Here is a 72,089-nt window from a genome sequence, read left to right as displayed (position 1 = left end):
GAATATTAGTCCACTCTTCTCCAATGGCTGTGCAAAGTTGATGGATATTGGCAGGAACATAAACACACTGTTGTATACGCCAATCCAGAGCATCCCAAACGTGCTCAATGGGTGACGTGTCCAGTCAATACGCTGGTCATACAAGAACTGGGATGTTTTCAGCTCCCAGGAATTGTCATGCTGCAACATGTGGTGATGGTTTTGGATGAATTGAACAACAATGGGCCTCAGGATCTCGTCACAGTATTTCTGTGCATTAAAAATGGCATCAATAAAATGCACGTGTTTGTTGCCCATATTATACACCTGCCCATAACATAACCCAACCGCCACCATGGGCCACTCCATGCACAATGTTGACCTCAGGAAACCGCTCACCCACACAGCGCCATACAGTCTGCCATTTGCCCTGTACAGTGAAAAACGGGATTCATCAGTGAAAAGTACATCTATCCAGTGTGCCAGACACAATTGAATGTGAGCTTTTGCTGACTTAAGTCAGTTACTATGACGAACTGCAGTCAGGTAAAGACCATGATGAGGACGACGACCATGCAGATGAGCTTCCTTGAAACGGTTTCTGACAGTTTGTGCAGAAATTCTTTGGGTATACAAATCGAATGTTGCAGCAGCTATCTAGGTGGCAGGTCTCAGACGATCTTGGAGGGGAAGATGCTGGATGTTGATGTCCTGGGCTGGTTACATGTGGTCTGTGTTTGTGAGGCAGGTTAGATAGAATGCCAAATTTTATGCTTTCGGAGACAACTTTTAGTTGAGAAATTAATATACAATTCAAGGCCAACAGCTCTGGTGGACATTCATGCAGTCAGCATGCCAATGGCATACTCCCTTGAAACTGGTGACATCAGTGACTTATTGTGGCCAGCCTAAGGCACACCTGTGCAATAATCATGCTGTCTAATCAGCATCCTGATATACCACATTTTTTGTTCAATAGAGAGATATATATTGCACAGTGGGGAAAATAAGTATTTGATACACTGTCGATTTTCAAAGTTTTCCCACCTAACAAGAAGGTACACTTCAACTATATCAGACCGAATCCTCCAATAAAATCCAGAAAATCACTTTGTATGAGTTGTAAATAATTAATTTGCATTTTATTAGAAGAAATAAGTATTTGATCTTTTACCAACCAGCAAAAATTCTGGCTATCACAGACCTGTTATTTTTTCTTTAAAAGCCCTCCTACTCTGCACTCATTACCTGTATTAATTGCACCTGTTTCAAACCATTTCCTGTATAAAACCTGTCCACACACTCCACTCAATCAATCACACTTCAAACTCTCCATGATTGCCAATATGAAAGACCTGTGTAAGCATAACAGGGACAAAATTGTAGACCTGCACAAGGCTGGGATGGGCTACAGGACAATAGGCAAGCAGCTTGTTGAGAAGGCAACAACTGTTGGAGCAATTATTAGAAAATGGAAGAAACACAAGTTAACTGTCTTACTCGGTCTGGGGCTCCATGCAACATCTCAAGGGGTAAGGATGATTCTGAGAAAGGTCAGGAATTAGCCCAGAACTACACGGAGGACCTGGTCAATGACTTCAAGAGAGCTAGGACCACAGTCTCAAAGATTACCATTAGTAATACACTATGCCATCATGGATTAAAATCCTGTAGAGTATGCAAGGTTCCTCTGCTCTTGCCAGCACATATCCAGACCCATTTGAAGTTCGCCAATGACCATCTGGATGATCCAGCAGAGGCATGGGAAAAAGTCTTGTGGTCAGATGAGACCAAAATAGAACGTTTTGGTATCAACTCCACTCACTGTATTTGGAGGAAGAATGAAAGATAAGTGCAACCCCAAGACCACCGTCCCAATCATGAAGCATGGGGTAGAAACATCATACTTTTCTGCAAAGGGGACAGGACTGCATCATGTTGAAGGGTGGATGGATGAGGTCATGTATTGCAAAATTTTGGCCAACAATCTCCTTCCCTCAGTAAGGGCATTGAAAATGGGTCATGGCTGAGTCTTCCAGCATGATAATGACCCAAAACACCCAGCCAGGGCAACTAAGGAGTGGCTCCGTAAGAAGTGTTTCAAGGTCCTGGAGTGGCCTAGCCAGTCTACAGACCTGAACCCAATAGAGAATCTTTGGAGGGAGCTGAAACTCAATATTGCCCAGCGACAGCCCCGAAACCTGAAAGATCCGGAGAAGATCTGTATGGTGGAGTGGGCTAAAATCACTACTGTAGTGTGTGAAAACTGGGTCAAGAACTACAGGAAACCTTTGATCTCTGTAACTGCAAACAAAGGTTTCTACCAAATATTAAGTTCTGTTTTTCTATTGTTTCAAGTAGTTATTTCATGCAATAAAATGCAAATTAATTATTTTAAATTCATACAATGTGATGTTATGGATTTTGTTTTTTTTATTCTGTCTGTCACAGTTGAAGTGTGCCTACTATATAAATTGCAGACCTCTCCATTCTTTGTAGGTGGGAAGACTTGTAAAATCTGCAGTGTATCAAATACTTATTTTCCCCACTGTATGTCCAAATCTGGGTGTCGGTATTAAGATTCAGAGCTAGGGTAGCAAACTAAACCTTTGCTTCATGCATTATAGCACGGTCCTGTGTGACAGCAGATGGGCTATGCTACAAGTGAATGGTAAGAGGCATGTAGTGAAATTACCATCTCAGAGAAAGCTCATGGACAATTGTGCTAGGATACTTGTATTTGGTTTTGTTGTGGCGTTTTCCTCGGATTCTTTGAGGCTTTTATCGGGGTCATTGTGTGAGACAAAAGATGTGTCGTCTTTCTAATACTAATCAGCACAACATCTGCGGCTGCATCGCCGTCTCCTAGCCCTGTTCGCCTGGCAAAGCTCTGCCATTCAGTAGCACGCAGGGAAAGGAGGATAAAGGCTGACAATCTAAATGACGCTGCTGCCCATCCATCGCCTGGAGACTTGGCAAACACATCTGTGATCTAAAGGTTGGCGACATCATCTAGAATCAACACTTCATCATCCCTACAACCACAGCACCAATGGTTGATGGGGGTGATACTTTGCAAACTTCTGTATTAGTGGAAAAATAATTCCCAGAAAGGATTAAATGTCTCTAATTGAAGGTTAACCCAATGTCACAGAGCCTGTGAATAATAATTTAGTGGAACACTCTTTTAATGCCAACTCTGAAAAAAAATATCTGAGGCCTAAAACACACATCCGTGAAAACCACGTCCGTGTAAAACGGGCCGTTTTTCGGGGCCGTTTTCCGTTTTTTAGGTCCGTTTTTATGGTATGTGTGGCCTGCGTATGTATCCCGTATGCTAGCTGTATGTGCGTGTGAAATGTCCGTGTGTGCGTGTGAAACTTAACTGACATGTGTTTGTGTTGTCCGTGTGGAATATCCGTGTGTGATGCAAAATGTCGTTTACTACATGTCGGCAGACAGCAGACAGAGTAGCGGGATGAGAATGAACTCGGGTGAACTTCACCCGACTTCATTGTCATGCCGCGGCTCTGTCTGTGCCGTGTACTGATTAGCTGTCACCTGTGAAGGATTCACCGGTGACCGCTAATCCCCCGAGTGACTGAAGTGTCCCCCCCTCTCTCATACTCACCGATCCCCGATCACCGGCGCTGCACGGCGTTCACACTGCTCCGGCAGCTTTTTCTAATTTGAAAAAGCCGGCCGCTCATTAAACAATCTCGTATTCCCTGCTTTCCCCGCCCACCGGCGCCTATGATTGGTTGCAGTGAGACACGCCCCCACGCTGAGTGACAGGTGTCTCACTGCACCCAATCACAGCAGCCGGTGGGCGTGTCACTATGGAGTATAGAAATAAATAAATAAATAATTAAAAAACACCGGCGTGCGGTTACCCCCAAATTTAATACCAGCCAGATAAAGCCATACGGCTGAAGGCTGGTATTCTCAGGATGGGGAGCCCCACGTTATGGGGAGCCCCCCAGCCTAACAATATCAGTCAGCAGCCGCCCAGAATGGCCGCATACATTAGATGCGACAGTTCTGGGACTGTACCCGGCTCTTCCCGATTTGCCCTGGTGCGTTGGCAAATCGGGGTAATAAGGAGTTATTGGCAGCCCATAGCTGCCAATAAGTCCTAGATTAATCATGTCAGGCGTCTCCCCGAGATACCTTCCATGATTAATCTGTAAATTACAGTTAAAAAACACACACACCCGAAAAAATCCTTTATTAGAAATAAAAAACACTAACTAAGTCCCTCATCACCAATTTATTAACCCCGACAAAGCCCTCCATGTCCGGCGTAATCCACGGACCTCCAGCGTCGCATCCAGCTCTGCTGCATGCAGGTGACAGGAGCAGCAGAAGACACCGCCGCTCCTGTCACCTCCACGCAGCAACTGAGGTGAGTAGCGCGATCAGCTGAGCTGTCACTGAGGTTACTCGCGGCCACCGCTGCATCCACCGCTAGATCCAGGTAACCTCAGTGACAGCTCAGCTGATCGCGCTATTGCCTTCATTAGCTGCGTCGAGGTGACAGGATCGGCGGTGTATTCTGCTGCTCCTGTCACCTGCATGCAGCAGAGCTGGATGCGACGCTGGAGGTCCGTGGATTACGCCGGACATGGAGGGCTTTGTTGGGGTTAATAAATTGGTGATGAGGGACTTTGTTAGTGTTTTTTATTTCTAATAAAGGATTTTTCGGGGGTGTGTGTTTTTTAACTGTAATTTACAGATTAATCATGGAAGGTATCTCGGGGAGACGCCTGACATGATTAATCTAGGACTAATTGGCAGCTATGGGCTGCCAATAACTCCTTATTACCCCGATTTGCCAACGCACCAGGGCAAATCAGGAAGAGCAGGGTACTGTCCCAGAACAGTCGCATCTAATGTATGCGGCCATTCTGGGCGGCTGCTGACTGATATTGTTAGGCTGGGGGGCTCCCCATAACGTGGAGCTCCCCATCCTGAGAATACCAGCCTTCAGCCGTATGGCTTTATCTGGCTGGTATTAAATTTGGGGGGAACCGCACGCCGGTTTTTTTAATTATTTATTTATTTATTTCTATACTACATAGTGACACGCCCACCGGCTGCTGTGATTGGGTGCAGTGAGACACCTGTCACTCAGCGTGGGGGCGTGTCTCACTGCAACCAATCATAGGCGCCGGTGGGCGGGGAAAGCAGGGAATACGAGATTGTTTAATGAGCGGCCGGCTTTTTCAAAAAAGTAAAAGCCGCCGGCGCTTTTATAACAGCCGTGCAGCGCCGCGCCGGAGATCGGGGAACGGTAAGTATGAGAGAGGGGGGGAACTGACCGACAGACAGCGAGAGGGACAGATAAGACAGAGAGACCGAACGACAGACATAGAGAGAGACCGACCGACCGACGGACTGAGGGAGAGAACGAAACAGAAAAAGAAAAAAGACCGACATCACATGAAAAAAGCACAAAACGTACAGGGAACAAACAGAGATGCGTCCGTGTCACTCGGACGTGCGCACAAACCCATTGACTTTCATTGGGTCCGTGCTGCGTGTTGCGTGCTGAAAACGGACATGCTTCCGTGCAAAACGGAGACACAAACGTAGCACGCACACGGACCCACGGACCTTAATGAAAAACGCATGTGTCCTCAAACATTAAATAACATTGGTGCACGTTTGGCCGTGTCTCCGGTATATACGGAAACGGACCAAACACGCACGTGTTTCACGGATGTGTGTTTCAGGCCTGAAAGATTATTATATATATATACACATACAAACAACGACAGATGGTGCGATCTGGCACTGATATTACTTGTGCTTGAAGTTCACCTTTAATATCTTTAGAAGTTTTTCTGGGCTGTTTTGTTACCATTCGTATTAATAATATTTTTGAGTTGTCATCAATTTTCCTCCTGCGGCTGCGTCCAGGGAGGTTGGCTACAGTGCCATGGATCTTAAATTTGTGAATAATGTGTGAAACTGTAGTCACGGGAACATCAAGCTGCTTTGAGATGGTCTTGTTACTTTTAACATGCTTGTCTATAATTTTCTTTCTAATCTCCTGAGACAACTCTATCCTTTGCTTCCTCTGGTCTATGTTGAATGTGGTACACACCATGCCACCAAACTGCACAGTGAGTATCTGTAGCCCTATATACAGGTCCACTGACTATTTACAAGATTGTAGACACCTGTGGTGCTAATTAGTGGACATACCTTGATTTAACATGTCCCTTTTGTCACATGATTTTCAGGGGTACCATAATTTCTGTCCAGGCCTATTTCATTACAAACCCAATTCTACATACCTACAACACCCATTATGCACAAAACCTTTGTCACAGGACTTCTAAGAGACTAAGAAACCACCTTTTGCATGTCTTCTACAGCATTAAGAATAAAATCCAGAGGGAATTTGAAACACAAAGGAAGACACTTCCAGAAAGCACAGAACAAAAATTACAACAATACTGTTACAGACTACGAACTCTTCTGATTCACAACAAGGAAAAGAAGCTACATAGACTGCGCCTCAATCAGGACTTAATACAAACAGGTTGAAAACAAAGCCAAAACCTAAAAACTTGGAAACCACTTCATTCAAGACACAAAAGCATCTAACTATGTTATTGTACCGCCCCGCACTCAGCTGCAGCCGAGCCGCTTGGATCCGGGCTCATTGATGGGTGGCTTGAGCACCTCCGGACCCGGGGTCACTTCGCTCTGAAAGGGGGTGCTGGCGCTTTTGGTGGGGGGTTAGGTAGGTGCACGCACTTGAGTTCATGACGCCACCCATGGGTCGTGGTGAAGTTGGACACCACCGCTGCAATTACTGGGCACCCGGGGGAGATGGTGGTGCAGCAAAATGTTAACCCCTCCGGGGGTAGGGGTGATGGCCCCAGGACCCGTTGGGGTTTGCTGGGAGGTGCAGGGCTGTGCGCGGCCGGATGGCACTGTTGTACTCACGATTATTGACACACACAAGTCTCTGGTAAACCAAGTTGATGGTGGTCGGTGCCCGCAGGCGGCTGCGTCTGGTCCCCCACCCGGTTCGGTGGTCTTGGCCTTTCTCCTGCACCGTGTTGTGTATCTGTGGAATGCCTGCGCTTCAGCGACGGGAGTCCACTCCCCGGCTTGGTAGATGTCGGGAGAGCCCTTTTGCTCGCAGACGCTGGCCCGTGGGATCTCTCTGCCTGTGCGGTGGCTTTCTATCCCCCTCGGTGGGCTGTTGTCTTCAGTCGGGACTTGGGTGGGAAAGGACCTATAGTCCAGACTGCAATCCGTTAATTAACTCAGTCCAGTGGATTCTGGACCTCGTTTCAGGGTCTGAGTACCCCCCTCTGTGCTCCGGTTTCCGAGTCGGTTCCCCGGGTCGGTACCGGCGTGCCACTACCCTGTCCCGGTCCACCACGGTTCCACCGAGCCGTCTTCCCGGCTCCTGCAGGCTAAGGCCACCGTTTGCCTCCTAGCCAAAGGTGCCCGGGCTCTAACCCCGGCACCTGTCAGACTGTCACAGGCCTGACCTCCTCCACTGCTCCACACTAAAACTCCTCTGACTACTCAACTCACAACTGTGTTTCCTGCCTCAGGCCCTCTGAACACCTCGGTGGGCATGGCCAACTGCCTGGCTCCACCCCCCTGGTGTGTTCATGAAGCACTGAGAGAGTTGACTAGGTTTTAATGGTTGGGTGATGACACCTTATTGGGGGACAGGTGTAGTGCGGGGGTCTATCTGTGACTACCTGGCTAGTCCAGGGCGTCACATTATCAATCTCTCGGATTATAAACCCAATAAAGTGGAACTTGCTGTGCTTTCTAGGGGACTCTCATTTTGTCCTACTAAATAAAGCTCCAGACAAAACTGAACTCTGCAGCGACATGGAAGTTTACTTCAGGAGACTACGCCTGAGGGAATATTTTAACGATGCAGATGATTTGGAATCCACCCAGACTTAAGTTCTGCTTCACATAACTTGTTTTTTTGGGGTTTTTTTTTACTGCACTATTCTATGTCCTGTTGTGTATAAATAAGTGACTCTTCAGATTTTGTGTTATACTGAGCCTGATGAAGAGACCTGAGTAGTCTCGAAAGCTTGCTATTATTACCATCTTTTCAGTTAGCCATTAAAAAGGTATCAACTACTGAAGACTCTCAGTTCTTTTAAACACATTTTTTTTATCTCTACTGGCTAACACGGTACAAAGATATATTTTACCAAGCCTATGTCATGAGTTATATTTTTTTAAAAATTCTGTCGAAGCATGGTTGAAAAGCAATGTCTGACTTTCACTTGTTGATTTTCATAGATTCTTTTTTTTTTATTACCTTTGTCAGATCAAGTTATTTCTGTGACTATTGTGGGTTTTAATTTCATTAAACGAAGGGTACCAACAATTTTGACCACGTGTGTATAAATTCTTATATTGCAGCAACATGTTTTCCCACACCTGTCAAAAATATTTGACTCGCACAGTACTATATCTATGTGTGTACTTAATAAATAAACAAACATTTATATATATATATATATATATATATATATATATATATATACACATACACACACACATACATACACACAGTGGAGATAAAAGTTGGAGAACAATGTATAATCACTTGCTTTTTTTCAGAAATGATGTAGTCTACATTGATCAATACTTGAAGGTTTTTTGTAAGGGGTACACCAATGCCACTAAAAGGATAGTGTTTGCAAAAGATCCAAGATTTATCAACATAAAACCTTTCTTTTGCCCAAAACATGATGATCATTATTAGAGAACAGCAATGACTGTAGCACAGAGAAAGATTATAAGCAAATTTTCTGAAGGCAACAACAGTCACCAATCAGTAGTAAGTGTACAGGCCTTTGCTTTGAATGACTTGGCTCATTTTTTGCAGAACGAGTTGTACTTTTAAATGAAACCATAAGTTTTACCATATAGTGTACTGGAAAACGGCAAAAAAATTCCAAATGCAGAAAAATTGAAAAAAAAAAAGTGCGTTAGCACTATTGTTTTTGAGATATTTTATTCACTGTATTCACTATATGGTAAAACTGATGTGTGGGTATGATGCTTCAGGTCAGTGCGAGTCCGTAGACACCAAACATGTATAGGTTTACTTTTACAGAAGGTATTAAACCAATCGGAAGTTTGTGCGAAAAAAGTGGTGCACGTTTTACGCCATATTATGTGACCCGTAGCGTTCTCATTTTTCGGAATCTATGGCTCAGTGATGGGTTATTTTTTGCGTCTTGAGCTGACGTTTTTAACTGTACCATTTTTGCGCAGATGCTATGTTTTGATGGCCTGTTATTGCATTTTGCGCAAAAGTTGTGGCGACAAAAAACCGTAATTTTGGCGTTTGGAATTTTTTTGCCGCTGTTTACTGATCAGATTAATTGATTTTATATTTTGATAGATCGGGCATTTCTGAACACGGCGATACCAAATGTGTGTATATTTTTTATTTTTTTAACCCTTTAATTTTCAATGGGGCGAAAGGGGGGTAATTTGAACTTTTAGGTTTTTTTTTAATTTTTTTAAAAACTTTTTTTTTTTACTTTTTTTTATTTTCCTAGTCCCCCTAGGGGGCTATAGTGATCAGCAATCCGATCACTCTGCCCTATCTGCTGATCACAGCTACACAGCTGTAAACAGCAGATACGCTCACTTTCTGCTTTACTCGGCTCCGGGCAGAGTATGGGGTACTTTGCACGCTGCGACATCACAAGCCGATGCTGCGATATCGAGCGCGATAGTCCCTGCGCCTGTCACAGCAGTAATATCTTGTGATTGCTGCCGTAGCGAACATTATCGCTACGGCAGCTTCACCTGCACTTACCTGCCCTGCAACGTCGCTCTGGCCGGCGATCCGCCTCCATCCTAAGGGGGCGGGTTGTGCAGCGTCACTGCGACTTCACACGGCAGGCGGCCAATAGAAGTGGAAGGGCGAAGATGAGCAGGATGTAAACATCCCGCCTACCTCCGTCCTTCCGCATTGCAGCCGGAACGCAGGTAGGAGATGTTCCTCGCTCCTGCGGCTTCATACACAGCGATGTGTGCGGCCACAGGAACGAGAAACAACATCGTACCTGTCGCTGCAACGGCATTATGGAAATGTCGCACCCTACACCGATCATACGATAACGACGCTTTTGCGCTCGTTAATCTTATCAAAAAGGATTTGCACACTACGATATCGACTGCGACGCCAGATGTGCGTCACTTTTAATTTGACCCCACCGACATTGCACCTGCGATGTCGTAGTGTGCAAAGCCCGCCTAAGAGTTTTTGCAGAGTCAACGGTAAGAAAAGGTCGAATTCTAGAGATGTTTTTGAGGTGGAATTGACAAGAACAAGCAAGTGAACGAATGTGGGGAGTGAAGGAGAGATCGGAGTCAAATATAACCCCAAGAGAGCGGGCGTGCTGCTGGGGCGTAATGGTAGAGCCACACACAGAAATGGTAATATTGGGTTTCGGAAGGTTAGGAGAGGGAGGAAACAGAAGAAGGTCAGTTTTTGACAGGTTCAGTTTTAGATTGAGAGAGGACATGATGTTGGAGACAGCGGACAGACAATTGGTAGTATTTTGTAATAGTGCAGGCGTGATGTTGTGACGCCCTGGACTAGTCAGGTCGTCCCAGGTAGTCACACACACACACACACACTCTCCCTTCCCGACTAGGTGACAGCAGCCAACCTAGAAAACCCTTGTCACCACCCTCCAGGTTTGATGTCAACACCATGGGGCGGAGCCAAGCGGTTGGCTCCGCCCACCGAGGAGTTCACAGGCCTGGAAGCGGGAAAACAAAGACACAAGTTGTAGTGCAGAGTAGAGAGAAGTCAAGTTCAAGGGCAGACCTGTGTCCAGGCCTGCCAACAGACTACTCCGGTGGCTGGGTCGGAGCCCAGTCACCTTTGGCAAGGAGGCAGACGGTGTTGGCCATCTGCAGGAGCTGGGATTTCAGCCGGTAGAACCGTAGGGACCGGGGTCGGGCGGTGGCCCGCCGGTACCGAACTGGGGAACCGATTGGAAACTGGAGCACCAGGAGGGGTACTCAGACCCAGTACAAAGCCCTAAACCGACAGAGCCGAGTCAAATCAACTGATTGAGGACTGGACTTAAGGACTTATCCCACACAAGACCCGTTAGAAGACAACAGCCCAACCATATAGGGTAAAGCCACCGCCAAGGCATAGAGACCCAAAGGGCCAGCGTCTTCGGACAAACAGGCTCCTATGGCATATACAAGTCAGGGAGCGGACTACCGTTGCTTAGGCATAGGAGTCAAACATTCTTACAAAGAGGTGCAGGAGAAAGGCGGAAACCACCAACCTATTCTGGGAGAAGCTGCAGCTGGCTGCGGGCCCCGTTCATCACCCCGTTTGGTTTATCCGAGACTCCAGTGTATTGTGTCATAGTGAGTACACCAGTGCCTTCGTGCCGCGCACCGCGCCCATGCCACAGCACTTCCCTCGGGCCTCCGGGACTATCACTCCCCTACCCACGGAGGGGTCAACACCAAGCTGCGCAACACCGTCCCCGGGAGGCCTAGTTCACGGCAGCGGTGGTGTCCATCTATTCACCACAACCCGTGGGTGGCGTCACGAACTTACATCCAAAACCAAACCACCACGGCCCCAAATGTCGAACTCCCCGTCAAGTCCCTGTGTGTAGCGCCAACTCCCTTGCAGAGCGACGTAATCCCCGGGTCCGTGAGAGGCTCGAGCCACCACCCACCGTACGAGCACGGATCTGAGCGGCTCGGCGGTCGCGGCCGAGCCCGCGGGGCGGTACAATGTCAGGAGAAGATGTGTACAGTAGGGTGTCATCAGCATTGAGATGGTACTGGAAACCAAATTTGCTGATCGTTTGTCCAATAGGGGCTGTGTATAGATAGAACAGGAGGGGGCCGAGGACTGAACCCTGAGGAACCCCGACCGTAAGGGAAAGAGGAGAGGAAGAGGAGCTGGCAAAGGATACAGTGAATGAGCGGTCAGAGAGGTAAGAGGAGAACCAAGAAAGAACGGTGTCCTTGAGCCCGATAGAGCGGAGCATAGTGAGGAGGAGCTGGTGATCCACAGTATCAAATGCAGCAGAGAGATCCAGAAGGATCAGCAGGGGGTAGTGACCATTAGATTTAGCTGTAAGTAGATCATTAGAGACTTTAGTAAGAGCAGTTTCAGTAGAATGTAAGGAGCGGAAACCGGATTGTAGAGGGTCAAGGAGAGAGTTATCTGACAGATAGCGAATTAGACGGATGTGGAGATAAGAAACAGGTCTGTACAGTCATGGACAAAAGTTTTGAGAATGCTACAAATATTAATTTTTACAAAGTCTACTGCTTAAGTTTTTCTAATGGAAATTTGCATATACTTCAGAATGTCATAAAGAGTGATCAGCTTAACAGCAATTACTTGCAAAGTCAATATTGGCTAAGAAAATGAACTTTAACCCCCAAAACACATTTCAACATCATTGCATTCCTGCCTTAAAAGGAGCAGCTAACATTGTTTTAGTGATTGTTCCATTAACACAGGTGTGGGTGTTGATGAGGACAGGGCTGGCGAACAATCAGTCATGATTAAGTAAGAATGACACCACTGGACACTTTAAAAGGAGGCTGGTGCTTGGTATCATTGTTTCTCTTCAGTTAACCATGGTTATCTCTAAAGAAACACGTGCAGCCATCATTGCTCTGCACAAAAATGGCCTAACAGGGAAGAGTATCGAAGCTACAAAGATTGCACCTCAGTCAACAATCTATCGCATCATCAAGAACTTCAAGGAGAGAGCTTCCGTTGTTGCCAAAAAGGCTCCAGGGCGCCCAAGAAGGACCAGCAAACGCCAGGACCGTATCTTAAAACTGTTTCAGCTGCGGGATCGGACTACCAGCAGTGCCGAGCTGGCTCAGCAATGGCAGCAGGCTGGTGGGAGTGTTTCTGCACGCACTGTGAGGCGGAGACTGCTTGAGCAAGGCCTGGTTTCAAGGAGGGCAGCAAAGAAGCCACTTCTCTCCAGAAAAAACATCAGGGACCGACTGATATTCTGCAAAAGGTACAGGGAGTGGACTGCTGAGGACTGGGGTAAAGTCATTTTCTCAGATGAATCCCCTTTTCGATTGTTTGGGACATCTGGAAAACAGCTTATTAGGAGAAGAAGAGGTGAGCGCTACCACCAGTCTTGTCTCATGCCAACTGTTAAGCATCCTGAAACGATTCATGTGTGGGGTTGCTTCTCAGCCAAGGGAATCGGCTCACTCACAGTCTTGCCTAAAAACACAGCCATGAATAAAGAATGGTACCAGAATGTCCTCCAAGAGCAACTTCTCCCAACTGTCCAAGAGCAGTTTGGCGCCCAACAATGCCTTTTCCAGCATGATGGAGCACCTTGCCATAAAGCAAAGGTGATCACTAAATGGCTCATGGAACAAAACATAGAGATTTTGGGTCCATGGCCAGGAAACTCCCCAGATCTTAATCCCATTGAGAACTTGTGGGCAATCATTAAGAGACGGGTGGACAAACAAAAACCAACAAATTCTGGCAAAATGCAAGCATTGCTTATGCAAGAATGGACAGCTATCAGTCAGGATTTGATCCAGAAGTTGATTGAGAGCATGCCAGGGAGAATTGCAGAGGTCCTGAAGAAGAAGGGTCAACACTGCAAATATTGACTTGCTGCATTAACTCATTCTAACTGTCAATATAACCTTTTGGTACTCATAATGTGATTGCAATTATATTTCTGCATGTGATGTAAACATCAGAGAAACACGATTAAAAACCAGAGGGCAACAGATCATGTGAAAATATAATGTTGGTATCATTCTCAAAACTTTTGGCCATGACTGTAGTTAGCAGCACAATTTTGGTCCAGGGATGTTTTTTTAAGTAATGGGTGTATGCTGGCATGTTTGAAGGAGGAGGGAAAGACACCAGAGGAGAGAGAGAGATTGAATATTTTAGTTAGGTGAGTGGTGACAGCTGGGGTGACAGATTTAAGGAGATGTGAGGGAATAGGGTCACTGGTGCAGGTAATAGGGCGAGGAGCCTGGTGACTTCTTCTTCTGTGACTGGATCAAAGAGTGAAAGTGAGCTAGATGAAGTGTAGGAGGGCAGACAATGTGTGGTGTTATGAGCCTGGGAGGAAATTTCATGGCTTATATGGTCAATTTTTTCTTTAAAATAATTGACCAGGTCATCTCCACTGAGGTTGGTGGTTGGGGCCAGAACTCTTGGTCCGAGGAGGGAATGGAAAGTATCAAATAGTCGTTTAGGATTGTTGGCTAGAGAAGTGATGAAGGGCAGCATTGTATGTTTTGAGCATAAATTTATGGCTAGATTGTATTTTCTCCACAGACGTTCAGCGCACCTGGAACACCGCTGGATAAAGCGTGTTTGCAACGTTTGCCAGGGCTGCTGCCATCTTTGCCGAGTTGCTCTGCGTGTAGCAGGTGCAGATTCATCCAGGGTGCTCTGTAGGGTTTTATTATAATGTTTTACAGCAGAGTCAGGACATGAGAGGGAGGATATTGGGGCTAGTGATGACTGCAACTTCTTCAGAAATTTCTGGGTGTTAATGGCATGTATATTCCTGTATGGGAGGTAAGTGGGAGTGTCCTGAGTAGGTTGACAGCTCTTGACCAAGAATGAAAGAAGGTTGTGGTCAGAGAGTGGTAGAGGGGATTTACTGAAATCATGCACTGAGCAGAGGCGGGAGAAGACCAGGTCCAGCGCATTCCCACCTTCATGTGTAGGAGAGTTAGTTAGTTATGAAAGGCCAAGACAGGAGGTTAGAGATAAGTGGCAGCTGGGGAGGGGAGATCATCAATAGGGATATTAAAGTCCCCCATGACAAGAGTGGGGAGGTCACAGGCTAGAAAATGTGGAAGCCAGGTAGTGAAATGATCCAAGAACTGACTGTTTGGGCCTGGAGGGCAATACCCAACTGTTACTTGCAGGGAGAAGGGTCTGTAAAACCTGACAGTGTGGACCTCAAAAGAAGGGAAGATAAGTGAGGGAACAGGAGGCATGAACTGAAAAGTGCAGTTTGGAGAAAGCAGCAGACCAACACCTCCACCTGATCTATTGTCAAGTCTAGGGGTGTGTGAAAATTGTAGGCCACCATATGAGAGAGCAGCAGCAGCAGCGGTGGTGTCTGACTGCTGAATCCAGGTCTCAGTAAGAGCCAGGAGGTTGAGGGAATTGGAAAGCCTTCTTGGGGGACATGAAAGAGTTTGTGATGTTGTAAAGATGCAATATTCTTGAAATCACAGACTTGAAACAATCAACTTCTCTTGCTATGGCTGATAAGGTCAACTCTTTGGCATTCATCTGGACAACTTGCTGCCAGAGGGTTTCAGTCCCTTAGAACGGGAAACTATTTTAGCAAAATCAGTGCAAACTGGAAAGTTAGGCTGCCAATTAGGGTTTGTCAGATAATTAACCTTTTCACAACACATGATGTACTGGATACGTCATGTATCATGAGGTTAATCCCAGCGGATATCTCAGCTGATTCCAACAGCTGAGATGTGTGCCTGCCAGGCATGAGTGGAATCGCATTCCACCTGCGCCTATTAACCCCTTACATCTTGCTGCCAAAATCTGACAGCGAGATGTATCAGCGCGCCTCCACTAGCATAACTTACCCACCCCCATCGGAAGTCACGTGACGTAATCACGTGACTTTTGGTGGTTGCCATGGTAGCACAGGGTCATATGTGATGACTCCTGTAGCTACCACAAGTCACTTTCTCTCACTGCCGGCAGAGGGCAGTGTGTGAGTGTAAAGCAGCTTTTCTCCAGATCTCAGCTGTGTAGCTGTGATCTGGAGAAATATTAGAGCGGTCAGACTGCTGATCGTTATAGTCCCCTAGGGGACCTAGTAAAATAATTTAAAGTAAAAAAAAAGTTTTAAAAAAATTAAAAAAAAAATAAAAAAAACCTAAAAGTTCAAATCCCCTTCCATTCGGCCCATTGAAAATTAAAGGGTTAAAAAAATAAAAAATATACACATATTTGGTATTGCTGTATTCAGAAACGCCCGATCTAGGAAAATATAAAATCAATTAAAGGAGTTGTCCAACATTAGCTTACCAAACAATTTTGAGTTTATCTGTGCTGTATTGTCATATAAAACACCCCTATATTGTTATTTTTTGTTTTTTAACTTTTGTTCCTCTTGAATTATCCCTTTATTCTCTGCAGCTCTTTGTTTACATTCAGCTCTAGCAAACTGACCACTTCCTGTGCTAAACCTCCCAGTCAGAGCTAGCACCGCCCGGCCTAAGTGTCAAGCCCTGCCCCCTGCCAGTCCCGCCCTCTGCCCGCCCCCTGCACACACATTCCCTGTCAGTATTCTGCCCCAGCACCTGACCTGTTATCACTACAGCAATGGAAATAACAGCCCCACATCGGGCTCTGCACTCCACACACGCACGCACACACACACACACACACACACACACACACACACGTCAGGCTCTGCACCCCACACCACATCAGGCTCTGCAACCCTCCCCCCACACGAACGCACGCACACACACAAACACGGCGTTCTGTACCGACCCCTACCCCCATAGGGAACACATGTAGGCTACATTCACATGACCGTTCCGTTTTTTGCGGTCCGCAAAAAACGGTCCATTTTTCACGGATGCATCCGTGTGTCATCCGTGTGCCTTCCGTTTTTTGCGGACCGCAAAAACCGGAAGCAGCAAGATAGATACATAGATGAGTAGATATAGAGATGAATAGATAGATATAGAGACAGAGAGATAGAGGGATTAATGAATGAATAGAGGGATAGATAGATAGATAGAATCACAGATAAACAGACAGAGAGAGATAGAGGGATAGATAGATAGATAATGGATAAATAGATAGATAGATAGATAGATAGATGAATAGATAGATGAGAAAGACATATAATGTCCTACCCCCCTGCATATTCTAAGCTGGCACCCTTTAGTGACTTTCAAGTGGCACTAAAGGGTGCTTAGCCTTGTATTTAGCCAAAAAATAAATAAATAATTAAAAAAGCCAGCTAAGGTAAAGCAGACGGCTGCAGCCTGCAAACCACAGCTGGCAGCTTCACCTTGGCTGGTAATCCAAAACAGAGGGCACCCCACGCTGTTATTTTAAATTAAATAAATAATTTAAAACAAAAAAACATGGGGTCCCCCCCAAATTGGATCACCAGCCAAGGTAAAGCGGACAGCTGTGGTCTGGTATTCTCAGACTAGGGAGGTCCACTGTTATTGGACACTCACCAGCCTAAAAATAGCAGGCTACAGCCACACCAGAAGTGGCGCATCCAATCCTGGCGCTTTGCCCCAACTCATCCCGTGCCCTGGTGCGGTGGCAAACGGGGTAATATATGGGGTTGATGCCAGATGTGTAATGTCACCTGGCATCAAGCTCTGGGGTTAGTGATGTCACGTGTCTATCAGATACCTGACATCACAACACAGTCAGTAATAAAAAAAATAGACAACAAAAAAAAAGTTTTATTTGAAAAAACACTCCCCAAAACATTCCCTCTTTCACCAATTTGTTGAAAAGAAAAACAAATCCAGGTCCGGCGTAATCCAATAAGGGGGTCCCACGACGATCTGTACCATAGTCACTGTCCCAGTCAATGAAGAACAGAATGTTCCCCATTGGCTGGGAGAGTAATGCAGTGACCTGAGATGACATCAATAGCCCAGGTCACTGCAGGGGATGACGAGCGCTGCTGCCAGGAGGTTAGACGAGATCATTACCTGCTGTGACGATCTTCTCGTCACTCCTGTCAGCGCTGTCACTGCCTTCTATGCCCGCCGCGTTCTCAGCAGTATCGCCCGTGACGTCACCGCTAGTGGCGTGAGAACGCAGCGGGCATAGAAGGCAGTGACAGCGCTGACAGGAGTGAAGCGAAGATCGTCACAGCAAGTAATGATCTCATCTAACATCCTGATGGCAGCGATCGTCACCCCCACGGCTGCCTGCACTGTAGGGTGAGAAGCTGCTGAGCCTGCAATGAAGGCAGCCGCGGGGCTGGAGCGGGACACAGACTGCACGGGCACTCCTGCTATCCTGAGCAGGGGGCCCGATGCTGGCAGTGACACCGTGGGTGGGGAGAGTGCGGGGGAATGTGTGGGAGGGTGCAGGGAAGGGAGCGGGGACTCACGCACTGTACCCGCCCAGCAGGGCGGCAAACATGCTGTTCCAGATTTGCATGTCAACATGGTCCTGCCCATGTTGACATGAAATGACCGGAAGCAGCAAAATCGCTGCAGGAGCGGTCACATGACCGCTCTGAGCCGGGGGAGAGGGGCTGACAGCAGGGCAGGTAAGTGCTCACTATCTACTTACCTGCCCCAATGTAGCCCATTAGGGTAATAATGAAAAAAAGTCAAAATAAGCTGGATAACCCCTTTAATGTGATCGGTAAATGGCGTAGCGGAAAAAAAATTCCAAATGCCAAAATTACGTTTTTTAGTTGCCACAAATTTTGCGCAAAATGCAATTACAGGCGATCAAAATGTAGTATCTGCACAAAAATAGTACCACTAACACTGTCCGCTCGAGATGTAAAAAATAAGCCTTCACTGAGCCATAGATCCCGAAAAATGAGAACGCTGTGGGTTTCAGAGAATGGCGCTAAAAGTGTGCCATTTTTTTTTGGACAAACTTGTGAATTTTTTTAACCCCTGAGATAAAAGTAAACCTATACATGTTTGGTGTCTACAAACTCGCACCAACTTGAGACATCACATCAAACACATCAATTTTATCATATAGTGAACATGGTGAATAAAATATCCCAAAACCTATTGTGCGATCACACTTTTTTTGCAGTTTTTCCGCACTTGAATTTTTTTTTCTGTTTTCCAGTACACTATATGATAAAACTCATGGTTTCCTTTAAAAGTACAGCTCATCCTGCAAAAACAAGCCCTTATATGGCAAGATTGACGGAAAAAAAAACAACTTACAGCTCTGAGAAGAAGGGGAGCAAAAAAAAAAAGAAAAAACGGAAAATCGCCCATGGTGACTGGGTTAAGAAAATTAGCACCAGGTGCCTGATTAATACCAATAACTTGCAGGTATCTGAAAGTGTTCTCTAAGTTTGATCAGTGTTCTTTTTCATTTATCTCATTTAAATGTTTATGTGCTTTACATTAAATTACATTTATGAAATAAGCTTAAAATACAGCTAGTTCACTCATGTATAATCACATAGGACTACACAATGAACTTCATATTTACCAAATTGTGTGTTGCTCTCTACTTTTGATCTCTATTGCAAATGTGTGTGTATATATATTATGTATATATATTATATATATATATATATATATATACAAACACACACAGCAAGTGAAATAAGTATTGAACACATCACAAATGTTCCAAGTAAATATATTTCCAAAGGTGTTATTGCATTAAAATTCTCTCCAGATGTCAGTAACAACCCATCCAGTCCACACAGGCAATAAACCATAGATGTCCGTAAATTAAGGTATGTGTAATAATAACAAATGGAACAGGAAAAAAGTATTGAACACGCTTACTGAAAATGTTATCAGCACTCTGAACAAAAGCCTTTGTTGGTGATGACAGCTTCAAGACGCCTCCTGTACTGAGAAGTTAGTCACATGCATTGCTCAGGTGGGATTTTGGATCGTTCTTAAGGTCCAGTCACACTAAACAACTTACCAGCGATCCCAACAACGATAGGGATCGCTGGTAAGTTGCTAGGAGGTTGCTGGTGAGATGTCACACTGCGACGCTCCAGCGATCCCACCAGCAACCTGACCTAGCAGGGATCGCTGGAGCGTCGCTACACGAGTTGCTGATGAGCTCACCAGCAACCAGTGACCAGCCCCCAGCGCCGCGTGGAAGATGCTGCGCTTGGTAACTAAGGTAAATATCGGGTAACCAACCCGATATTTACCTTGGTTACCAGCGCACGCAGCTACACGTGCAGAGAGCAGGGAGCAGCGCACACTGAGCGCTGGCTCCCTGCTCTCCTAGTTACAGCACACATCGGGTTAATTAACCCAATGTGTACTGCAGCTACATGTGCAGAGAGCAGGGAGCAGCGCACAATGCTTAGCGCTGGCTCCCTGCTCTCCTAGCTACAGCACACATCGGGTTAATTAACCCGATGTGTCCTGCAGCTACATGTGCACAGAGCAGGAGCCGGCACTGACAGTGAGAGCGGCGGAGGCTGGTAACAAAGGTAAATATCGGGTAACCAAGGACAGGGCTTCTTGGTTACCCGATGTTTACTGTGGTTACCAGCCTCTGCAGAAGCCGGCTCCTGCTGCCTGCACATTTAGTTGTTGCTGTCTCGCTGTCACACACAGCAATCTGTGCTTCACAGCGGGACAGCAACAACCAAAAAATGGCCCAGGACATTCAGCAACAACCAACAACCTCACAGCAGGGGCCAGGTTGTTGCTGGATGTCACACACAGCAACATCGCTAGCAACGTCACAAAAGTTGTTCGTTAGCAGCGATGTTGCTAGCGATGTTGCTTAGTGTGACGGGGCCTTTACATACAAACTCTATTCAAATCCTTAAAGGGATTACCAATCACCAAGATTTTCGTATATAAGCTAAAGCCAGTGCTATATTGTCACTATCAGGCTGATTATCTACATACCATTAGTGGTCAGCTCAGATGTCTAGGCTTTCAAATCCAAGAAAGTAACGTTTAAAAAAATCGTCAGCAATTTGATTGGCATTTACAACAGAGCAGATAATCTCTGGGTGGGTATTCATATGGATTCCCTCCCCCCTGCTTGTTGTTCCTCCCTCTTTCTGTACTCTATGGTAAGTATTATACAAACGATTCACTTTGATGAAGGACCTGTGTGAGGTCATTCCCATGTGACCTGGTATCCAACTTTGTTGGCTGATGCCCCGCCCCTTCTGGTCACATAGGCATGACCTCACACAGGTCCTTCATCAAAGTGAATCATTTGTATAATACTTACCATAAAGGGAGGAACAACAGGCAGGGGGCGGGAATCCATATCAATACTCACTCATATATTATCTGCTCAATTGCAAATGCCAATCAAATAGCTGATGATTTTTTAAAGTTTACTTTCTTGGATTTGAAAGCCTAAACATCCGAGCTGACCACTAATGGTATGTAGATATGACTCGCCCACCCCAGGGCTATGGGACACCCGGTGCCGGGCCGGGTAGTCAGTGGTGGCTGGGCCCGGCTCCGTGGCCCTGGTGGGTGTCAGTAGAATATGTGGCTTGCTTGGTAATGGTGGTGTTCGTGACGCCACCTGTGGTATGCGGCTAATAAGCCGCCGCTGCCGTGTGAGGCCTCCGGGATGATGTTATGGCAGCAATGGTAGTACTGCTCCCCACAGGTGGAGCAATGCCCGGGGCACAGTTGGTGCTTGTAAATGTCTATGCAGATGAAATAACTGAGGCAACTTCAAGGGTGCAGTTCCAGTTCTTTACTCACAGTTCTTGTCAGGGTAGCAGGACCCTTGGACTGCTGGAACCTCTGTCAGGGACCTCCGCCTTCTGGGTGATTCAGAGCGTGAAATCCGGTACCCTTCTCTTAGTGTCTCCTTCTCTGCTGTCTTCGCTAGCCTTGCCTTAGTTAAGATGGACCTGGCTTGGCCTCCACTACAGCCTCCAGGCTGGGGGGGTCACCTGTCGGCTGAGTACCCCTTTTCTGAAGGTCTGCTATGGGTTCTGGCCCTGGGAGCTTACAACGTCCCTGGGCCTCGGTTTTTACTGTTTGGAGATTGTCTTTGCACTCCTCCAGTCTCTAGGGACCGTCCCCTGTCGCAGCTTAATCCCTCCACCGATGTCAATGTGGACCAGGCCACCGCAGCCTGCAACTACTCGTAGCGCCTCTAGGCCCTCGGCTTCGGTACCCAACAAGGACTGCTCGTGGTACCTACAGGACTACCCGCGGCCCTGCGACCCTTTCTTTCCTTCTCTTCTTTCTTCTCCTTGCCTGCTTCCAGCAGGCCTCCTCCTCCCTCCTTTCTCTCGTTATTCTCCTTCAACTACATGCTCACTCCTTACTCTCTCACTCCCTGAGGGAACTCACTAACCTTGACCTTCCTATCTCTGTCTGCTCTCAGATGGCTCCTCCCACCCCCCAGTTGCTAAGCTGTAACCTATAGGAGCAGGGATGGGTCTTACGACCCCTCCCAGCATGCAGCATGGGAGGGTTGCCTGCCACTTTCCCTGGTCCTAGTATGTACCTAACAATGGGTGTAGTGTGGATTTACCAGGGGACCGGAGTTCTCTCTCTTCCTCTCCCAGAATGGGGCATCACACCGCTGGTGGGGTGCAATGACCTGTGGCGACGGAAGCCTCAGGGGCGCCACAGATAAGCAGCCTGATAGTGCCAGTATAGCACTGGCTTTAGGTTATATACGAAAATCCTGGTGATTGGTTCCCTTTAAGGTCCCGTGGGCTCCTTCTATGAACTCTGAGTTTTAGTTACTTCTATAAATGTCCTATTGGATTCAGCTCAGGTGACTCCCTGGGCCATTCTAGCAGCTTTATTTTCTTTCTCTGAAACCAATTAAGAGTTTCCTTGGCTGTGTGTTTGAGATCGCTGCCTTGCTGAAATGTCCACCCCCATTTAATTTTCATCATCCTGGTAGATGGCAGCAGATTTTTATCAAGAATGTCTTTGTATATTTGCCCATTCATCTGTCCTGAAATTATATGAAGTTTGCCAGTGATGTGTGCAGAAAAACAGCCCCACACTATGATGTTCCCACCTTTGGCATCCAGAGAGTTCAATTTCGGTTTCGTCTGACCTGACTATACTATTTTCTCCAAGTATTTCACAGGCTTGAACTTTAACCCCTTCACGACCTTGGACGGATCTATCCGTCATGGAGCTTGTGAAGTTAAGCCCCGACCCCTGCCGCCAGCAGGTTGCGGCTATCGGCGCACATATCAGCTGTTTTTAACAGCTGACATGTGTGCCTGCATGTTCCGAGTGGAATCGCATTCCACCCGGAACATTAACCCCTTACATCTCACTGTAAAGTCTGGCAGTGAGATGTATATGCGCGCGGCCATGATTTTTACTTACCGCCGCCCCTACCAGAAGTCACGTGCGCGACCACGTGACTTTCGGTGGTTGCCATGGTAGCACAGGGTCATGTGATGACGCCTGTAGCTATCATGACTCACTTCCTCTCAATGCCGGAATACAGCCGGCATTGAAAGTAAAGCACCGTATCCGCAGTTCTCAGCTGTGTAGCTGAGATCTGCAGATAGATCAGAGCGATCGGATTGCTGATCGCTATAGCCCCCTAGGGGGACTAGTAAAATAAAAAAAAAAGTTTAAAAAAACCAAAAAAACCTTAAGAGTTCAAATCACCTCCCTTTCGCCCCATTGAAAATTAAAGGGTTAAAAAAATTAAAAATATACACATATTTGGTATCGCCGCGTTCAGAAATGCCCGATCTATCAAAATATGAAATCAATTAATCTGATCAGTAAATGGCGTAGCGGCAAAAAAAGTCCAATCGCCCAAATTACGTTTTTTGGTCGCCGCAAGTTTTGCGCAAAATTCAATAACAAGCGATCAAAACAGCATCTGCGCAAAAATGCTACCGTTAAAACCGTCAGGTCGAGACGCAAAAAATAAGTCGTCACTGAGCCATAGATCCCAAAAAATGAGAATGTTACGGGTTTTGGAAAATGGCGCAAAACGTGCGCCACTTTTTTTGAACAAGCTTGTGAATTTTTATTAACCCCTTAAATACAAGTAAACCTATACATGTTTTGTGTCTACTAACTTGCACCGACCTGAGGCATCCCACTGACACATCAGTTTTACCATATAGTGAACACGGTGAATAAAATATCCCAAAAACTATTGTACGATCACACTTTTTTTGCAATTTTTCCGCACTTGGAATTTTTTTGCCGTTTTCCAGTATACTATATGGTAAAACTTATGGTTTCATTTAAAAGTACAACTCGTCCTGCAAAAAACAAGCCCTCATATGGCAAGATTGACAGAAAAATAAAAAAGTTACGACTCTCGGAAGAAGGGGAGCAAAAAACAAAAACGCAAAAACGGAAAGTGCCCGGGGGCTGAAGGAGTTAAACATGCTTGAACATGCTTTTTGTTCAGCACTGTAGTCTTGCGTGGAGGACGTGCATACAGGCCATGGAGGCTGAAGGCAATACTTAATGTTTTCTTTAAAACAAGTGTACCTGCTGATTCCAGATCTTTCTTTAGGTCTCCAGAGGTGGTTCTTGGCTCTTGGACAACTCTTCTGATAATTGTTTTCACTCCTCTGTTTGAAATCTTGCGTGGAGCACCTGGTCATAGCGGGTTTATGGTGAAATTATGTTCTTTACATTTCTGGATTGTGAGACCAACAGTGCTCACTGGAACCTTCAGTAGTTTAGAGATTCATCAATCAGTAGGTTTTGCAACAATAAGGTTGCAAAGGTCTTGAGATAGCTCACTGGTTTTAACCATCATGAGATGTTTCTTGTGTGGCACATTGGTAATGAAACACCTTTTTATAGACCATCAGTTGAACCAGCTGATATCATTTTTCACAAAGTGGCAGGATTGTGTTCTAATAACTGATAGATTTCAGCTGGTGTCATGACTATCCATGGCTTTTAATAAGGAATAACGTTTGGAACACCATTCTAAGTCTGAACTGGGTGCAAAAACCTAAAAAAAACATCACTATGGGGAGATAAGGTATGCACACCAGTGACTATGTAAGGGGAATACATGGAATAGCAGAAACTGCTGTGTGAATACTGACTTGAAAAATCCAATAGCTATATGTAAAGTGAAAATGTGAAAAATGGAATCTGCATTACTGCCATGAACATATGAATCAAGAGAAATTTAGCTACTGAATTGATCAATGCAATAGAGCCCCAACACTACGCCAAAGTATTTCTCTACGTTGGGGTCCCTAGCTTGTGTGTGTCCTCTCATGCAGTTAAAAAACTTACCGTGTATGGGAAGCTGAGACCCAGGCTATATATGCGTATGATATGGATTGGCAATAGGTGTGGTTGGGGAGGGTTCACAAACGAAAAACTACTAACAATAAGGAATAACGTTTGGAACACCATTCTAAGTCTGAACTGGGTGCAAAAACCTAAAAAAAAAACATCACTATGGGGAGATAAGGTATGCACACCAGTGACTATGTAAGGGGAATAAATGGAATAGCAGAAACTGCTGTGTGAATACTGACTTGAAAAATCCAATAGCTATATGTAAAGTGAAAATGTGAAAAATGGAATCTGCATTACTGCCATGAACATATGAATCAAGAGAAATTTAGCTACTGAATTGATCAATGCAATAGAGCCCCAACACTACGCCAAAGTATTTCTCTACGTTGGGGTCCCTAGCTTGTGTGTGTCCTCTCATGCAGTTAAAAAACTTACCGTGTATGGGAAGCTGAGACCCAGGCTATATATGCGTATGATATGGATTGGCAATAGGTGTGGTTGGGGAGGGTTCACAAACGAAAAACTACTAACAATAAGGAATAACGTTTGGAACACCATTCTAAGTCTGAACTGGGTGCAAAAACCTAAAAAAAACATCACTATGGGGAGATAAGGTATGCACACCAGTGACTATGTAAGGGGAATACATGGAATAGCAGAAACTGCTGTGTGAATACTGACTTGAAAAATCCAATAGCTATATGTAAAGTGAAAATGTGAAAAATGGAATCTGCATTACTGCCATGAACATATGAATCAAGAGAAATTTAGCTACTGAATTGATCAATGCAATAGAGCCCCAACACTACGCCAAAGTATTTCTCTACGTTGGGGTCCCTAGCTTGTGTGTGTCCTCTCATGCAGTTAAAAAACTTACCGTGTATGGGAAGCTGAGACCCAGGCTATATATGCGTATGATATGGATTGGCAATAGGTGTGGTTGGGGAGGGTTCACAAACGAAAAACTACTAACAATAAGGAATAACGTTTGGAACACCATTCTAAGTCTGAACTGGGTGCAAAAACCTAAAAAAAACATCACTATGGGGAGATAAGGTATGCACACCAGTGACTATGTAAGGGGAATACATGGAATAGCAGAAACTGCTGTGTGAATACTGACTTGAAAAATCCAATAGCTATATGTAAAGTGAAAATGTGAAAAATGGAATCTGCATTACTGCCATGAACATATGAATCAAGAGAAATTTTTTTTAGGTTTTTGCACCCAGTTCAGACTTAGAATGGTGTTCCAAACATTATTCCTTATTGTTAGTAGTTTTTCGTTTGTGAACCCTCCCCAACCACACCTATTGCCAATCCATATCATACGCATATATAGCCTGGGTCTCAGCTTCCCATACACGGTAAGTTTTTTAACTGCATGAGAGGACACACACAAGCTAGGGACCCCAACGTAGAGAAATACTTTGGCGTAGTGTTGGGGCTCTATTGCATTGATCAATTCAGTAGCTAAATTTCTCTTGATTCATATGTTCATGGCAGTAATGCAGATTCCATTTTTCACATTTTCACTTTACATATAGCTATTGGATTTTTCAAGTCAGTATTCACACAGCAGTTTCTGCTATTCCATGTATTCCCCTTACATAGTCACTGGTGTGCATACCTTATCTCCCCATAGTGATGTTTTTTTAGGTTTTTGCACCCAGTTCAGACTTAGAATGGTGTTCCAAACGTTATTCCTTATTGTTAGTAGTTTTTCGTTTGTGAACCCTCCCCAACCACACCTATAGCCAATCCATATCATACGCATATATAGCCTGGGTCTCAGCTTCCCATACACGGTAAGTTTTTTAACTGCATGAGAGGACACACACAAGCTAGGGACCCCAACGTAGAGAAATACTTTGGCGTAGTGTTGGGGCTCTATTGCATTGATCAATTCAGTAGCTAAATTTCTCTTGATTCATATGTTCATGGCAGTAATGCAGATTCCATTTTTCACATTTTCACTTTACATATAGCTATTGGATTTTTCAAGTCAGTATTCACACAGCAGTTTCTGCTATTCCATGTATTCCCCTTACATAGTCACTGGTGTGCATACCTTATCTCCCCATAGTGATGTTTTTTTTAGGTTTTTGCACCCAGTTCAGACTTAGAATGGTGTTCCAAACGTTATTCCTTATTGTTAGTAGTTTTTCGTTTGTGAACCCTCCCCAACCACACCTATTGCCAATCCATATCATACGCATATATAGCCTGGGTCTCAGCTTCCCATACACGGTAAGTTTTTTAACTGCATGAGAGGACACACACAAGCTAGGGACCCCAACGTAGAGAAATACTTTGGCGTAGTGTTGGGGCTCTATTGCATTGATCAATTCAGTAGCTAAATTTCTCTTGATTCATATGTTCATGGCAGTAATGCAGATTCCATTTTTCACATTTTCACTTTACATATAGCTATTGGATTTTTCAAGTCAGTATTCACACAGCAGTTTCTGCTATTCCATGTATTCCCCTTACATAGTCACTGGTGTGCATACCTTATCTCCCCATAGTGATGTTTTTTTAGGTTTTTGCACCCAGTTCAGACTTAGAATGGTGTTCCAAACGTTATTCCTTATTGTTAGTAGTTTTTCGTTTGTGAACCCTCCCCAACCACACCTATAGCCAATCCATATCATACGCATATATAGCCTGGGTCTCAGCTTCCCATACACGGTAAGTTTTTTAACTGCATGAGAGGACACACACAAGCTAGGGACCCCAACGTAGAGAAATACTTTGGCGTAGTGTTGGGGCTCTATTGCATTGATCAATTCAGTAGCTAAATTTCTCTTGATTCATATGTTCATGGCAGTAATGCAGATTCCATTTTTCACATTTTCACTTTACATATAGCTATTGGATTTTTCAAGTCAGTATTCACACAGCAGTTTCTGCTATTCCATGTATTCCCCTTACATAGTCACTGGTGTGCATACCTTATCTCCCCATAGTGATGTTTTTTTTAGGTTTTTGCACCCAGTTCAGACTTAGAATGGTGTTCCAAACGTTATTCCTTATTGTTAGTAGTTTTTCGTTTGTGAACCCTCCCCAACCACACCTATTGCCAATCCATATCATACGCATATATAGCCTGGGTCTCAGCTTCCCATACACGGTAAGTTTTTTAACTGCATGAGAGGACACACACAAGCTAGGGACCCCAACGTAGAGAAATACTTTGGCGTAGTGTTGGGGCTCTATTGCATTGATCAATTCAGTAGCTAAATTTCTCTTGATTCATATGTTCATGGCAGTAATGCAGATTCCATTTTTCACATTTTCACTTTACATATAGCTATTGGATTTTTCAAGTCAGTATTCACACAGCAGTTTCTGCTATTCCATGTATTCCCCTTACATAGTCACTGGTGTGCATACCTTATCTCCCCATAGTGATGGTTTTTTTAGGTTTTTGCACCCAGTTCAGACTTAGAATGGTGTTCCAAACGTTATTCCTTATTGTTAGTAGTTTTTCGTTTGTGAACCCTCCCCAACCACACCTATTGCCAATCCATATCATACGCATATATAGCCTGGGTCTCAGCTTCCCATACACGGTAAGTTTTTTAACTGCATGAGAGGACACACACAAGCTAGGGACCCCAACGTAGAGAAATACTTTGGCGTAGTGTTGGGGCTCTATTGCATTGATCAATTCAGTAGCTAAATTTCTCTTGATTCATATGTTCATGGCAGTAATGCAGATTCCATTTTTCACATTTTCACTTTACATATAGCTATTGGATTTTTCAAGTCAGTATTCACACAGCGGTTTCTGCTATTCCATGTATTCCCCTTACATAGTCACTGGTGTGCATACCTTATCTCCCCATAGTGATGTTTTTTTTAGGTTTTTGCACCCAGTTCAGACTTAGAATGGTGTTCCAAACGTTATTCCTTATTGTTAGTAGTTTTTCGTTTGTGAACCCTCCCCAACCACACCTATTGCCAATCCATATCATACGCATATATAGCCTGGGTCTCAGCTTCCCATACACGGTAAGTTTTTTAACTGCATGAGAGGACACACACAAGCTAGGGACCCCAACGTAGAGAAATACTTTGGCGTAGTGTTGGGGCTCTATTGCATTGATCAATTCAGTAGCTAAATTTCTCTTGATTCATATGTTCATGGCAGTAATGCAGATTCCATTTTTCACATTTTCACTTTACATATAGCTATTGGATTTTTCAAGTCAGTATTCACACAGCAGTTTCTGCTATTCCATGTATTCCCCTTACATAGTCACTGGTGTGCATACCTTATCTCCCCATAATATCCATGGCTTTTGGCATCTCTCTTTCTGCACGTGTTCAATACTTTTTCCCTGTGTCATTTCTCATTATTACACACTACTTAATTTATGGGTTATCTATGGTTTCTTTTCCTGTGTGGATTGGATGGGTTGCTACCAATATCTGGTAAGAATTTCATGCCAATAGCACCTTTAGAAATAAATTTACTTAGAAAATTGGAGACGTGTTCAATACTTATTTTAGCCTGTACATTATATAAAATTTGCAAAGTTAATATACCTTAAAATATAAATATATATACATACAGTGCTCAGCATAAATGAGAACACCCCCGTTGAAAAGTTAAATTTTAATCAATATCTCACTGAACATGAGCAATTTCCCAAATTTTGACAAGACTGAATTGCAGAGAACTTTTTTTTTAACTTATAACATGAAAGTAAGGTTAGTAATATATCTTTCATTACAAAATCTTGTTTTACTCAAATTAGGTGATGTAAAAATAAATACAACCCCCACAAAAAAAACTACTACATCTAGTATTTTGTATGACCTTCATGATTTTTATGGACAGGATCAAGTCTTCTAGGCAGGGAAATAACAAGTTGGCGACATACTGTATTGTAACATCTATCTTTTTTTTTCATTTTTCAAAAATTACTTCTTCTAGAGCTTGGATACTGGATGGAGAGAGATGACAATTTGTCTCTTTAGAATTACCCATACAGTAGGTGTTCGGTTCGGTTCTGATCTGATCAAAAGACACTTGGCCACCAAATCACTTTTTGTTCTGTTCTCTTTTTTTGTACAGCTTGCCTTGGTGACGCCATACAGTTTTGAAACCATCAGTTCCAAAATCAGTTATCTTAGTCTCATCACTCCATAGTGTACAATTTGAGTAGTCTTCATATTTCTCATCATGGGCCCTGTCAAATTGTAGGCATTTTTTGTGCATGGGTTTTAGTAGACACTTCCTCCGCAGATGACACCATACATGCCATTCCTCTGTATTGTATGTTGTATTGTGTTACAGGAAACACTCCGGTTTGGTTTTCTACTTCTTTAGATAACTGAAGTGAATTTACATGTCGATTTTCTTCAATCCATCTCATAAGAAGATGCTCCTGGTAAGATGTTAACTTCTGTTGTCAGCCTGGATGTCTCTCTGAGATGCTTGTGTGACGCCCTGGCAAAACCAGGTAGTCACAGATAGGCCCCGCACAACACCCTTCCCTCACGCAGGAAACACATAGCCGACCTGAAACCCTAGTCAACCCCCCTTAGGGAAAGATAGACACACCAGTGGGTGGGCCCAGGCGGTTGGACACGCCGACCCATTGGTCTAGACAGCCCGGGGCGGGAAAACAAGGAGTGTAGTTTTGTAGTTCGAGTTGAGAGGAGTGTGGGCTGGAGCTAGGTGTAGCTCCAGCAGAGGAAGTTCAAGTTGAACGGTGCCAGGGTTGGAGCCCTGGTGCCTTTGGCTAGGTGGCAGATGGTGGTCTCCGTCAGCAGGAGATGGGAAGACGGCTCGGCAGAACCGAGGTAGACTGGGACAGTGTTGTAGCCCACCGGTACCGACACGGGGAACCGACCCGAAAACCGGAGCACAAAGGGGGGTACTCGGACCCTGAAGCCAGGACCGGAAATCAGCGGCCTGGTTAATTAACCGATTGAGGCCAGGACTAGAGGTCCTGTCCCACCCAAAGTCCCTCATAGAAGACAACAGCCCACCGATAGGGATAAGAGGTCACCACCAGGGCCTATATATCCCATGGGCCAGCATCTGCAGGCACGGCTTCTTAGGCCACATCCAGCCGGGAGCGGACTCCTGAGTTCCAGACCAGGCAGTCCACCATACACAAAGTCAGTGCAGAGGAAAAGGACAGAGATCACCAGCCTGAGTGGGGAGAACCTGAATGCAACCGGCCGCGGCGGCCGGCCACCAGCACCTTGGTTTACCAAAGACTCGTGTGGTTCATTTACTATGAGTAACCAAAACGTTCCCCTGTTGTTGCCATACCCTGCACAAAGACACAGGGCCCCGGGACAACCATCCCAACCCACGGAGGGGTTAACATCCAGCTGCCACTACATCTCCCCCGGGTGCCCCATAACAGCAGCGGTGGTGTCCCACCTCACCACACACCGTGGGTGGCGTCACAAACTTAATACGGCCTAGCCCGTACATCTACGTCCCCCCATTTATTTGCGTGCCTGCAAGACCCCCGCGTCCGGAGACCCTCGAGCCACCCCCCTTAGGATGTCTGGATCCGAGCAGCGGCGGCTGCTGGCACGGGGGCGGCACACTTGCAGTTTCATCTTGGTTAAATTTTTGTATCACTGTTACTCCAGTGGCTGACTGATAAGTAAAGCTTTGCTGGTCTTCTTGTAGCCTTTACCTTTCTTGTATAATGAAATTATGTTCCTAAGTATTGTGCAAGAGATTTCGTTGAGTGTGGAAAATATGCGTCAAAGAAAGGATTATATATGTAAACTTCTCCAAGAAGCGTTAATAGTTTATTTTTTATCAATTACAAATGCAAAGTTAAAAAACAAAAGAGAAATCTAAATCAGGTCACTATTTAGTGTGAACGCCCTTTCCCTTCAAAACAGCATCAAAGCCTCAATTTCTGCAGGTCACTTGTACATAGTTTTTGAAGGAACTCGGCAGGAGGTTGTTCCAAACATCTTGGAGAAGTAACCACTGATCTTCTGTCTATGAGGCTTGTGCAAATCCTTCTGGCTCTTCATGTAATCCCAGACAAACTTGACGATGTTGAGATCAGGGCTCCGTTGTGGCCATGCATACTTACAAATTACTATTATTATCAGGGATGTCAGTAACACATGGCTGTGACAACCTCTTCGACATGATACAGAGGCTGGTTGTTGGCATTAATACAGTGGCATGCAAAAGTTTGAGCACCCCTGGTCAAGTTTACTGATATTCTGAACAATTAAGCAAGTTGAAGATGAAATTATCTGTAAAAGCCAGAAAGTTAAGGATAACACATATCCTCTCCATTTTAGACAAAAAATAAATAAATATAAATATTTATATACCGTATATGCCGGCGTATAAGACGACTGGGCGTATAAGACGACCCCCAACTTCTGCCCTAAAAATATAGAATTTGGGATATACTCACTGTCCATCTGTCATAGTGCCACCGCTCCCTCCGATCTGCTGCACGGAGGTGAGGGGCCGGGCAGCAGATTGGGGGGAGCGGTGGCACTGTGGCAGATGGAGGGCGGCAGCGGATCGGGAGGTGTGGGGGTGAGGGTGCGGGCAGGAGATCGGGGAGACAGGTGGCAGATCGCGGAGGGCAGCGGCGGATCGGGACGCTTTTCGTACAGTGCAATGGCAGCGCGGCAACTTCCGGGTCCCATGCTCCGGTCTCATAACAGCATGGGACCGGAGCTTGTCGCCCTGCCATTGCACTGTGTACAGTCACTCACTGTGCTCAGTGTGCTGGCGTGCTGCAGGGACGGTCACCGGCAACAGGTCCACTGTGATTGGAGAAATCGGTCACAAGGCCGATCTCTCCAATCAGAGCATTGGAGCTGGGGGGGGGTGATCCAGTGAGGTCACCCAGCTCCAGCCAATGGCCAGTGCTACAGCTGCACTGGCCAGGGCTGGATTTCAATGTTTCAGTCATTTTAAATGGCTGGAACATTACAGTGGCTGTGATTGGTTGAGCGGCGTTCGTCAGCCAATCACAGCCTCCGTAGGTCCGGGGAGGAGGCACCACCCCTCCTAAGGTCAGGAACAGGTCCCCTCCTCCCCGAATCTGCGGTTTTTGTTAACATATTGCAGTCACCGCTGTATATCCGGCGTATAAGACGACCCCCCACTGTAGCCATTATTTTAAGGGGTTATATCCCAATAGGAAGAAATATGAATTTTTTCATCCCAAAAGAAGGAGTATTCAATGTCACAGTAATAAAAAATTATTTTTATTAACATTTGATTTATAAATAACACCACACAATAAAAATAGTAAATTGCAGTCAACAAAAGTGTGTATACCAGGGTGTCGCGGTATCAATATTGCACATAACATCCAAATAATGTCCGATCTATGTTCAACCATAAATATTATTTCAGGTATTTAAAATATCAAAGTACTTTTGCAAACCAAAACGGCCTAATGGTCACTATATAATGCCATGGCCAGTGTTTAAATAGCTCCGGGCTGTTAAATGCTATATTAAAGTCTGTGTATTGTCCCTCCTCTCATGCAGAGCCAAGTCACTACGTTCGATGTCACTGTGCATATACATCCGTCAGTGTCGGCAGTGTGACTCTGCCACACATCCTATAGGTAATCTGCACAACAGGCAAGGAACGGAGAGAGTCGAATCGGCACGAGCGGACATATGATTAATGACACCGTGCTGTTATATGCCTACCTCAGTACTCTACCCACGCCATATCACTATCACTCCATCAGTTGTTGCCAATAGTGTGCAAGGGACACCCATGCAAATGCAATGTGTCACTCCTTAATGATTATTACAGCTAACAAGAGATGGAGGAAGTAATAACGGCATGCAGATAACAAAAATTAAACCAATCGGACATATTGGACTATGTACAAGGTTCCTAATGCTCTATCGCAGTGCCACCAGCCAGCAGCCACCTAAGCGACCGCTATGAATCCACGTAAGAACCGGCATAGCAAAAAAACCTCCGGTACAATGTGCTAGCATGGCATCCTGCAATTACAGCAAAGTATTACCTTAGTACGTGCGCCGCAAACACCCGATCCCCGACACGTGTTTCGCTCCCGGCTTCTACAGGGGGCATGCCGACCCTGACGGATGTCACACTGCCGACACTGACGGATGTATATGCACAGTGACATCGAACGTAGTGACTTGGCTCTGCATGAGAGGAGGGACAATACACAGACTTTAATATAGCATTTAACAGCCCGGAGCTATTTAAACACTGGCCATGGCATTATATAGTGACCATTAGGCCGTTTTGGTTTGCAAAAGTACTTTGATATTTTAAATACCTGAAATAATATTTATGGTTGAACATAGATCGGACATTATTTGGATGTTATGTGCAATATTGATACCGCGACACCCTGGTATACACACTTTTGTTGACTGCAATTTACTATTTTTATTGTGTGGTGTTATTTATAAATCAAATGTTAATAAAAATAATTTTTTATTACTGTGACATTGAATACTCCTTCTTTTGGGATGAAAAAATTCATATTTCTTCCTATTGGGATATAATTTGATTAATGGAGTGTCCATAGATGGATTTGACCTGCTGTGTGGTATTATTATTTTAAGGGGGTAAAAAGTCGTCTTATACGCCAGTATATACGGTATATATATATATATAGCGCCCTGGACTAGCCAGGTAGCCACAGACAAAACACACACACACACCCAGACAGTTACATTAGTCAGACAAAAACCCTTGTTGCCTCCCTCCAGGGTCTGATGTCCACACCAGGTGGGGCGGAGCCAGGCGGTTGGCCCCACCCACCGAGAAGTTCACAGGCCTGTAGGCGGGAAAGCAGACAGTTGAGTCTAGGAGGTGAAAGTGAGAGGTCACGTACTGCGAGTGTCTGGGTTGGTGCCCAGGCACTGACAGCAAGGTTGGCAGACGGTGGTGGCCGTCTGCAGGAGTGACGGATCTCTGCAGAACAGAAGGACTGGGGTTGGGCGGTGGCCTACCGGTACCGAATCGGGGACCGGAGTGAAGCTAAGCACAAAGGCAGGGCCATCGGACCCCGACCAGGCTTGGAGCCGCCGACAACAGTCAAATCTGAGTGTGACAGGAACCACAGGGGTTTCCTAAGTACCCAAGTCCCGTCGAAAGGCAACCGTCCACACCGTGAGGATATACAGCCACCGCCACAGGCTAGAGATCCAAGGGCCAGCGCCTGCGGGCAAAACGGGCTCCTCCGGCACCTATACGCCGGGGAGCGGACTACCGTTGGGAAGCCATCAGAGTCAACACAGTACACAAGGGTGCAGGGAAAGACAGCCACCATCACCTGTCCGGGGAGAGAAACTGCAGCCGGCTGCGGGACCCGTCCATCTAGCCGTTTGGTTTACCGGAGACTTTGTGCATTTGTTGCTGAGTGAGTACACCAGTGCCATCCGGCACCGCGCCGCGCTGTCCCTGAAACCCTGCACCTCACTAACCCTGCCTCCCCGTCACACCACTGGGCCCCGGGACCACCCACCCCTACCCACGGAGGGGGAAAACGACATCCCAGCTGCTCCCTACCATCGCTCCCGGGATCCCCGTCACCAGCAGCGGTGGTGCCCATCTTCATCACAACTCGTGGGTGGCGTCACGGACTAAATCCCCAAGCAAACCACCCCCTTTTCACTCACGGGCGAGGAGCGCCGCTTGAGTCCCCGGATCCGACCCACCACTCGAGCCACCGAGCAGCAGCAGCAGCGCCGGACCCGAGCGTTAGCAAGCGCAGCGTCCCGCCGCCCGTGACAACTTGGCGTCACGAACAGGATAGAGCCGATCTACTTACCAGTAGAAGTGCGCCTTGCAGTCCCCGCCGGTGGCGTCCGGCCGAAAAATTTGAAGCGCCGCCATCTTGCGCGACGATTTCCCGCTCGAGCGTCTTCTCCGGGCAGGGAAGGCGCGAAAGCGAAGCCCCGCCCCCAACAAGCGGAAGTGCTAGAAAGAACCAAGGGGGGGCGGGTGAAAGCCTGCCTAATGTAACCGAGGCCATAAAAGCAGGGACGCCAGGACTCTGCAAGCCATACGGTTCCTGGAACACTGCTGCACAAGTTGTCCCGTCCGGCCGGCACCGCTGAAACCCCAGAGCCCACGCCAGGAACAGCGGCGTGGGTGGAGGTCCGGACCGCACAAATGTGCAGCCGCCTGCAGGCCCAAGTGCAGTTCTTCTTGGAAGGATGGGTGGCCGACATGGCGTAAGTGTCGGAGACTGTGCGGAGACGCGAGATCGAGGCAGAGTTGGAGGAGCGGGTAAGCAACCCACGCCCCTGTGTCCCAGAAGGACCGGTCGCTGCGGCTGAGGGGCCCGGTCTGCGCCCGCTCACCCTGCTGCCTCCCCCGCTACCCGTATCGGTTGCTGCTACCCCGCCACTAGGCCCGCTACCCACACCACCGGTAGTGGAGCTCCGCCCGTCCGCCCTGGAGGACCAGCCTGCAAGCGATGTCCGCAGACGACCCGCACCGCTGCCATGGAAGATCCAGCGGGAGGTGCCCGTCCGCGAAGAGGAGCCGTCGGCACCGGAAGTGGCCGCACCCAAGACCGTCCCGGCTCCGGTAGTCCGTCCGGTCCAGAAGGAGGCAGAGGTCCAGCCGGTGAGGATCCCTGTTCCCAAACCCCAATCCTCGGCTGAGGCTGCGCCGGATCGCCGCTACGAGGCAGCACCCCAGGCCATGTCACCGCGGGACCTTCCAAAAAGGGCGCCAGTTGTGGGCAGCATGAAGGAAATCCCGCGGGGCGGGGCTCGGATCCGTGCTCGTCGGTGGGTGGCTCGAGCTCCTCCCGGACCCGGGGGTCACGTCGCTCTGAAGGGATGCTGGCACTACGTGAGGGGTGGTGTTCGGTGGAGAGGTTCACGGCCGGGGCCACGGTTGTTTGGGGGTTAAATTCGTGACGCCACCCACGGGTTGTGGTGAATGTGGGTGGGAAAGAACCTAAGGTCCAGACCCCAATCAGTGAATTTGACTCGGTCCAGTGGCTTCTGGGCCTCGTACTGGGTCTGAGTACCCCTCCTGGTGCTCCGGTTTCCGTTCGGTTCCCCGGTTTGGTACCGGCGGGCCACTACCCTGTCCCGGTCCCTAACGGTTTTACCGGCTGTCTTCCCGGCTTCTGCGGGCGGCCACCACCGTCTGCCTCCTGGCCACAGGGTATCCGGTCTCCTACCCAGATCCCTGACAGACGTTACTCCTCTCTACTCCACTTCACCTCCTCTCCTTTTCACTTCCCTAATGGGTCTCTCTGTTTTTCACTCCTCAGGCTATCCAAACTTCTCAGAGAGCGTGGCCAACCGCCTGGCTCCGCCCTCGGGTGTGAACGTTAAGACCTGAGAGGGGTGACTCAGGGTTTTTAGGTTGGCTGATGATACCTTTTTAGGGGCTGGTGTTTGTGCAGGGGGTCTACCTGTGACTACCTGGCTAGTCCAGGGCGTCACACATACTATAGATACTAAAGTGGTGGGGGACCTAAATCAGTGATATCAAAAGAGAGCTTTCCCTCACATCCTTAATATACTTTAGTTAAATCTCTATGTCACCTATACGTTTTATAAAAAGCCTCATTTTGTTAGTGGTGGGGAAAGAAAACCAAAGTCAGTCAGGGGTGATACAGAGGGAGGGGACACAGTCAGGGATGATACAGGGGGAAGGGACGCAGTCAGTCAGAGCTGATACAGGGGGAGGGGACGCAGTCAGTCAGGGGGTGATGTAGAGCAAGTGGACACAGTCAGTCAGGGGTGAAACAGGGGAGAAGGGGCTCAGTCAGTCAGGGGTCATACAGGGGGAAGGGGGCGCAGTCAGTCAGGAGTAATATAGGGGGAAGAGGGCGCAGTCAGTCAAGGGTGATGCAGGGGGTAGGGGAAGCAGTCACGCGGTGATACAGGGTAAGGGGATGCAGTCAGTCAGGGGTGATACAGGGGGAAGGGGGCACAGTCAGTCAAGGGTGATGCAGGGGGTAGGGGAAGCAGTCACGCGGTGATACAGGGTAAGGGGATGCAGTCAGTCAGGGGTGATACAGGGGCATGGGGGCACAGTCAGTCAGGGGTGATACAGTATATATGTCCCCTCCTGGTGAATATGTCCCACTTCTAGTATATATGTCCCCTCCTGGGCCCCTCCTAGTATATATGTCCACTTCTTGGGCCCCTCCTGGTACATATGTCCTGCTTTTGGTATATATGTCCCCTCCTGGGCCTCTCCTAGTATATATGTCTGCCTCTTGGGCCCCTCCTGGTACATATCTCTCGCTCCTGGAATATATGTCCCCTCCTGCGCTCTTCCTGGTATATATGTCGGCCGCAAAAAAAAATTTACTCACACTCCCCAGCTCCCAGAGCGAAGGAAGTACCTCAACTGCCCTCCTTCACTGGGCCCCATCAGAAAGGCCCTGCCAGCAGGTGCCAGTGCCTTGGCCCACAGGAGGATTCTCCGGTTCTCCAGTGGGCTAATCCAACCTTGGATGGAATAGATGTTACTGTGGAGCTGCAGATGACAATGTGCAAACATTCATAATAACACAGTTTTCATTAGAATCTTTCAGAACTGGTGTGAGGTAAATCCGGAGATATGACGATAAATCATGATATTCAAGTTATGTCAGGAAGCCCTCTCCTGGTGTCACCCCCGCTTTCCTTCACACAACTTGTTTAGCAACCCATCCCATGGCCATCTCCTGTGATATGGAAATTAGGTGATGTGGGAACAAAGGACACAGGATGACTCCCTGCCGTCACCCTGTAACAAGAGTTGTATCTCATTATAAGGCTCTGGAACTAGCCAGACAGAACGACTCCAGTAAAAAATGGTTCATATCTCGCAAGCCATATTTCCGATAAATACGGCAACCATAAAAATGGTGTTTTCGCATGCGGACGATGCTGGCACACCTTTTTTATGGGAGCGGGAGCTTGGGAAATACCCCAGGCGTGATATCAGCCAATGTGGATCTAGTAGACAAGTCATGAAACCTCTCATTCTGTAGCTAAATTCATAACTGTCACAATGGGAGCATTGGCGTCCGCCTACGACGCTCCCAGGCCAAGTTATGGCCATATTCCATGTTGTGGATTTTGTCCATAACTCCAGCCAGGGGTGGAGCAGTGCTCCCTCTGAGGTCACGAAGGTAGGAGGGGACCTGGATTTGCCCAGGTTGATAACCCTACTTCGGCCATTTTCCAGTGTTCTTTCGCTGGGGGTCACGTGTAGGAAACATCTGTGGGAAGGATCCTAGAAACCTGGCCTACAGCGCCCCCCTGTGGCCAGACGCACAAGGTAACTGATTGAATTGCATACCTGTTTGTAAACCATGCTTTATCTGTAACTGTACTCTGACATATGTATATTCTGTAGGTTCCCTATTGTATATATTGTAGTTTCTAGTGTGCTTTAGGCTGATTAAATTATATAATTAATCTTGGGCTGTTCTGTTATCTCGATCTTGAATCCCACGTCTGTGTGTTCGGCTAATAGTTACCGTGAAGCGGTTGGTGGCAGCGAGTTGTGCCAAGGATTATTGTGGGGAGGCCAGTGAGATTCGGGGAGGTTTTATATATTCCGCCCGCGGAGGTCGGGGGAATATATACCCTACTCTCACCGGGGACCCTTCAATAATCGGCATAAGTAGTATAGCGGCCTCCTTGCTTATTGTCGGGCAATTCCATAATTGGCCTGACTATAAGAGGGGCGCTAGAGAGCGCGTCACGTGCTCTGTCTGTCGGTCGGGAGGTATAAAGGAGGGGTGACCCCCACTTGTTACCCCCCGATTGTGACGTACTGGTAGCCAGCGCGGGGGATTTGTGAGTGACCCACCCGGTGGTTTGTGACATATTGGTGGCAGCGGTGGGATCGAGATAATAGTGTGTGTGAGTGTGAGACCCATACTCCCAGACACTAAAGACTGCCTGCAGCAGCTGTGGCTGCTGGGGTCTTCAGACTAGCTCAACACTAGAGTGTCAGAGTGCAGATACTGTAAGGTGTGTGGAGGCATCAGGTGTCAGTTCTGTGTCAGTGACCAAAAGTCTGCAAGAATGGCTGAGAGCACCAGGAGCAAAGCCAAAGGAATGGCCGATGCTAAGGCCAGAGACGATGAGGAGGTTGTCCACGAGTCCTCCAGGAGCCAGACGCCAGAGAACAGCTCTGCAGAGGACATCGCACAACCTGGCACTGCTGGACAAAATGAGGAGGAGCTCGCCCAAGGGTCCTCAACGAGCCAGATGCCAGCCCTCCGCTCTGAAATGGACAGTGAATCACCTGGCTCTGCAGCGTGCCGCAGATCACCACTTGCCAATCCCTCCGGCCTGAGAGGTGCAGAGGCCCTCCTTCAAGCTGCCTTGGCCAGGCTTATGGCTGGAGACCGGGATACCTACGAGATACTCATGGCCGAGCGTGGGCGACAGGCAGCGCGTGACGCTGAGGCTGCGGAGCGGCAAGCAGCGCGTGAGGCTGCGGAGCGGCAGGCAGCGCGTGAAGAGCGAGAGCGACAGGCAGACCGTGACTACCAGCTGCAGCTAGCTCAGCTCCGGCCCTCATCAGCCACATGTGACCTTCAAAACACCAAACTTCCAAAGGTCCGTGTTGAGGACTTCCCAGTGCTGGAGAAGGATGGAGACTTGGACTCTTTCCTGACTGCTTTTGAACGGACTTGCTTGCAGCACCATCTGGACAAGGATCAGTGGGCCAAATACCTGACCCCCCGTCTAAGGGGTAAGGCCCTGGATATCCTTGGGGACTTGCCTGCTGAGGCAGATCAGGGCTACGACACCATCAAGCGGGCCCTGATCCAACAGTACAACCTCACTCCAGAGTCCTACCGCAAGAAGTTCCGGACCCTGCAAAAGGGACCAAAGGACTCCTGGGCTGACCACCGGCGGGCACTTGCCCGAGCTGCCGACCACTGGACCCAAGGCCTGCAGCTTTCCACCGGACCGGAGATCCTGGACTTGTTCATCACGGAGCAACTCTTGTGGAACTGCCCTGAGGATCTCCGCCAGTTCATCCGAGACCAGAAGCCAAAGGGGTCCACGGCTACAGCTGCCCTGGCCGATGACTACACCAACAATCGGGCTCCTGACGCCAGGAGAGCAGCCACCAGCAGCACCTGGAGAGGGGGTAAGATGAACTCTGCGACTGCCCCACCTGCCCCTAGACTGCAGGGGGTGTCCCCCTCAACTCCCCTCTCCAGGCCCGTGGCAGAGCCAAGACGGTGCCACCAGTGCAACCTACCTGGACACTTCAAGGCCATGTGCCCTCAGCGTCCCAAGGCCCCGGCTCCGTCCCCGTCCCAAGGGCCGCCCAAGGTGTATTGTGTGGGTGGGGGTGGTGGTAGGTCCCTGGACAGCTTCCAACCTGTCACCGTCGGCCGGTCTGTGACCATAGGACTGCGAGACAGCGCCTCGGAGGTGACTCTGGTGCGGCCTGAGATGGTGTCCCCCCAAGACTTGATCCCTGGAAAAACCCTCGCTGTCTCCGGGATTGGAGGCATTGACCCGGCGCTGCCTGTTGCTGACATTTATGTGGACTGGGGCGCAGGGCGAGGGGTGAGGGAGGTGGGGGTAACTGATCGGATCCCCGCAAACGTGCTACTTGGGACAGATTTGGGGCAGATAACCTCCCAGTTTGGGCCCCCACCAAGGGCTGAACCTTCAGCCAGTACGGACATGACTCCTGACAATGTTAATGTGTTATCTATGAATGATGTGAGAGAGGGGGGAGTGAACTCTGATATTTCTGCTTGCATAGACACCATAGACACACACTCAGCTGCAGCTGTGACAGGGGAGGGGGTCAGAGAAAGGTGTGACAATGCCTCTACAAGTAACCAGCCTGTGAGCTGGGATCTGCTGCCCTCTGCAGGGATAAGCAGAGAGCAGGGTGCTGCAGGGGGAGGACCAGTGTGTGGGGTGGGGGCTACCACAGCAAATGTGGGGTCCCCAGAGATTTCACAGCGGGGTTCTGTTGCTGCAGGAGGGGAACAGGCAGGTGAGATTGGGGCCGGTCCAGGAGCGGAAGGGCTCCCAGGTAAGTTCTCGGTGCATGGTTCCCCCACAACCGGGGTGTCAGGAAGCCAGGTAGGTCTGCCTGAACCGGCGACTTGGTCAGGAACGGAGGAGGAGCAGGCACGACCCACGGGCGCAGCGGCTGTGGCCGCTGTCACCCGCAGTGGGAGTGCTGGAAGCCAAGGGGCCTCCCGGAGGTCCGATAGCTCTTCCCCTCCTGACCAAGTGGCCGCCGAGTCAGGTGGAGGCCAGGACACAGGTCCCGGGGTACTGACCGAAGATGTGACAGTCTCGTCGATTCTGGCCACATCTAGTCAGGGGTTTCAGGCAGCGTTAGAAGCTGACGACAGCCTGAAAGCTCTAAAGGATCAGGCGGCACAGCCTCCCTCGGACTCGGACCCGGAGCGAGTGGTCTGGGACCAAGGACGGCTGTACCGGGCCACGGTCCAGCAGGGTTCACCGGAGGCGTGGCCCAGGGACCGACAGTTGGTGGTACCCTATCCGTTCCGGACGGAGTTGTTGCGGATCGCACATGAGATTCCGATGGCCGGACACCTAGGGATCGCTAAGACCAAGGCCAGGTTAAACCAGCATTTCTACTGGCCAAAAATGGGGGCCGATGTGGCTGCCTACTGCCGTTCGTGTGAAACCTGTCAGAGAGTGGGGAAGGCGGGGCCACGCCCCAAAGCCCCACTGGTATCTCTGCCCATCATCGATGAGCCTTTCAGGAGGGTGGCTGTGGATCTGGTCGGCCCGCTGGCCATCCCCAGCAGCTCCGGGAAACGCTTCATACTGACGGTAGTGGACTATGCCACCCGGTACCCAGAAGCAGTGGCCTTGTCGTCCATTCGGGCTGACAAGGTGGCCACCGCATTGCTGGAGATTTTCTCCCGAGTGGGTTTTCCCCAGGAAATGCTCACTGACCGGGGGACCCAATTCATGTCCCAGCTGATGGAGGCCCTCTGTAAGCAAGTCCAGGTGCGACATCTGGTGGCCAGCCCGTACCATCCACAGACTAATGGCCTGTGCGAGCGGTTCAATGGCACCTTAAAGCAGATGCTTAAGATGTTGGTCGACTCCCATGGGCGTGACTGGGAGCGGTATCTCCCACACCTGTTATTTGCTTACTGGGAGGTTCCACAGGCCTCAACAGGATTCTCACCGTTTGAGCTCCTGTACGGGCGACGTGTGCGGGGCCCCCTGGCTCTGGTGAAAGAGGCTTGGGAAGGGGATTTGGCCACCCCTGGAGTGTCGGTTATCGAGTATGTCATGCGCTTCCGGGACAAAATGCAGGCCTTGACGCAACTGGTACACGACAATATGGCTCAAGCCCAGGCCGATCAGAAGCGTTGGTACGACCAGAACGCTTGTGAGAGGACCTACCAAGTGGGTCAAAAGGTGTGGGTACTGGTCCCCGTACCACAGGACAAGCTTCAGGCAGCCTGGGAAGGCCCATACCTCGTGTACCAGCCGCTCAACCCTGTGACGTACCTGGTCACCCTGGACCCTGCCCGTGGAAGGCGGAAGCCCTTCCATGTGAACATGATGAAGGCACATCATGAGCGGGAGGCATGTGCGCTCCCCGTGTGCAACCTGCCCGAGGAGGGAGAAGCGGAAACCCTCTTGGATATGCTAGCCCAGGTTAGGGCAGGCGGATCCATTGAGGATGTGGAGGTTGGCCACCAGCTCTTGGAGGACCAACGGTCCCAGCTGTGGGCCACCCTACACCCCTTCCGGGGGTTGTTTACCAACCAGCCCGGAAGGACTGACTTGGCTGTCCATCACGTGGACACTGGGGATCATCCCCCGATCCGGCGTTCAGCATATCGGGTCTCCCTGGAGGTGCAGCAACACATGCGCCAGGAGATTGACGAGATGCTGAAGCTGGGGGTGATCCAGGCATCCAACAGCGCTTGGGCCTCGCCTGTAGTCCTCGTCCCTAAGAAGGACCGAACCACTCGGTTCTGCGTGGACTACAGGGGGCTCAATGCTGTCACGGTCGCCGATGCGTACCCAATGCCACGCATCGATGACCTGCTCGATCAGTTGGCCGGGGCTCAGTACCTGACCATCATGGACCTGAGCCGGGGATATTGGCAGATCCCCCTGACTCGCAAGGCCAGGGAACGCTCTGCCTTTATTACCCCATTTGGACTGTACGAGTCCACGGTGATGCCATTCGGGATGAGGAATGCCCCTGCCACTTTCCAGCGGATGGTCAACACCCTGCTCAAGGGACTTGAAGGGTACGCGGCCGCGTACCTGGATGACATTGCCGTCTTCAGTCCCACCTGGGAAGATCACCTAGAGCATCTAGCACAGGTGCTCAGGCGGGTCCACCGGGCAGGTTTGACCATCAAGCCGGGCAAGTGTCAGCTGGCCATGAGCGAGGTCCAGTACCTCGGTCACCGGGTAGGCGGGGGAACACTGAAGCCCGAGCCTGAGAAAGTGGAGGCCATCGCATCCTGGCCCACCCCCAGGACCAAGAAGCAGGTGATGTCCTTCTTGGGGACCGCTGGGTACTATAGGAGGTTTGTTCCATGCTATAGTAGCCTGGCAAAGCCCCTGACGGACCTCACCAAGAAGAAGCTGCCCTCTGCAGTCGATTGGACAATGGACTGCGAGACAGCCTTCCGGGCCCTAAAGGACGCCCTGTCCAGCCCGCCCGTGCTACAGGCAGCCGACTTCACGCGGCCGTTTGTAGTACAGACCGACGCCAGTGACTTCGGCCTCGGTGCGGTGCTCAGCCAGGTGGACTCTGCGAGCCAAGAGCACCCAGTCTTGTACCTGAGCAGGAAGCTGTTACCGAGGGAAGTGGCCTATTCCACAATGGAGAAGGAGTGCCTGGCCATAGTGTGGGCCCTGCAGCGTCTGCAACCCTATCTATACGGGCGCCACTTCATCGTGGAGACGGACCACAACCCCCTCAGCTGGTTGCACACCGTCTCTGGGACGAATGGGCGACTGTTGCGCTGGAGCCTTGCGCTCCAGCAATACAACTTCACCATTCGCCACAAAAGGGGCCGTGACCACGGTAACGCAGACGGGCTGTCCCGACAAGGAGAGGTCGCGGACGGGCGCACGGGGGAACACCGGAGTGTGCTGCCCCCTAGCGCCCTCAAAAGGGGGGAGGTGTGAGGTAAATCCGGAGATATGACGATAAATCATGATATTCAAGTTATGTCAGGAAGCCCTCTCCTGGTGTCACCCCCCCTTTCCTTCACACAACTTGTTTAGCAACCCATCCCATGGCCATCTCCTGTGATATGGAAATTAGGTGATGTGGGAACAAAGGACACAGGATGACTCCCTGCCGTCACCCTGTAACAAGAGTTGTATCTCATTATAAGGCTCTGGAACTAGCCAGACAGAACGACTCCAGTAAAAAATGGTTCATATCTCGCAAGCCATATTTCCGATAAATACGGCAACCATAAAAATGGTGTTTTCGCATGCGGACGATGCTGGCACACCTTTTTTATGGGAGCGGGAGCTTGGGAAATACCCCAGGCGTGATATCAGCCAATGTGGAACTAGTAGACAAGTCATGAAACCTCTCATTCTGTAGCTAAATTCATAACTGTCACAATGGGAGCATTGGCGTCCGCCTACGACGCTCCCAGGCCAAGTTATGGCCATATTCCATGTTGTGGATTTTGTCCATAACTCCAGCCAGGGGTGGAGCAGTGCTCCCTCTGAGGTCACGAAGGTAGGAGGGGACCTGGATTTGCCCAGGTTGATAACCCTACTTCGGCCATTTTCCAGTGTTCTTTCGCTGGGGGTCACGTGTAGGAAACATCTGTGGGAAGGATCCTAGAAACCTGGCCTACAGCGCCCCCCTGTGGCCAGACGCACAAGGTAACTGATTGAATTGCATACCTGTTTGTAAACCATGCTTTATCTGTAACTGTACTCTGACATATGTATATTCTGTAGGTTCCCTATTGTATATATTGTAGTTTCTAGTGTGCTTTAGGCTGATTAAATTATATAATTAATCTTGGGCTGTTCTGTTATCTCGATCTTGAATCCCACGTCTGTGTGTTCGGCTAATAGTTACCGTGAAGCGGTTGGTGGCAGCGAGTTGTGCCAAGGATTATTGTGGGGAGGCCAGTGAGATTCGGGGAGGTTTTATATATTCCGCCCGCGGAGGTCGGGGGAATATATACCCTACTCTCACCGGGGACCCTTCAATAATCGGCATAAGTAGTATAGCGGCCTCCTTGCTTATTGTCGGGCAATTCCATAATTGGCCTGACTATAAGAGGGGCGCTAGAGAGCGCGTCACGTGCTCTGTCTGTCGGTCGGGAGGTATAAAGGAGGGGTGACCCCCACTTGTTACCCCCCGATTGTGACGTACTGGTAGCCAGCGCGGGGGATTTGTGAGTGACCCCCCCGGTGGTTTGTGACAACTGGTAATACCAAGTGAAGAATTATAATACTGATCACAGCTTCTGTGACGCCCTGGACTAGTCAGGTCGTCCCAGGTAGTCACACACAACACCACACCCCCTCCCAATTAGGTGACATCAGTCAATCTAAAAACCTTGTCACCACCCTCCAGGTTTGATGTCCACCCCAGGGGGGCGGAGCCAGGTGGTTGGCTCCACCCACCGAGGAGTTCACAGGCCTAGAGGCGGGAAAACAGAAGAAGAGTCAAGTAAAAGGGCAGAGTAGTCTAGAGGAGGTGGAGAGCAGACAAGTTCACGGGCAGTCCTGTGTCCAGGCCTGCCAAGAGACTACTCTTTGGCTGGGTCGGAGCCCAGTCGCCATTGGCAAGGAGGCAGACGGTGGTGGCCACCTGCAGGAGCTGGGATTACAGCTGGTGGAACCCTAGGGACCAGGGTCGGGTGATGGCCCGCCGGTACCGAACCGGGGAACCGATTGGAAACCGGAGCACCAGGAGAGGTACTCAGACCCAGTACAAAGCCCTGAACCGACAGGGCCGAGTCAAATCAACTGATTGCGGACTGGACTTAAGGACCTATCCCACACAAGCCCCGTTAAAAGACAACAGCCCAACCATACAGGGTAAAGCCACCGCCAAGGCATAGAGACCCAAAGGGCCAGTGTCTGCGGGCAAACGGGCTCCTACGGCATTTACAAGTCGGGGAGCAGACTACCGGTGTCTAGGCATAGGAGTCAAACATTTACACACAGAGGTGCAGGAGAAAGGCGGAAACCACCAACCTATTCTGGGAGAAGCTGCAGCCGGCTGCGGGCCCCGTTCATCACTCCGTTTGGTTTACCAGAGACTTCAGTGTGTTGTGTCAGAGTGAGTACAACAGTGCCATCAGGCACTGCACCACAACACTTCACCCTGCACCCGGCCCTCGCCAACCGGGCCCCGGGACCAACACCCCCTACTCACGGAGGGGTCACCACCTAGCTGCGCCATTGCATCGCTCCCGGGAGCCCCCATACCTTCACCGCAGAGGTGGTATCTACAATCACCACAACCCGTGGGTGGCGTCACGATCTTACATCCCAAACCAAACCACCGCGGCCCTGGCCGTGGAACTCCTTACCCAAGTCCCCGCGTGTAGCGCCAACTCCCTTGCAGAGCGACGTGACCCCCGGTACGAGCACGGATCCGAGCGGCTCGGCGGTCGCAACCGAGCCCGCGGGGCGGTACAATTCTCCACCATCACATGTAATTCATAGAAGAATCTATGCTGTGCCTCCTCTTTATCAGATGTGGCTCACACAGCCCAAATTGCCAATGCCTGTGTTGTCACTGGGGCACGTTAGTCACTGTCCTGGGAATAGTGCCGCTACTTTGTCAAGTGCTGTGATGGGCGCTGCTGCTCATGCCAGGGATGCAGGTTCTATACTCTGACATTTTATGGGTTTGTAGAAATGATGTCCAGTGAAAAGGTCACAACAATTAGTCTAAAGCTGAGGGCATTTTGGATGCGCCACCAAACGCTTTCCCATGTCATCTATAAGAAGCTGAAATTGGCTTCATAGTTTTAACACCAGAACTGCTGTAATCACATGAAAAGGCCATGTCTAGAATATGTGTCACCTTGCATGATTAATTCCAGATTGGGAGAAATATGAGAATCTGACTTTTCTCCAGTCTATAGACTAGCTTATGGCAGTTAAATATACTAAATGGTTCCCCACAGAATAAAGGGAGTTCTTCAAGAACATTATAAAATGACCTTTGTCATATAATTCAAACATCAGCCTATCCTGGTCACCGGTCAGGAGAGGATGCAGTCTGAAGAACCACGGCTTGCAAGACCTGTGCCTAAAGTGACAGGGCTGTATTGTAAGTACACATACCAGTGCTGCCAGAGAATGGCTGTGACAGTAGAACAAATAAGTTTCCTTGGCTGACTGACCACAGAGGACAGAGGCTTGAGAAAAAAATCCTTTGTTTTCAGTCAACTGAGATTTATTTCTTCTATCATAGCCCTTCTCATGGCACTTCCTTCTTATGTGTGCTTATGAAACAGCTCCTCTGTTAGTTGAGACACAGGTCTCAGGATTTGCATTTCTTCAGTCTGTAGCAGATCCAAACATGTGACTAGGATCGACTGCCATTTTGGATTACATTTTAAACTACTTTGCTATTCAGTGTTTTGAGAAGTTTTTTTCTGCATGTCTATTATTAATGCGGAATTATCTGCGGAATTCCTGCCTTTCCAATATGGAGATACAGGGTGGGAATTCCACACGAAATCCGCACTGTTTCCGCAGGTTTACCGCAACAATTCTGCAGAAATACAGCAGCAATGGATAGCTGCGGATTCGGGTAGCTGCTGCGTGAACCTGCAGGAATGCCTACAGAAAAATCCGCAGGTGCGTTCTCCCGTGGGCACAGGGCCTTACTGTTGTGAAATACTGCAGCTGTCAAAAGATCTTTTTCGACACTTATCTCAAGTGTACGGATAGTTTTGTACAAGTTCTAAACTAGGACAATAATATAGTACTGCCACCAAAGTTCTCGCAGTTCCATCCTATTGCTGACATTGATGAAACCAATAGTAGCGATGATCAGAAAATTTGTAATATAAGGCCTTATGCGCATGGTGCGATTTTTCATACATTTTTTTGATGCGTTTTTTTTTTCAAAATCTGCATGCCTCTCCTTAATCCAGCAAAATCTATGAGATATCTGAAGTGCTGTGCCAACGTAGCGGGTTTTTTTCCTTGCACATTTGGTGCAGATGTTGATGCAGAAAACCGGATGCATTTTTTTTAGTGCATTTTTCTACCAGAAGGTGCAGATTTGATGCAGAAAATTTCTGCAGCGTACGCACATAGCCTTAGGGGAAGGAGTGAGCAACTGCAGTGACACACAAATAAGTTTGTGATCCTACTAAATGTTCTGTTATGTCACACCAGTTGCTGGATTAAAGGCAAAACCAATAAGTGCGGCTGTATAATGTCCTCCATGCTGCTGCTGATACACTGCACAGAAAGAAAAGATACACTACTTCCCATTTGCTACACAGAGACTCAGCAGCAACAGGGTGTCTCTTTCTCTCACTGCAGCTGTTCCCTTCTCCACAAACCTTTCTAGTCAGCAGTTGTAACTTGATCCATCAGTGAATCTGATAATCTGCCTCCACCTCTCCTTTCCGAATGGATTTACCAATAATCTGAGAGTGAATGATACGTAGGTGAAGAATTAAATGTTTTTCTATAATAAGAAGCATTACAAAGTTTCTTAAATTTGATTGAACTATTGATTTATAGAAGTTTATATATAACTAGCTGTAGTACCCGGGTGTTGCCCGGGATAGTAACTGTCTCTCTCCCTTTCTCTGTCTGTCTGTTTCCATCTTTGTCTCTCTTCCTTTCCCAGTCTCCGTCTCTCTCCCTTTCCCAGTCTCCGTCTCTCTCCCTTTCCCAGTCTCCATCTCTCTCCATTTCCCAGTCTCCGTCTCTCTCCCTTTCCCAGTCTCCGTCTCTCTCCCTTTCCCAGTCTCCGTCTCTCTCCCTTTCCCAGTCTCCATCTCTCTCCCTTTCCCAGTCTCCGTCTCTCTCCCTTTCCCAGTCTCCGTCTCTCTCCCTTTCCCAGTCTCAGTATCTCTCCCTTTCCCCGTCTCCGTCTCGCTCTCTTTCCCCGTCTCCGTCTCTCTCCCTTTCCCAGTCTCCGTCTCTCTCTCCCTTTCCCAGTCTCTGTCTCTTTGTGTTTCTTTCCCCATCTGTCTCTTTCCAGGTCTATCTCTTTCCCAGGTCTGTCTCTTTCCCAGGTCTGTCTCTTTCCCAGGTTTGTCTCTTTCCCAGGTCTGTCTCCCCGTCTTTTTTTCTCTCTGTCCCCGTCTGTCTCTGTCCCCGTCTGTCTCTGTCCCCGTCTGTCTCTGTCCCCGTCTGTCTCTGTCCCCGTCTGTCTCTGTCCCCGTCTGTCTCTGTCCCCGTCTGTCTCTTTCACCGTCTGTCTGTCTGTCTCTGTCTGTCTCTCTATCGTCTCCCCACCGACATCATATTACCTCACACATAAGCTTCTTATACTAACAATGTCATTTGTTCCTATAGCAACCACTCACAGCTTCTATTAATAACCTGTAGTTCCAGGCTGCATTCACTTTAATGGAGGCAGGTTTTTTGGAGAGTAACTGTAAAGTGCGGGGTTACATTTTACTGTCAAAACAGTCTAAGACATTCTCTGGTTCGCATGGGGTGTCTGTGCAAAATTTCATGATTGTAAATGTGATGGTGTGGATTCCTTTAGCACACACACACACACACACACACACACACACACAGTCAGCTTTATATTTTAGAGATAGGAGATCCTGTAAAAGACAGAAGAGACGTGAATTGAGCTTTAAATGGGAGTGTAAGACGTAGTTGATGTAGTGTTTCAATCGTGAACCGAAAAGCTTTTTACTGACCAATCAGAAGGGCAGAATTCCCTTCATACATTACGCCAACAAGCGGCGTATACCCAGGATTTTCCTGCAGTACAGAATTAAGCAGGCAATAAATGAAAAGACGACTAATCTGCAGGGCGCAAGCAGCACCCCCTCCTCCACTCTAATCATCATTCATCCAGACAGCAATCTTAATTAAAATTTTACACTGTGCGTTTGGTAATTCATGGCTCGCTCGGCGCTATCAATATTTAGCAGGATAATTGTATGAAATGACTGTTTAAACCGGCAGCAGGCGACCATTCATCGAACAGCAGGCGCCTATTCAGGCGCACCGCACAAGATGGCTGCTTTCTGGTAATATGTACTCCACACGGAGACCTCATAAATTTTGCTTCGTACTGTGCTTTACTGGGATGACCAGTCCTCTTAGATTACGACCCTCCAAAATGACCAGAGGGAATACAGTTTGTAATTCACTAACGCCAGTACGACTTTGTTCACACAAGACTTTTCCTGCTGAGGACTGCATTGCTTAAATGCTGTGGATTTGCTGCACAGTTCACACTTTATGGTGATGCCACCAACAATATTTTTATTGTGGTTCATTGGCCACTTCTTACACTTTGGAATTTAATGCAAGTACATCCGCTTGTGTATCTAAAGCCTTATACACAAATATACTCCAAAAAGATGATGAGCTTGAATCAGTGTGACTATCAAAATGAGGCCCAATTACATCTGGAACCATTGCTGCTCATGATGCAGCCACATCACTGTTCACATGACACTAGTGGTTATAGAGGATCAACTACCACAAATCTGTATGGATCAATGCAGGATCTCATAGACAGCATGCCATTAATGGAATCTCACCAGACTGAGGGCCAGATACAAAAGTAAGAAGTCAATTCTTAACTAGTGTTCAGCCAGCAAAAGTGCAACACAGGGGCCGAAAGCCACAGCGACTGCTGTATAGGAAGTAGAGATTACATACATTATCCCCAAGAGCAACTGTTACACAAGGACAGAGACCAAGGTTGACACCAAGATACAAGAGATCACAACTATAACACCAGGACGGAGAGCAGCATTAATACAAGAAAAGAGTGACAGCTTTACCAGCATTACCAGCTTTACCATGCTGACACAAGAACAGAGACAAACCGTGACATCAGGAAAGACAGCACCTGAGAAAACAGAATAGAGAGCAAAAGAGTCAAAAGGTGAAGACAAAATGGTAAGACCAGGATAGAAAAACACAGAGACATGAGGATAGGGAGCAACGGTGACACCAAGATAAAGAGCAGCATTGATATTAGGCTACTTTCACATTTGCGTTATGAGGCATCCGTTGCAATCCGCCGCCTTGAGGAATTACGGTAGCCGTTGCAGGAATCCGTTTATTCCTCATAGGCTTCTATTAAGGGCAGATTGTAACGGATGGTCCGCCCCGCGGCGCATCAGTTGTTTTGTCACTGACCTCGGGCAGGAGGAACGCGCAATGTAGCGTTTTTTGAGTGGCAGAATCCTTTTTCTTCCACTGCGCATCCTCAGCTCATATTTCTCTCTCTCTTTCTCGGTGGCCGAATGATCAGCTAATCGACTGGCTTTTGTGAACGACCAGCTGCTCGCCCGGCGGCCGGCTTTTGTGAACGATCAGCTGATCACCCAGCGGCTAGCACCAGAGACACCAAGAAGGAGAGCACCAAACATAAAAGGAGAAGACACAATGGTGACACCAAGACGGAGAACAACAGTGACACCAGGATGGAGAGCACCAGAAACACCAAGAATGAGAGCACCAGATATAAAAGGAGAATGCACAATGGTGACACTAAGAAGGAGAGCACCAGATATAAAAGAAGGCACAATGGTGACACCAGGAAAGAGAACAACAGTGACACCAGGATGGAGAGCACCAGAAACAACAAGAAGGAGAGCACCAAATATAAAAGAAGGCACAATGGTGACATCAAGAAAGAGAGCACGACCTATAAAAGGAGAAGGCTCAATGGTGAAACCATGACAGAGAGAACCTTAGACACCAGGACAGAGAGCAATGGTGACACTGTAGAGAAAACAGGGTAGATTACCCTAACAGCAACTAACTGTGCATAGGCATGACTGGAAATCAACAGTCCACAGATATTAGCAAGCATTTGAGCTAGGACACTGCCACACTGCACTATTACCTTTCAGATGGCAAGGAAAATAGGGCAGTAGTCCATTGGGCACTCCACCACCCCGACATATGTTTGGCTCGCACCTTCGTCAGAAGTGGACAGTTTTGGCCTCAAAAAAACGAACCTGCAGCACAAACGCTACATCTAAAGCTCACAGCAAGCGCCATAGAACATGACTGCCCGCTGTGAGCGCCACGCAGCAACTGAAGTGAGCCACGCGATCAGTGGTGGCGTCACTCAGGTGATTTGCGGTCACAGGTGGAGGACTCCAGCTGTGGCAGCGGTGACATTACCGCCGATTGCACGGTTCACTTCAGTTGCTGCGTAGAGATCACAGCGGGAAGTCATGTTCTATGGTGCTTGCTGTGAGCTTCAGATGCAGCAATGTGGAAGCATCGTTGGACTTCGTGTGGATTATGTCTGACCTGCAGTGGTGTTTTTGAAGTTAATAAAGTAGTGAAAGTGGGTGCTTTTTTGTCTTTTATTTCAAATAAAGGATTTTTTTGTTTGTGTTTATTTACTTTCACTTACAGATTAGTGATGGGGGTGTCTCATAGACGCCTGCCATCACTAATCTAGGACTTAGTGGCTGACAGCAGCCATTAGCTGCCATTAACTTCTTCATTACCCCGATTGCCACCACACCAGGGCAATCACAAAGACTTGGGTAAAATGCCGAGACTGTGGTGTTAGTCACCACAAAGATGCAGCAAAAAAACTACAACGGGCGCGCAGCAAAAATGAAATCTCATAGACTTTGCTGGGGAAGGAAATGCATGCAGTTTTGGTACCAAAATTGAACCCGAAAAACGCGGAAAAATGCAGGGTGCGCACAAGGACTTAGACGGCCTGATAGTGGGGACTGAATACTGCTTAGAAATGCTCCTTGCTCCTTTATCTGCCTGTCTAAAAGCATCATCAGTCTGAGCAAAGTAGTTAAAAGTCGCTGGATCATACTTAGCAATCATCATATATCAAAGTAGAGCACATTTGCAAATGATAAGTCCCAAGAGGAATAGTTATCCGTATCACCACCAGTATCTTGGACTGCAAATCTATGCATCAGAGGTAGGAGAGTATCCATCCTCAGTGCGTGTAATAACATTATAGTACTCGCTGATTTCAGGATATGTTTATTACGCTCACAAAAATAGGAGATTTAAAATGGCATCAAACAAACATCAAGTGAAGGAAATGTAAAGCGAGCAATACATGGCCAGACATGAGTTTTGCTTGATTGGCTTATATCAGGCAGTAAGGATCGACTATACTCAAGTCAGTTGGCCCCTGTTTACTGCTAATGATGAGGACAGAATGATTATGACTACAACTGTTCTGTGGACACACACAGAACATGTTATTGACAACACCTCTCCAGTCTACATGGGACAATGTGCTGCCGAGAACCATGATTTTTTTTTTAAATACATTGTGACGCCCTGGCCTATCAGGTCGTCACAGGGTATTGTGCAATCTGCCCTTCTGCACAGTATCCACCTCCTCCTTGGTTACGGGTCCCTGACCTTTGGTGTTGCCAAGAACAAGCTAATCAAATTCCTAGGAACACTCTGCACCACACCCACCAGACACACCAGTGGCTGGCCTGAAGGGAATAGAGTCACCCACTGGGGGGGTTGGTTAAGGGGAAGTCAGGAGTGTCAGGAGTAGTTCAGTTGAGGAGTGACTCTCAAGAGGAAAGGTCACAAGTGGAGAAGTAGCTCTCAATGTGAGAGGAGGTCAGGAGCTGGGCACCTTGGTTACTAGGTGGCAGACGTTGATCTGGGCCTGGTAGGAGCTGGACCCCGGTCGCAGGGGATCATGACAAGGGGCACAGACTGTCGAGAAGGACAGCCGGCGGCCTTGTGCCATCAGAGGGCAGGGTCCAGGGCATGACGGGGTACGTGGACCCTATGTCAAGAAGGAGCTTCAAGCGTCTTGACAATTTACCCGTCGAGGACGGAGCCTTCAAGATCCGTCCTCCACCCGCTCCAAAATCTTGGTACTAGCGCAACGAGGGGGATAGGACTTTCCCACTACATAGTCCAGAAAATCCCAAGCGTGAACCCGGAGAGCAAGCTTACCCAGTTAGCCATGCTGGTGAGCAGGACCCGATAGTTCTATGCTAGAGGGAAAAGTTAGAAGTGAGGTGCCACAAAAAAGGACACAATCTAACAAGCAACACCAACATGCACGGGATCCAGGCGAGCTCCCTCCCTGCTGCAGTGATATCAAGAACTTTGGTTTACCACGGTTGTCGGTGTCAGCGTTATTGGACTGAGTGAGTACTTAAATGATCCATGACCGTCCCAACGGCACCTCCCTGTCACCAACATCGAGTCCCGAGGCATCCCCCCACCTGTGGAGGGGTTAAACATCTGGCTGCCCACACCATCGCCACCGGGTACTCCCCATTGCAGCGGTGGTACTACACCTTACCACGCACCACGGGTGGCGTCACAAACTGTCCTTACAATCCCCTGTAAATAACCCCCCTTTTATTCTGAGTGGCCGCGCGACCCCGACCCCTGGGTCCGGAGACCCCTCGAGCCACCGCGGATCCGGATTCGAGCAGCGGCGGCAGGCTGCTGACGTGGGGGCGGCACAACATCACAAATCACTTTTCTGCTCCTTTGTCGGTTGATTGTTGTCATGTTTAAACCAACAATCGGAAATGAGAATTTCTTGTTCGCCAATTATTGTATTGTGTTAAAGAGCCATTGTATAACCTGACAATATATGCAAATAATTCAAGTGACCAATAAAAATAACAGTAATTATCATAATAAATCGTAAAAATGTCATATAGAAACCCTGAATGATAAATTAATAATATAATTTACCTATAAAAAGATTTAACCCATCCAATTTTTTTCATTAATCTATTTCACAAATCCAGTCCTACTTATTAGAGATGTAACCAGTGAATGAAGTTAAAATGAACTTCCCTACAAGTACAAAAGGTCCCCCCCAAAAAAAAAAATAATTAATTGCAATTCAATGTCTGGTCTGGAGTCTGTACACAATGGTTCAGGACTTGGGTCTTAAGGTGCTTAGAGGATTTGGTGTATTGTCCAAACTCATTTTGTGCTGAAGGGGGTCATGTACGCTGCTTATTATTCCAATGCAATAGGCACGGGTGAGCCCTATATAAATGGGCAGGGGACACTTCTTTTTATTCCTCTCCACGATGTCCATTCTCAAAAGTTGTCTAGTATGTTTGTCAAAAATCACTGGAGCTGATCTGCAGAACTTCTAATGTGTTTACCCAGCATCACAGGAGAAGCAATTACAGCTCTCGCCCCATTTATATGCAGACAGTGTGTTTCATTACTTGCTCCGTTCGCCATGTTTGTGTATCATATACAAGCGCAGAGAACCTAAGACAAAAATTATGCACATGTGCTGATACCCAAAAAGCATGTTAAGGGTTAGCGGCTTAGAGAGAAGATGGTAAATACAACTCTAAGCGCAACCCGTGGTCCACCGTGTTATGGATATAGCTGCTAAGAGCTCAAAGAGCAGGTCGGACAACAACTGACTTCAGAATAACTGGGTTTAAATTAGAAGGGCGCAAAAACGGTCAGCGTTATTTGTACACTCACCCTTCTATGAACAAGTCAGATGCAGAGGAGCCACAATATGTACACCTGCGCTGTAGCAGCTGCAACAAATAATAAGGTTCAAGCCAACAGTTAGCTTAACCACCGCTGCCGCCTAGTAAAGGGCAAATAGATAACAGTTCGCTTAAACAGCGCTGTTACTCGTGAGAGGGAAGGGAGGATTGCGGTAATCAGTTTGCTTTGTCAGCGCTTTAACCAGCTATAATTATTCGATAGTGGATTTAGCAGAGCATTAGTAAGGAGACCTGCCTAAAAGACCCTCTTGCCGCAAGGCAAGAAAAGACTGAGTGCCGTCCTAGTGTCGGCAGCGTCCTAATATAAGTTAAGCACCGCCTCACCTCATGCTCCAATCAGCATAATTGACATCCACAAGTAGGCAACAGAAAATCCAGAGATGCCACGTCATGCATATGCACAGCGGCCAGAGTCAGACTTAGAAAAAGACTCGGCCCGCGCATGCGCACACGCCCGCTTTTCTCTCTAAAGGGTGCTTTACACGCTGCGACATCGCTAGAGATGTCGTGTGCGATAGCACCCGCCCCGTCATTCGTGCGACATTTGGTGATCGCTGCCGTAGTGAACATTATCGCTACGGCAGCATCACACGCACATACCTTTTCAGCGAAGTCACTGTGACCGCCAAACAATCCCTCCTTCAAGGGGGAGGTGTGTTTGGCGTCATAGCGACGTCACTGCGGCGTCACTAAGCGGCCGCCCAATAGCAGAGGAGGGGCGGAGATGAGCGGGCGGAGTATCCTGCCTACCTCCTTCGTTCCTCATTGCCGGTGGACGCAGGTAAGGAAATGTTCGTTGTTCCTGCTGTGTCACACATAGCGATATGTGACGCCGCAAGAACGACGAACAACCAGCGGCATGCACCACCAACGATATTTGGAAAAGGAGCGACGTTTTAACGATCAACGATTTTTGACGTTTTTGCGATCGTTGCTCCTTGGTGTCACATGCTGCAATGTCGCTAACGGCGCCGGATGTGCATCACTAACGACGTGACCCCGACGATATATCGTTAGCGATGTCGCAGCGTGTAAAGCACCCTTTAGACTCAGGCGACTGTACTGCCACTCATAACACAGTGGAGGATTGAGCCAAACACTGCGAATAGCGCCAAGGTAGAACTATACCCGCAGAGTGAGCCTCAGACAATGGAGAGACAGCGGGAACCCTGACTGACCCAAGAAGGAGACTGCCTCCAGCATATAGCCCTAACAAAGCGGTACAGAACCTCGAGTTATGGAACACTAGCGTGTCATCAATGCAGTCATGCCTTGCACAGAACACTGGTATGTCACAATGTGGATCCACCTGGCACCACAGAACACTAGCGTGTCATCAATGCGACCACACCTTGCTAGGGACACTGTTGTATCTAAGGCTGGCCCTGCCGATAAGTGGTACTATGCATTGTCCATACATGCAGGGAAAGAGTCAAATGTTCTGTGCACTGTCTGTAAATGCCAAACTAGAGAAGTGGCACTGGAAATTGCCAGATTTAATGTACAGAACAAGAGAAATGGTATTGTTCAATGTCTAAGCATGCAGAACAAGAGAAGTAATACTATGCACTGGTATACTTTGCATTCAGGATAAGAGATACTGTATTAAGCACTGTCTATAAATATAGCACAAAAAAGTGTTTTTGTGGTTTACCCAGGCATAGAGGGTATCATGAAAAGGGGGAGGAAGTGGAAGTTACACCCCCACCCCTTTTCCACCTCACAGAGCACATGACTCGCTCTCTAGGGCCCCTCTTATAGTCAGGCCAATTATGGAGTTGCCCGACAATAAGCAAGGAGGCCGCTATGCTACTATGCCGATGATTGAAGGGTTCCAGGTGAGTAAGGGTGGCTTTACATGCTGCGATATCCGGCCCGATATCGCTAGCATGCAACCCACCTCCATCGTTTGTGCGAAACGGGCATATCGCTGCCCATTGCGCACAAAATCCGGCACCCCCGTCACACATACTTACCTGCATAGCGACGTCGCTGTGACCGGCGTACCGCCTCCTTTTAAAGGGGGCGGTCCGTTCGGCGTCACAGCGACGTCACTAAGCGACCGCCCAATGAAAGCGGAGGGGCGGAGATGAGCGGGACATAACATCCCGCCCACCTCCTTCCTTCCGCATTGTGGCCGAAGGCAGGTAAGGAGATGATCCTCGTTCCTGCGGCGTCACATGTAGCGATGTGCACTGCCGCAGGAACGAGGAACAATTTCGCCCCTGCGACAGCAGCGATAATTGGGAGTGGACCCCCATGTCAACGAGGAGCGATTTTGGACATTTTTGCAATGATCAAAAATCGCTCCTAGGAGTCACACGCTACGACATCGCTACAGCGGCCGGATGTGCGTCACAAAATCCGTGACCCCAACGAGATCGCTGTAGCGAAATCGTAGCGTGTAAAGCCCGCTAAAGGTATATATTTCCCCGACTCCTGAGGCGGAATATATCTAATCCGCCCCTGATCTCACGGGTCGCCCCACAATGATCCTTGGCATAAACTCGTTGCCACCAATCGATTACGATAACTATTATGCCGAGCACACAGACGTGGAATTAAGGATCGAGATAACAGAACAGCCCAAGATTAAATTATATATGTTTTAATCGCCGTAAGGGCACACTAGAAACTACAATATATACAATGTGGAATTTACAGAATATATATATGTATATATTCATATATACATATATATAAGGGCAGAGGTCCGTGCTTTGTATTTCTTCTGGGGGTCACGTGCTTCATTCATGTAGTGGAGGATACCTGAAACGTCCCTGGCCCCACACAGTACCCCCCTGCATGGGCCAAACCCTCAACCCTAAGGTAATTGATACATCTGTATGCCTGTTTGTGACCGCGTCTTATTTGTAAATGTATTCTGACATATATATATATATATATATATATATATATATATATGTCAGAATACATTTACAAATAAGACGGAGGGTCAGGTACTTGTCCAGATGGTGCTGCAGGCAAGTCCGTTCAAAGGCCATCAGAAAAAAGTCCAAGTCTCCATCCTTCTCCAGCACTGGGAAGTCCTCAACACAGACCTTTGGAAGCTTGGTGTCTCGATGGTCACAGGTGGATGATGAGGGCTGGAGCTGAGCTAGCTGCAGCTGGTGGTCACACTCTGCCTGTCGCTCCGCACCCTCACACTCTGCCAGACGCCCATGCTCTGCCATGAGCATCTTGTAGGTGTTCTGGTCTCCAGTGGTAAGACTGGCCACAGCAGCTTGAATGAGGGCCTCTGAACCCCTCAGGCTGGAGGGATTGGCAGGTGGTGATCTGCGGCACGGTGCAGAGCCAAGTGATGAGTGACCCGCTGCAGAGCCTGGTGATTCACTGTCCACTGCAGAGTGGAGGACTGGCATCTGGCTCCTTGAGGACCCTTGGGTGGGCTCCTCCTCGCCGTGTCCATAATTGCCAGGCTGTGCACTATCCTCTGCAGAGTGTCTCTCTGGTGTCGGGCTCCTGGAGGACTCGTGAACAACCTCCTGGTCGCTGCACACACCATCCGCCACCTCTTCGGCTCTGGCCAAGTATTGGCCAGTTGCATAGCTACGCGGCCCCTGGTGCCCTCAGCCATTCTTGCAGACTTTGGTCACTGACACAGAACTGCCACCTGATGCCTCCACACACCTTACAGTATCTGCACTCTGACACTCTAGTGTTGAGCTGGTCTTAAGACTCCAGCAGCCACAGCTGCGACTGGCAGTCTTTAACGTGTCTGGGAGTATGGGTCTCACACTCACACACACTATTATCTCGATCCCACCGCTGCCACCAATATGTCATGAAAAGGGGGAAGGAAGTGGAAGTTACACACCCCCCCTTTTCCACCTCACAGAGCATGTGACTCGCTCTCTAGCACCCCTCTTATAGTCAGGCCAGTTATGGAATTGCCCGACAATAAGCAAGGAGGCCGCTATTCTACTATGCCGATGATTGAAGGGTTCCCGGTGAGAGTAAGGTATATATTCCCCCGACTCCTGTGGCGGAATATATCTAATCCGCCCCTGATATCACGGGTCACCCCACAATGATCCTTGGCATAAACTTGCTGCCACCAATCGATTACGATAACTATTACGCTGAGCACACAGACGTGGAATTCAGGATCGAGATAACAGAACAGCCCAAGATTAAATTATATAGGTTTTAATCACCGCAAGGGCACACTAGAAACTACAATATATACAATATGGAATTTACAGAATATATATATATATATATATATGTCAGAATACATTTACAAAATAAGACGCGGTCACAAACAGGCATGCAGATGTATCAATTACCTTAGGGTTGAGGGTTTGGCCCATGCAGAGGGGGGTACTGTGTGGGGCCAGGGACGTTTCAGGTATCCTCCACTACATGAATGAAGCACGTGACCCCCAGAAGAAATACAAAGCACGGACCTCTGCCCTTAGCTTTTATCTGTTCTGTCCTGGGCTCACACGGCCCCCCTCGTGACATCATCATGGCTGGGAATTCCCTCCCCCTGCTGTTAGCTGAGAATAACCTAACGTTATATTTCCCAGCATAACTCTGCCCCTGAACTTTTCACCCGGAAATTATGACCCTCGTTTTGATGGTCGTGAATTGATCTCTGTTTCAATAGGAAATATGAGGGTTCTGCGGGCTTCCTGTGGCCAGTTATTAATTATTGAGGGCTACGCACATCATACAGGTTAGACGAAATATGTGTTACGTGCGTCTGGCCCTCAGGAATATGAAAATGTGCCTGTCTTGTCTGTGGCGGCGATGTACCCCCCAATATCGAAACTCTACTGACAGTTCCGAATTGTCTGGAGGAGGCCTTTGAAGTTATAAACCTGGAGCTTCCCTCCCACCTCCTGTGTAGGACAATTCACTCCGCAGGGGGTGTGCTGGATCAAGGGCTGTCCTAATTGGATTTTGACACCTTGAGTTTTACCTTTGCTGGGTCTCCAAGCAGCAGGAAAAGGGAGGGGGGGTGACATCATGGAGTAGCTGACATGAATAATTGTCATAATTCTCATCGTCATCTAACATACTCCTCACAGAGGGTAAGATAACTGGTAATAGCATTGTCCATACAGATATGGTACTTTGCACTTTTTACAGTGTTTCCCCAAAAATAAGACAAGGCCTTATATTATTTTTTGCTCCGATAACTGTGCTAGGGATTATTTTGAGGAACTACTGCTATTCTCTATGTATTGCTAAGTTTACCCCTTTGTACTGCTAAGATTACCCCCAAAAGAAGGCAGACCCCTCCCATGTTAAGTTGGCAAGTGAATGAGCTCCTCTCATGTACAGGTCTGTGTTGCTGTCAGGTCTCTCTGTGTTCCATAGTGGTCGTTACCTTTGCGTTCCACAGTGGTCACTCCCCTGCGTTCCACAACGTTCACTCTTCCTGCATTCCAAAGCGGTCACTCCCTCTGCTGGTCAGGAAACAGTATCACTCGAGCAGTTAGTGATACTGAGAACTGATGTGTGTGTGTGAGTGGAACGGCGAGGGTCCTGACAGCAATGCAAATCTCTGTGCAAGAGCCCACTAGCCGTCAGCACTTGCCAGCTGTTGTTTTTCGGGGTCTGGTGAGTGCAATTTTTTTTTTGGGGGGCTCTCTTTTTTTTTTTTTGGGGCTATCTTCTCTCTTTTTGGGGTGATGCTTTCTTTAAAGTAGTGTCCTGCTTCTTTAACTTATTTTTAGCTGCCTGGACACTTCATTATTGAACCGCAACCAGGGCTTTTTTTTGGAGTAGGGCTTAGATTTTAAGCCTAACACAAAAAGACCGAAAATTCCTGCTAGGGCTTATTTTCAGGGTAGGTCTTTTATATGTAGAAAAAGTAATGGGATACTGTGTTCAGGCACACATTACATAGAGAAGGAAAGAAATGGAACTGCGTTCTGTCCACATATACAGGCAAAACAGAAGTGTTACTATGCGGAACCATAGGGCTTCTTTGCAATATTAGTAATAATGCCCTACTTCATCTGGAGAAGTGAGATAATGCTGTGCTCATATCTCATTATTTGAAACTTTTCAGGATAAGCACTTGAAGCATACATCAATTATTGCTAATGGCCCCCATTCACCATGCAGAGGCTGAAGAAAGTGACCTATTGGCTTCCATCAAGCTGCTGGTATTGGTATAACTTTTTTTTTTAACTGTATTGTAGGGCATTCTGAGGTATGTCTGGTATCATCTGAACAATGATGATACAGAGGGTGAAATAGAAAATTGATGACAAGTTCAATACCTAAGTAAATATATTTATAAATGTGCCATTGACCTGAAATTCTCACCAGATGTTGGTAAACCATCCTATCCATACAGGTAAGGAAATCAAACCATAAATGTTCATAAATTAAGTTATTTGTAATAATGAGAAATTACACAAAGAAAAAGTATTGAACAGATGAGGAAAGAGAGGTGCAAAAAGCAAACTATAGAAAGTCATGACCCCAGCTGACATCTATCAGTAATTAGAAAGCAATCCTGTCACTTAGTGAAAAATAATATCAGGTAGTTCAACTGATGACCTATAAAAAAGGTGTGGAATTTCCAAGGTGCCACACAAGAAACATCTTATGATGAGTGAAACCAGTGAGCTGTCTCAAGACCTCTGCAGTCTTATTGTTGCAAAACTTACTGATGGAATTAGTTATAGAATAATGTCTAAACTAGTCAAGGGTGATGTAGCTTTTTCTGTTCTGACTCAAAAGTCAGCTTAGTGAAGTCCTTTGAATTAGGCCTCTTTAGATCTAGTCAATATCGAGCGCTCAGAGAAAAGACCTGCATTCATGAAAGCATGATCAGTTTTCTGTTTATTTAGCCAATACACAGATAATTTATACCATTTACAGATCAATATGATATTGTAAAAAGGCTTTGAGTGGAAACTTACCAGTTGATCATATGACCTTTAAGTTTGAGAAATAAAAAAAAGTAGTCTTGCATATGAGATAAGAAAAATATTTCCAGACAATAATAATCCTTCAGCTTTCAGTTTTTTTTAAGGCTAAACAATGGCTATGAACTTACACCAGATGTACTAATGGAATAATAAAGTATTTAAAATCGACAAATACAGAAACAATTAACACTTCTATATCAAGGTCTAGTGAGTACTGATGAGGTCATAATCCAGAAGTAGCAAGAACACTATTTCACCATAAACTGACCATGACCAGGTGCTCCCCATAGACAGAGGGGTGAAAGGAATTATCAGAAGAGTTGTCCAATAGCCAAGGGCAATCTGTGGAGAACTACAAAAAGATCTGGAATCAGCAGGTACAATTGTTTCAAAGAAAACACATATGTTCGCTCACCAAGCAAGACTCAATTGCTGAACAACAAGCATGTTCAAGCGCATTTAAAGTTTGCTCAATAACATTTAGACAAACCTGTGAAAAAATGGGAGACTATAGTCTGGTTAGTTGAGACCAAAATTGAAGTCTTGGATGCTATCATACACACCATGTTTGGAGGCCAAAAAGCACTACATATCACCCCAAAAAACACCATACCAACAATGAAGTTTGGATATGGGAACATCATGGTGTGGAGCTCTCTTTCAGCATCATATGATTGAAGAAAGGACGAATAGACAAAATGTACAAATACATTGTTTGCAAAAATCTGCTGCCATCTACCAGGATGAGAAAGATAAAAACAAGGGTGATTATTTCAGCAAGGCAATAACCCCAAACACACAGCCAAAGAAACTCTCAGTTGGTTTCCGAGAAAGAAAATAAAGCTGCTAGAATGGGCTAGCCAATCATCTAAACTGAATCCATTAGAAAATTTATGGAAGGAACTAAAACTCGGAGTTTGTAAAAGGAGCCCAGGATTTGAAGAGTATTTATGAGGAAGAATGGAACAAAATCAAACCTGAGCAATACAGGAGATGTCTTTAAGTTGTTATCACCAACAAAAGGCTTTTGTACGAAGTGCTAAGTACATTTCAGCAAGATTATTCAATAATTTGTGTAATTTCTTAGTATTACACTTAATGTAATTTATAGTTTCATTTCTTTGCCTCTGTTGATTGGATGGCTTGGTATTGACATCCTGTGAGAAATTCATGTCAATAGCTTCTTTAGAAATACATTTACATTGAAAATTGGTGACGTGTTCAATACGTATTTTACCCGCTGTATATGCCACTTTATGGCTTTACAGTAGCATACCCTGAGGCTTTCTGTCTGAGGAATACATCCAAATTAGATTTCATATAAAAGGCTCAAACACGACGTGGAGAGCTCAAAGGGTTAACTACTTCTGTGCGTGGTACGTTCCCGGCCACTCGGCGAGGATAAAATTTATCCTGGTGATTTATAAAGAATTATTCATCATCCTCCTGAGAGCCGCAGGGTAGCAGCCACCGCCAATCCATCCCACTGACATAAAACACTCAGGCCCCGAACAGGAGAGAAGACATATTGGAGAATCTGAGAATTAATGACCAACAAGGGATGATCATCACGAATGGTTTGCAGGGATCGTGCGTTTTTCTTCCACCACCTTGTACCTTCTGCAGAGTCAGTCATATTTAACATCAAATGTATTTTTTTTTAAAAGTCTAAGTCCCTACAATTTTGAGTGAAGAAGAGCAGTGACAGCTGACAAATTATCAATTCTATAATGCTGTATAGACAAGATGGCGACTAGTCAGTAACACATCTGATATCAACATGTATCCCTGAATCATATGTCGGAAGGAAGGAAGCATCATGATCTGTGCAGGCTTTGGCAATCCAGATAATCTGCTTGCTACCAGTGAAAGAAAATAATTTTAGTTTATGTCTAGAGACTATTATTATTATTATTATTATTATTTATTATTATAGCGCCATTAATTCCATGGTGCTTTACAAGTGAAAAAGGGTATACATAATAACTAGTACAACAATCATTAACAGTACAAAACAGACTGGTACAGGAGGAAAGAGGACCCTGCCCACAAAGGCTCACAATCTACAGACTGAAAACCTTTCATGACCTTGTCCTTCTCACGCAGCCGATGGCATATGGTACTATTGCAGCAGAACAAATCTCTTTTCTTCCTTGGATTGTTGGCTGATTCATTTTGCCTGCACTGATACATTGTAAAATTAAGGTCACAACAGGAGAGATTTGTACTGCTGTGTTGAGCTCATAGAGGATCGTCTACACTAGGGATATCAAACACATGCCTCCCGAGGCTGCATTCTGCATCCCATAGCCACCAGCGCTCCAAAGACGATCCCAACCCAGTCCAAGGAGTCAGGGGTCCTCTGTGCACAGCTATACCTATACCAGTCACTGGCCAATGAGAGGCTGGCAGCTAATGACGGTGTGGCCGTCGCAGTAATCGCATGCCGTCATTGCCATATGCCGTCCCGGCTGTGTAGGTGAAGGAGACGCTGTTCGCCATGGGAGGGTGGACAAGTGAGAATTAATTTTTTTGTAATATGTATGTGAAAAGCAGCAGAATGAGGGACGTAAGTACAATATGGGGACCATTATTCCAGGAAGGGGGGTATTATTACAGGATGGCGAACATTACTACAAGATAGGGGCTGTTATTACATAATGGGGAACATTACTACAAGGTAGGGGGTATTACAGGAAGGGGGACATTGTTACAGGAAATGAAACATCACTTCAAGATAAGGGCTCTTATTCCAGGATGGGGGACATTATTACAGGATGGGGAACATTAGGTAAAGATGGGGGCTGTTATTACAGGATGGGGGACATTACTACAAGATGGGGGCTGTTATTGTAGGATGGGGACATTATTACAGGATGGGGAATATTACTACAAGATAGGGACTGTTATTACAGGATGGGAAATATTACTACAAGATAGGGACTTTTATTACGGAAAGAGAGACATTACTACAAGATGGGTAACATTACTACAAGATGGAGGTTGTTATTAAAGGGGGGACATTATTACAGGATGGGAGACATTACTACAAGGTGGGGGACATTACAGGATAGGAGCCATTACTACAAAGGGGGACATTATTACAGGCTGGGGGCCATTATTACATGATGATGGCCAAGAATGACCGTACAAATAACGAGGAGGATGTGTTTGTTTACATGTAAAATCATCCCAAAACCCATACTACGGATAATGATAATATATGTGAGGCTAGTCCCTATAGGTGGAGAAAAGTGGGGGGAAAATTAAAATACTGATAGGTATACTGTAAAGCAGGCTTTACACGCTACGATATCGTTAATGAATTATCGTCGGGGTCACGTTGTTTGTGACGCACATCCGGCGTCATTAACGAGATCGCAGCGTGTAACACTTAAGAGCGATCTTAAACGATCGCAAAAGAGGGCAAAATCGTTTGCCATGGAGAGGTTGTCCTGAAACAAAAATCAATTTCAGGATGTTAGCGATGTTGTTCCTCGTTCCTGCGGCAGCACACATCGCTACGTGTGACACCGCAGGAGCGAGGAACATCTCCTTACCTGCCTCCATCGGCAATGCGGAAGGAGGAGGTGGGCGGGATGTTTACGTCCCGCTCATCTCCGCCCCTCCGCTTTGATTGGCCGCCTGCCGTGTGACGTCGCTGTGATGCCGCACGACCCGCCCCCTTAGGAATGAGGCGGTTCGCCGGCCAGAGCGACGTCGCAGGACAGGTAAGTCCGTGTGACGGGGGTAAGCGAGGTTGTGCAACACGGGCAGCGATATGCACAACAGACGGGGGCGGGTACGATCGCTTGCGAACTCGCTAGCAAGATCGCAGCGTGTAAAGCCCGCTTAAGTCTCCGAATAGAATGGAAGAGGCAGAAAATATCCTAATAAATCAAATAGACGAGGCAGCGAATCAGGGAGAAATCATTATTATTAGGGAGTGGGACATAAACTACCCTGAAATAATGAGAGGAGCAGAAACCTGCAGGTCTAGCAAAGCAAACAGGTTTTTGACAACAATGAAAGACAATTACCTTTCTCAACTGGTTCAGGACTCAACAAGAAGGGGGGCCCTGCTAGACCTAACATTAACCAATAGGCTGGACGGCATATCAAATACACGGGTTGGTGGTCACTTGGGTAATAGTGATTACAAAATAATAAGTTTTCATGTATCCATTAATAGGATGTAAGGTACAGGAGCGAAAGACACTGTTTCAGGAAGGCAAATTTCAAACGTATAAGAGATTAACTTAATGCCAAAAATTGGGACAATGTCCTGAGAAATTAAAGTATACAAAGCAACTGGGATGCTTTTATAAGCATCCTGAATAGGACCTGTGCACAATATATACCCTATGGGAATAAACAAACCAGAATTAGGAAGAAACCACTATGGCTAAATAGAGCTGTAAGGGGCACACTAAATGATTAGAAGAAAGCATTTAGAGAATTAAAGCAAGAGAGTAATGAGTAGGCATTAATATAATTATAGAAAATGAAATAAATTCTGTAAAAAAAACAAATCAGTGCAGCAAAGATTGAGACAGAGACTCATTGCTAGAAAAAGTAAAAATAATTAAAAATTATTCTTCAACTACATAAATAGTAACAGAATAAAGGAAAGAAAAAAAGAAGAGAACAACGGGGCGCCAAATCTAAGTGTAGATGTATGGAAACACAGATTGTATGATCATACGAATTTTACACTCACCGTGCAGATTTCTTCTGTTTTCGCTAGTATGATCCGTGTAGTGGATCAACTCTCTTATTAATCCTCCAGTATGCAGCACGAATCCTCGGGAAAAACAATGAGAGTCCTGAACGGGTGCTCCCACGTGGGTAATGGAGTAAAGACAAAATCCCTTTCGGCGCTTCCGGAGGATAAATGGATTATCAGTGCAAGTTTGCAACAACTTCAAGAACAAGAGTTTATTAAGGGTTCAATAAAAAACGGACAATTACGGACAACGCGTTTCAGCTAACAAAAGCCTTCATCAGGTGTAGTTTACATTGCTGGTATTAAGAAAATCTAATTTATAGACTGATCTGTCTATGTGTATGATGTAGGCGGGTATGAGGAACATGGGTGTGTACTTCCAATTAGATTAGCACTCAACCTCGAAGAGGTAAATGGTGATTCTTGTGCTGAAATCCTTATATGGATCATGTGTAAGGGCAAGCAAATATTGCTGCTATGCATCAATGATACAATTTATGAATGAAAAAGAATAAAAATTCTAATTGTTAATAAGGAAAATTTTGGTGTTTAAAATATGCGGTGATATAAAACACATAATAAATTATTCAGATTAAAAACACAATTTTTTATTTTTTTTTTTTTTTCTCCCTCTCCTTTCTCTCTTTCCTTCATCTCTTCCTTCCCTTCTCTTTCCTCTCTCTCCCTTTCCCCATGTGACAGTGACCATGTAGTCTATGTGGTCAGCTGCGACTGTGGTCTTCAGTACGTTGGCCGCACCACACAAACGGTGCGGTCACGCATGAATGGCCACAGGCACAATGCGAAAAAAGGTTTTCTTAAACATAGTCTCTCCAGACACCTGTTAATCAAACATCAAAAAAATTTTGATATAAAAGTGACCCCTGTAGAAAGAATTGCAGAGGACGATAGTGACAGTTTTAAAAAATTAAATAGGAAGGAGTCCTATTGGATTTTTAAGCTGAAAACCTTATACCCAGATGGTTTGAACGATGTGATAGAGAATGTCTAAATGTATATGTATTTTTTTTTTTTTTTTTTTTTTTTTTTTTCTCTTTGTCTCTTATTTATAAATGCAATATATCTGGAAGTGATTTTTATATAAGTGCATGAATTTTAAACTATTCTCTAAAGGAAAAAGGAAGGAAAGGGAGAGAGCAAAAGGGGAAAGGGAGAGAGAGGAAAGAGAAGGGAAGGAAGAGATGAAGGAAAGAGAGAAAGGAGAGGGAGAGAAAAAAAAAAAAAAACGCGTTGTCCGTAATTGTCCGTTTTTTATTGAACCCTTAATAAACTCTTGTTCTTGAAGTTGTTGCAAACTTGCACTGATAATCCATTTATCCTCCGGAAGCGCCGAAAGGGATTTTGTCTTTACTACATAAATAGTAAGACACTGAAAAATAATAGTGTTCGTCCCCTCAAAGATAGTCAGGGAGAAAAGGTGTAAGGGGATGGAGGACAGGCCAATCTGCTAAACTCCTTCTCTCTCCTGTATTTATAAAGAAAATCTATGACAGATGACATGTTCAGGGATACCATAAACTCCCCATTACCTGTCACCTGCTTAACCCAGCAGGAAGTATGGCGCCACGTCAAAATCAATAAAGTAGACAAATACCCAGGCCTGGATGGCAGCCACCCCCAAATGCTTCAGGAATTAAATACGGGGATACACAGACCATTATTTTTAATATTCACAGATTCCATAATAACGGACTGTACCACAGGACTGGCACGTAGGAAATGTGGTACCAATATTCAAAAATAGGACAAACGCTGAGCCTGGGAATTACAAGCTGGCAAGTTTAATCCTTGAGGATTTCCTAATAGATGCTATCCTGGAGTATCTCAAGAAGAATAATCTCATGACTCAGTATCAACATGGGTTAATGATGTATCGGTCCTGTCAAACTAATCTGATCAGCTTGTATGAGGAGCTAATTTGTAGCCTGGAAAAGGGAAATGCAATGGATGTTGACTATATGGATTTTTCAAAGGCGTTTGATACAGTGCCACACACGATTGGTACATACAATGAGAATAATGGGAATAGGGGAAAATATGTATAAATGTATTAAGGACTAGCTCAGCGATAGGAAACAAAGGATGGTTATTAATGTAATACACTTGGACTGAGTCATGGTTAACAGTGGGGTACCACAGGGGTCAGTATTGGGACCTCTTCTTTTTAACATATTTATTAATGACCTTGTAGGTGGCATAGAGAGTAGAATTTCAATATTTGCAGATGATATTAATCTCTACAAGGTAATCAATTCAGAGGAGCATAATTTAATATTACAGAAGGATTTATGTAAGCTGGAGGCTTGGGTTGAGAAATGGTAATTGAAGTTTTATGTGGATAAATGTAAGATCATGCACTTGGGCAGAGGAAATAAAATTTATAATTATGTATTTAATCATAAAACACTGGGTAAAACTGTCACTGAAAAAGACTTGGATGTATGGGACTTTACTGACCAGTGTCAGTCAGCTGTTTCCAAGGCTAATGAGAATAAATGCTCATGACAAGAACATATTTTTACCCCCACAAGTCACTAGTGCAACCACACTTAGAAATACTGTGTACAATGTTGGTCTCCAGTGTATAAGGTCATAGCTGAACTAGAGTGGGTGCAGAGAGGAGCAACCAAGGTTATTAAGGGAGGGGTGGACTACAGTACCAAGATAGGTTATTAAATTTGGGGTTATTCAATTTGGAAAAACGAAGGCTTAGGGGCGATCTTATTGCAATGTACAAATATATGAGGGGACAATACAGAGACCTTTCTAATGATCTTTTTACATATAGGCCTGCAACGGAGACAAGTGGGCATCCAATAAATCTAGAGGAAAGAAGGTGTAATCCTAATCACATGTGCAGATACTTTTAGACTATGGAACTCTCTGCCATAATGTTGTAATGGTTGATTCATTAATAAAATTTAAGATTGACCTGGATGGCTTTCTTGAAAAATATGATATTACTGGTTATATGCACTAGATTCTGTGACTGGATGTTGAGCCAGGGAACTAGTCTGATTGCCGTATGTGGAGTCGGGAAGGAATTTTTCCTCTAACGTAGAGCTTACTATCTGCCACATGGTTTTTGCCTTCCTCTGGATCAACATGCTGGCTATAAGTTGAACTTGATGGACTTAAGTATACTTTCAACATTAAAAACCATAAAACTATTATTACAGGAAGGCAAGCATTATTACAAGACGTGGGCCAGAATTACTATATGGGACCAATTGTAAGACATTGTTATTATAGGGGACCAAATAGAAGAGAAAAAAATATTATATGCTAATATGCCCCCACGTTACTCAATGTGTTCCTGAGTGTGTCACTATGGCTAGGCTAGCATCACCATTGAAGCCTCCATCGCAGATTGTGTAATAGAGCAGATTGTGTATTTTGCATTTACAATATCTATGTTTAATGGAAATGCAGCATGATAGAGCTTCCTTATGAATGAAAGACAAAACTAACCATAATAGTTCCAGTCCCTGCAATTCACTGTCGCTATCCTATTCCTCTAATGGTATGCAATTATGTTGTCCCCCAAGTATCAGTGTGTCATTGTCCTGGGCCGAAAGTAGCAAAGTATAATTGTTCTGTACCCCAAGTGACTGCTCAGATGGTTTGTCTTTAGTTATAGTTTATCTTCTTATGTGATGATATGATGAAGTGTGTATAATTTATCAGTAATGTCGGCAGCTTGTGTTGTAAAATATTCATCACTTCGCTTTGTAGTACCAAGATCTGTAAATCACGTGTAGAGTGCACAGACGAAGCGTGCGGGAAGAAGGCTCC

The sequence above is a fragment of the Anomaloglossus baeobatrachus genome, chromosome 5 (assembly GCF_048569485.1).
Source record: "Anomaloglossus baeobatrachus isolate aAnoBae1 chromosome 5, aAnoBae1.hap1, whole genome shotgun sequence".
NCBI classification, from domain to species: Eukaryota; Metazoa; Chordata; class Amphibia; order Anura; family Aromobatidae; genus Anomaloglossus; species Anomaloglossus baeobatrachus.
Note: the sequence above shows the minus strand (reverse complement) of the source record.